Raw genomic sequence first — 70,665 nt, forward strand, 5'->3', positions numbered from 1 at the left:
ATTACATGTATTTTCCAGGCTGTCTTTTGTTTTATGTCTACTCTTGCTCTACTTCTCCATTGTTCGCTCCTCTCTTACAATCATCACACTGTTCCTATTCCCCTTTTGAAGTCAGTCGGTAGTCGTTAACCTGTCCGTTTTCATGGCTGGAATGGCTTCTGATTGGATGGCGATTGATGATGGCTATGATAGATGACCCTCACTCACCTGAAGTGGACTTCCGCGTTCATACAGAGGCAAGCTGCTAGGAGCCTGACTGGTGCTCTGTCTCTCCTTGCCCTCCTCTCTTTGTTTCTGTGCTCACCTAGGTGGGCGAGTGCAGTAGTGTGATTGAAGCCCCACTGGAGCTTCCGCTAGGGAGAGGCCTGTGTGTGCGGGCCTCTTCCATGCCCCGTCTGGCTGTAGAGTTGCAGGTACACACACCATCTTCTCTGGGCTGGAGAATGTCCAGGACGTCAGTGGCTGCATGGGCTGCATCTGACGCCAAAGTGCCTTGTTCCTTACGTGCACGAGATGGCGAGAATTTTGAATCAGTAGAACTTTTTGGCTTGTCTTTTGCTATACTCTGGTTTGATTAAGGCTCAGAGACTTGTTGATATGGCGGGGTGTGACCTTTGAATGCTGATGCCTGGTCTTCTCACCTTTCATATTGGGTATAGAGGAAACTCAACTTGAGGATGCACTGTTTTTTTTTGCACTAAAGCATGATTCTTTAAAAAAAAATTGTTACCTTGCAATGGTCCACTTGTTTCTGAATAAATCATACGAATGTAACTGCAGTATGTTTAACGCTTTCTTTGTGTATGTACCTCGTGCTTGCCTGTTTGTCTGTTTTGTTTGCACACGTTTTCTTTCCCATAAAAAGCCAACCGAGGTCGCAGGTGGCTCCATGAAGCGTTCCGTCTCCACTGTTGCAGATCAGCGAGTGAACGGTCTTTGGCAGGAGGAGAAAAGTCCCGAGAGATTTTATCGACCTCGTCATAAAAGCTACAAGGCCGCCGGTAAGTCCTGATCACCTGTTTACATTACGTCTTTTTGAGTGCATACAGTACACACAGTACACGTTAATGCAAACATAGATCACTGGGGTTAAAATACAGCAAATGTCTAATAAAGGTATTTTTTTAGCATTAGTCCTTTTAACCCATTGATGACTATGGCAATCTAGGATGCATGTCCTTAATGCCTGAGGGTTTTCTTAAAATATAGTACAAATTGTCAAGTCTACCAAAACCTTAATATCTAAGCCTGTGTAGCACATAGAAACATGAAATAAAATACATTTAAAAGTTAAGGTTCACAGGTTTTATTTAGACATGCTCCCTTAGCGCTTACAAACCAACACATTTTTCTAAAAATCGTCAAAATTAGATGAATTAGAAAATTATTAAATATTGTTAATAAATAAATGCAATGTGTTGTGTGATTTTCGTCAGTAGTCTATAGTAGACCTTGATTCTGCGCACCAAACGCCACTAACTGTTCTGTCGCCGACATAGCTGGCGTATTTTTTTTATTATTTAGTTTTATTTTTTTATTTTTTATTTTTTTGATTGACATGATTTTCGGCAAACCACACAACTTTTGGGTGGTCACGTGGTCTTAAAAAAATCAACAAAACCCACCTCATGTGTATTTTAACCAATGACAGTGCATTCTATGCTGGGAATGCCATGAAAATTAGATAAAGTAATAATGCTGCGCGACGCAGCATCAGGCAGGAGAGCCAATGTGGCATCGCGCAGCAGCCGTCATCAATGGGTTAAAGCTCCAGATTTGTACATGTACTGTATGTTGATTGTGTTATGTCACCTGTATAGTGGAGAATGATAAATACTATAACTGGTGCATTTGTGTGGTTAGTGGTACTTTCCCATACTCTGCCAATGAGAAATATTGTCGACTGTCAGGCATCACATTTTGAGGAACAAAATATTGTTGTCACCCACTTTGCTTTTCGCTCTGGATTTCTCTTCATGTTGTCTGTCTCATTGTAAATGTCTCTTTCCCTCTAGTTTCTCGGTCTGAGCGCCGGCGGCAGAGCGACAGGGAGCGCGGTCGCTCTAAGGAGCGCTGTCACCTCCTCTCGCCAGACGCGTCTCGCTGTAACTCAGAGGAAAGGAGCTTGCAGCCGTCACGATCCTCGAGTGCAGAGAGAGCACATCCCCAAGATAAACAGGTTGACCAGAAAATCTCACTGACTCAGTGGGGGGGGGGGGGGGGGGGGCTTTTACAGCAACAGAAACAGGACCATGGATTAACAACGGCTTTTCAAATTTTAAAGTTAATAAAAGAGTCAATACAAATGAGCAGGAGAAATTAAAATTGTATTTTTGGTCATCATTAGGCCGTTCACTCAGCTAGCTATTGTGTTAAATAATATGTTTCGGGTATCTATAGATATCACAATACTGACATGAATGAAAATATGAAAGATGGACTAGCTGGGGGAGAAATATGGAAAGCACGGCTGCATTTAGTATGCACCAGCTGTAATGTCTTCTAATACAGAACTAGCAAAGAGTACATTCTCCTCTTTATATTTCTCTTCAACACTAAAATGGCTAGTTTTCATTTATTTATTTGATCAGATTTTACTCTATCTTACTATTACATTTTAGTTTACTCATCATGGAGAGTGTGAAAAAATAAACAATCCATTAATTAATTGTTTGTTAAATTTTTTCCCCCTTTATTTTTTCTCTGCAACAGGGCAACAGCTCGGACAGTCCTGTGCCCTCCACCTCAGAGTCCAGTACCCCTAGCGTCCGACGGCCTTCATCCCAGACCCCGACACGCTCACATGGTCCTCACATCACCTTCTCCCCCCTGGTGTGTCGCTCACACCCCTCTGTGGACCAGGGCGAGCTAGGAGGTGGCCCGGAGAGCACGCGGCGGGGTCAGGCCTCCTGGGAGACTGAGGAGGAGGAGGAAGGGGACGCAGGAGGGGAGAGGCTGCGACCGTCTCCCCCTCGACGCTGCCCCTCAGAGCCCTTCCTGGCCTCCCAAGAGGAGCAGCAGCAGCACAGCCCGGACCCCTCCGGCCCCATGGAGACTCTGACCTTCGAGGCGGCCGTGGCCTGTGCTCTGGGACGCTCAAACACCGTCAGCTCGTCGACCCGCCCCGGACGTTTGCGGAGCGGCTGGCAGGTCCCCAACGGACACTTTCGCAAGCGTCTGGCGCAGACAGCTTCTGTTCCGGGCTGCGACCCTCAAAGCGACACAGAGGAGGACGACAGGTGCTAGGGACAAGGAGAGGTGCAGCCTGAGGAAGGAGGGGTGTGTGTGTGTGTGTGTGGGGGGGGGGGGGTTGCTAGAGGTCTCTGGCAGAGTCAAGGTTAATCTGACTCTTTTTTTGCACCAGTGCTTCAAAGCCCAGTGCGAGCTCTTCTGTGAAATGTGCACTCAAAAAGAACGGAAAGAAAAAGAATACTTCCTGAAACTGTAGTTGCCCATTCACACAGAACACTGACTATAAATAAGGTCTATTTCCTGACTTGTACTTGATGACAGAGAGTAATAATACATCTCAAATAGTAACGGGATGCAGAAGAAAAAATAATTAATGGATCAAATTACGTCATTTTGTGTCAGTTGTTATTTTCATTCCTGAAGATGTTTCTAAATGATTCAGTGTTGCTCTTAACAGTATTTATCTGTGGGGTGTGAATATGTAACTACATTTTCTTAATAAATGAACTGTTTTGTAAATACATTGTGATCATCACGCCATTGCCATTTATTAAACCAGACCAACCCAATAAGCCATTATGACGAGACGATCGGATACTTTATCAGACAATGTTGATAATAATAAGTAACACTCAATAATGCTGGATTTTTTTACAGTGCGAATGAATGAAGCGGGGAAAAAACTGCCTGATTTTCCCCGTTATTTTTTGTTGTTGTCTGGTATTGAACATAATAAGTTGTGAGATATGAATACAGTTATAGAATAGCATAGAGAAGATGCCTTTTTGTTATTTCACCCTGCGTCATTGTTAGATTTATGCCTCTAACAAACCTCAAACCTTTAATATTTCCTAGTTATCCTTTAACACAGTATGTTACTTTAATATTTTTCCAGTCCAAACCCTTTAAATGAGAGATTTTCAAAAATCACAATTAAAGTTTGATTTAGAGAATTGTTGGGCATGTAATTTTACCATGAACTGATAATGAAAACAAAAAGATCTTTCATCTATTTTCATCTTTTTCTTCCTTGTGAATATTATTCGAACACTATTGCAGACGATGACTGTAGAAAGTAGAAACACTGTCATAACACATTTGTTTCACAAATTAACATTACTCTATAACTTAATAATAATGTACAGATAATGATACTGTTTGTAACAATAAGAGAAAAAAAGTAATACAGTCTCAAATGGCGAGCTTTAAAATGTAAAGGGAATCTTTGGAAAGTTCATTTTAAGGTTGTGCTTTTTGTTTTATTTGCCTGAAGAAAGGCCACATCTGTGAAACTCACTAAACCAAAAACATGGAGATTTGTACCACACGTTCCCTGGAATGCAAATACTTTGTGGGTTTTTATGTGTACTAAAGCTGTATATACAAATAAAGGTGTCCAAGTTGCTTTGTTATTGGATGTCTTTATTATTATTTAATTTTTCAATCATTGGGGGGATGGGGAGAACGACTTGATACTGTAGGTTGAACCTTTAAGCCTTGAGCATTGCAATTATAACTCAAACCACTTGAATGTCTGTTCAAGTAAGTTATGAAAGTGTGACAGTGAGTCACTGTGCACAACACAAGGACCCTAAAACTGAAACAGCTTAGCTAATTGGTATTCAGCCCCACAAAAATGGTATCCATAATAATGCACTTTAAGAGAAAAATGTATCAACATCTCACTAATTAATTTCTTAGTTTTCTTGCACATTTTTGGATGAAAAATTGCATCTTTATCTGTCTCATGTCATGTAGTTTGTTAGCTACAACCTGAGCAGAGCTCTAATCAGTCAGAAGAACCAGTGAAAACTGCTGTGTGAGATCATAACTTTTATAGTAAGATAAAAAATGTATAGCCTTGCATTAAAATATATTAAAAATCATATCAAATCTAACCAAAATTGTGAGTTGGAGCAAACATGACTGAGACAAAGGGTTTTTTGTTATGTAAAATACAAACATTTGTGTTTATAATGAAATGTATAACATATAATGGAATATTAGGGATGCAAATAATAGCAAGTATTAGAAGACAGATGTGGAAATGGTACAAGCTCAGAACTGCCTTGACCACAGATATCAGTTGTTCTCTTTATCTTTTGTTAAATGTAACATAATAAGAAGGGCCTCCATATATTCTCAACTATATGTGTAACCATCACTAAGTAAAGTGCCCTTTCTAAAAGAAGGATTTATATCACCCCTCTTCTCTACTGAGTACATGCTTTTCCTTGAAATACACAAAATACTATATATTTTAAAAAAAAATAATAATAATAATAATAGGCGTTTATAAATATATAAATACTATTATGTGCTACATATCCAGTACAAGCACAAAAGGCTGTATACTGTGCGGTCTATAGGTATTACAGTCGCATCATTTTATCTTTAACAGACAAATTCAAATTTAGCTCATAGTATTAAAACAGACTGTCTGACCGAAATTTTGCAATACAAATCCTTTACAAAATAAGGAAACGTGAATATTTGTAACACTTGTCTCACGTCTTCATATGAAATCGATGATCACAGTGAATGGTTATTTGTTTAATGTTATTATTAATTTATCAATAAATTAATCATGAATTATTAACAGAATTATGTTTTTTTCATTGCTTGTTTATCTCTATTATTGAAATGGGTAGGACTTGGACTCCCTCTTGGAACTACGTAAGAGAAATCATCCAATCACGGTGCAGAATCACACCTGTACGTCATATCCAACGGACCGATAACATGTCCTCCGCTAGAAGAAAGAGCTAGCAAGGAAGCAAACAGTTTAATGTTACTCGCGAAGTTAAAATGCGAAAATGTCGCTGCTGTTTAACACTCGGCCCGCTCAGTGTTACAGCCACGGATGCCACTGAAGTAGATATTTTGTAGAAATTGTGTTTCTTGCAAAGGAATGAGCGATTCTTCATCGAGGAAGTCGCCCAGCTGGCTAGCGAAAAAGTAGCTAGCTCAGCTGCTAGCCGTCGATAGCGAAGGGAGTTTCTTTGTTTTGTTTGCCAGCTGGAGGGCCGTGTAAACATGAAGGCAAACTAACGCAGACGATTGCTTTCGCGTTTATGTAGCAGCTTTATTAATATGAACAGTTGCGGGTCTGGTAGTAGGTAGTTGAACAGCGACATTTCTGATTTCGTGGACAACACAAATATTAAACTAACATTAGCTGCCGACAACAACTTTAGCAACAAATTATCAGATTATAATTTTTTCCAAACATCGACCAGGACCAGAACTGGAGACACAAAGAAGATATGGGCAACTGTCTCAAGTCCCCGACATCAGACGACATTTCTCTGCTTCACGATTCTCAGTCAGACAGGGCGAGTTTCGGTGACGGGACAGATCCAGACCTGGAGCCTCCTCCTCCGTACCAGGTGAGAGAGAGAGAGCGAGGCTGACAACACTCAACCTCCAGGGAATTCATTCAAGAAAAAAAGTTTTTATCACATGTAGGACTTAGGGTGATCTTAGTTAATAACCTATATGATGATAATATACTATGCCTCCCTGTATGTGTTCAGTATCATGTTTTCTCAGTAGCGTCGGTGGTAAACAAACCAGTCACCTGTCTATAACTGGCCTGTCAAGACTGTCCACATTAGACAGCTAATTTATTGTTCAGTTTATCCATTCATGGAGCCTGACCAGTAATACCACTTTGTGAGCTGGTATAGCAGGATATCTGGTATTTTTTTTATTTTAGTTTCTTTTTCTTTTTTCTTCCTCTTCCCAGGAGCAGGCTCACATGCCCATGTACCACCCCACGCCTAGTCAGGCTCGTCTGGCCACGCAGCTCACAGAGGAGGAGCAGATCCGCATAGCTCAGCGCATTGGCCTCATCCACCACCTTCCCAAGGGTGTTTATGATGGAGGGAAAGACGGCTCAGAGAAAAAGATCAGAGAGTGAGCATTTTTTTTTTGCTGTTTTTGCATTCAATGTTTTTCACAAAGAAAGGTTGCAGGCACTTCAAGCTGAGCAATGTTAACTAATTCAGACATACTTTTTGTTTACTCCCGGCCCCAGTGAGTTGACATTGTGACACTTTGGTAAATTGGAATAATATCTAGAATAGTATGAAATAATAGAGGTTTTGAAACCTTCCATGCGTTTCGAAACCGCATACTCTTTCTTTTTTCTATTCTACATACTACATCTAACGATAAAAATAATCTAGTTAGGATGCAGTAGGCTACAATTGGGACATACTTTTACTTATTTTTTTCATCATAACATCACGTCTTGATCTTGCCTCTTGCTTTTATATCCGTTGCATCCCCGTTTGTTTTCTTATGGAGGCTCCGTCGATGTGACGTCACTTCAGGTGCCCACTGGATTGTGGGTCAGAATCGCCCAAATAGGATGCTGTTTTCAACACTAAAAATCCCGGCCGGATGTAGTAAATCTGACCTCAAGAATCGGGACATCCTAAATCTTTTTTCTACCATACTAAATAGTAGATAGCATGGGTATTGGAACACAGGGCTTGACTTTTTAAAACCGTGGTATACCTTGAAACCGGTTGTCAGCCCATTCCTAAATATCAGTACATACATTTCATTGTGATACGTTGAATATTATTTTCCATTTAATTAAAATAATTTTAGAACAGAAAACTTGAAAATTCTCACACTTAAAGGAATACTTCACCCATACGGAACCAGCATTCTAGCATTATAAAATAACTATTATAATATAATGAATGAGGTTTTTCTTCCCTCAGTCTTCCCTTGGCCCAGCTGTCCTGTTATTCCTGACCCTTACTGTGATGTCACAGTAAGGAAACTGTAGGGTTAGACAGTGAGACCATAAAACACTCTTTCTGCCTTTTCTCAGGCTAAGATGATCCAATTTCAATTTTTTTTGCACATTTATACTAAATAGGATCTCCGAGTTCAATACACCTTCATATTCCAACCGGTGAAGTAGGCCTTTAATACTTTTTTTTTTATAACATTATTAAATAATTAACCAATAATCACAATTGTTTTGTTTTTTTGTCACTCAACTAGATTAATTTAGAGACAACTTCAGCTGTGTATTTAATATCTTTATTTCATCCGTTTTCAGGTGCGTGATCTGTATGCTGGACTTTGTATACGGAGACCCCATCCGGTTCCTGCCATGTATGCACATCTACCACATGGACTGTATAGACGACTGGCTGATGAGATCCTTCACCTGCCCCTCCTGCATGGAGCCCGTGGATGCCGCCCTGCTTTCCACCTACGAGACCAACTGATGTTTCACCCCTCTTCCCCCAAGCTTAGATCAACCACACCCCTCCAGCCCCCAAACACACACTCAAACCCAACAGCTGTCCTCTTATAGAGTGAAAGGAGCTTAAGAAATGTGTTCGGTTTTTCTTGCACTTCTATAAATATATACTTACCTAATGTTGGCCTTTCATGCCCCCAGGTAAAAAAAAAAGCTGGTCTTCAACATCAGTTACAAAAGTCAGTAAGAAACTAACTTTTCCTGGATCGTGTCTGTGTGTGTGTGTGTGTGTGTGTCTGTCATGCTCAAGCAGCTTCCTGTATTGCTGCCTACAGGGAGTGTGTGTCTGTCTGTGTGTGTGTGTGTGTGTTAGATGCTGTCTGGTTTGTTGGATGACTGCACGTTTCCACTTGAGCCGGTCTCAGTGGTGTATCTCACCAACTGACCCCAGTTCCCCTTCATTCACAGTAAGTCGTCATTAAAATGCTATATTAAGTGGACAGATTATTGACCAAATTGCCACAAGGTGTTGCAAGAAGTCTGTTCGATTCAATTGTTGGTTCTCTGTGACAAAAGTGAGTAAAGACTTCCTCATACACTTAAATCTCCACATCATGCTCTCACATTAAAATGGCCCTACACTTTGGTGATATGGGAATACACAGGTGAAGCTTAAACTGTTGGATACTAAAGAATAAGTTGCTCTATAGCTCGTCAGGATTACAAAAATGATTATGCACACACTTAATAGTAAAATACCCAATTTTTTTATGTACACCTAAAAGAGATTAATGCTTCATGATACATGGTTGCTCCCTAAGGCCAGACCTTAAAGGAAATGCTTTGAGTTGAAGGGAAAATTATGTGTAACATGAATTTCTTCAGCAGACTGTGTGTAAAGTAGCAGGCAGCCAATGTAAAGGGCTCATTTGTGCATGGGCAGGTGGATCAGTCAGTCTAAAATTAGAAATGCTTGCACACACTTCTCATCTGATCCAGAGATTTGCACTTTACTTATAGGACAGTATCTAAACAATATATTAATATATGTACCTTATAACCTTGCACTATCAATATTTCATTTTTTTTTTCCTCCTGAGATGCAAAAGTTATATAGCTGATAAATATATTTTCAAAGCTGTCAGTACAGTAGTCACTTATCACATTGAAGTAAGCCTGAAGATAAATTTCATGAAATCTGTGATTCTGTACAGTGTGAGCCTCCACTTTGTTCGGTCTGGTTCTTGATTCTTGTGTGTTTTTCAAAGTGAAGGGGACATTGGTTTGCTTCATTTGGAAGGAGAAGTTTGACATTCTGGGACATCTGCTTATCTGCTTTCTCTTCAAAAGTAAAATGCGAACATTGGTGTCAGTCCGATTCTGTGGGTAAAGTAAGGAGCTCAAACTAGGAGACATTTAGCTTAGCTTGGCATAGTGGCAGTAAGCAGGGGCAAACGGGTAGCATGGCTCAGAAGCACAAAAATAAAACACCTACCAGCACCTCTGAAGCTCAGTAACTTGTGTCTTAATTGGAAGTGCTGCTAGGCCAATGTCTAACATTGGATAGAGCCAGGTTGGCTGTTGCCCTGCCTCCTGTCTTTATTCTAAGCTAATTCCCTTCCTCATCTAGCTTCATATGCAGTGTACAGACATGAGGATGAAATCAATCTTGTCGTCTCTTAGGAAGAAGGCAAATGTGTAGATTTCCTAACATGTTGAACGGTTCCTGTTTAAGAAAGAGTTGAGGTGAATTTGCAAGTTTTGAATTCAAATTAATAGAAAGTCACTTTATTAAATGTCACATTTGTTGGTTTTATTACACAATAATTCTTTTTAGTTCATTTTCCATAGTTCAGTTGCAATCGTTGGTTTTGTGGAATTGTTTGTTGATGGTATAGCTGTCCTCGTATTACCTGTGTTTTATCTTTTACCTTCACATTTTTTGTTACATTTGTCTAAAATCCGCTGTGTACATAGGGCAGAAACTATATACCTTTTTACACTGTTTAAAGCCTGACTGTGCAAACCTCTGTCCCAAATGAATTGCAGTGAGTGTGAGTCTTCTTTTATGGTGTGATAGTCAAAACTGAGGTTATCCATTGAGATTTTCCTTTGCCGTGTTTTTAATTTTAAGTTTATTCTGAAAATTAATATTTCCTGTAATCTTCTTTTTTTTGAAGGCTAAAAAGCTGTCATGTAAAAAAAAATTAAGAAAAAAAATAAACTGAAAAAAACACTTTCTTTTGTCCTACAATTTTAATAACTGGATGTGCACCACATCAGAGAAATATCTGATTGCATCAGCCGGACCTAGTGGGGTGGATATGGAGCCCTATGAAACCAGGAAAATATTCATTTGAAATTAATGCAATCCTAAAATCTGACAGTGGAGTGAAAAGACTTGACTAAGGGGGCGCCCTTAGCTCAGTTGGTAGGGCGTCCCCCCCATGGGCCTCGGCCAGCAGCGGACCCGGGTTTGATTCCAGCCCGCGGTCGTCCTCTGCATGTCACTCCCCTCTCTGCCCCATTTCAACTATGTCTCTACACTATCAATAAAAGCATAAAAATGCCAAAACAAAATCTTAAAAAAATAAAAGACATGACTTTAATCAAGGTTCTCTACTCGGCTGATATAGCAAGCGAGCGCAAGCCACATTAGGAATGTTTGATGCTTTGTTTCCTCTTCTTGCATCAGCATGGGAGGAAACACGTGGAACTAAAGTCTTTAATACCTGATTCACAAACTGGAATTTTATTTAGAAAAACAAAAGCTTAATCCTCTCCTGAACCTGTCAACACAAGATCCATTCAAACCAAACTGATGCCATGATCTATAATGAAATGTGGTTTATGCGGGCTTGTGAAATCACCGGCCACATGTCTGTAATGCACTTAAAGATAATCATTGATTGCCACACATGCCTTTTCTTCCATTCTACAGATTAAGCAGTAACACAGCTAATCAGCTTTGCTTCATTGATCAGATTCAGAAAACTTTGTTTGCAACACAAGAAGTACCGACATGGAAAGGTCACTTGTTCACAACGCAACCACGGTAAGGTTTTGTTTGGCAACATGTTAAATCTCTACAAATATCTTAAGAATTTAGTCTGAAGGATTATTTGTAGTCAAACACTGCTGACGCTTCAATAGATCTTCGGTCATGGATTAGGGACAGCAATACTGAGCGTTCAAAAGCATATTAACCAGTAGATATCCAAGTTCCCAGGAGATTGAAACCCTGTTGAATGACAGTCGCTTTGCTCAGTCTGCCACTGTGCTCCCTATCAATAGCTCATCAACATACCACATAACAGAAGAGTATTAAACAACCGCATGTTGTGATTTTTACCAAATTTATTTTTCCAACAATATTCATGACAAGTGAACATTTTTACATTTTATAATTTTATGAAACCAATGCTGACAATTAAGGATTATGAATTCTAGTACATTCATGATGAGGCATAATATAGCATATCAGATTTGTAACTGCAAAATTAGAACACAACCATTGTGACAGATAAAGCTTTATTTATATTTGACATGAATACATTTAGTCAGTGTTTATCCTGGTTTTGATAGCGAGTGGCTGTTGATAACCCTGTAATGGTCCACGACTATTATGGTTTGTACATCCCGTGAAAGGTGACGGGCATTGTGCAATCCACTTCTGCCCTTGCAATCTCGGACAGGTCCTTAGCGTTGAGGATGAGCATATATCCTGGTTTCTGGGAGCCAGGGGCAACCACGATGGTCAGCAGTACTCCTGAGGGCACAGCGACACATTATCATGACACATTTCCTGACCCCTTAAAGGTGTAGTAGGATTAAAGGTGGGGTCAGCGATTTCTGGAGAATGCTTGTTGTCAAAATCAGTAAATAACTCCTCCTGATCCGTCACCTATCCATACTGCTGAAAAATTATCTGATGTTAATACACAGCCTATGCTCTGTAAACAGGTGTGTAAACAAAGGGGGCCCACCATAGCTAGCAACATACCAGTTTACAGAGCCTAGGCTTTGTATTAAAACCTGATTTTTTTAACAGGTACTGTATATTTCACTGATTTTGACAGAAATCTATTTTTGACAACTAGCATTCTCCAGCAATGCTGATTTTAGCTATCTTTCAATATATGTTGCTGTTGACTTACCATCATCCTCGTCTACCCCTTCAGGAGTCTGGACAAACAAGGGTTCTGAGGGGTAGGAGTCTGGTTCCTGCCATACCCAGGTCTCCTTGGTCTTCACATTCAACTTGACGATCTACACCCGGGTTCAAAAACAAAACCAGTTACATACACAAGCTTCTATTATCACACTCAGAATAATCACAAACATTTGACGGTGTTTGGTTAACTGACCCTGTCTGGAATGAAATGGTTGAGACCAAGGCCGTAAGCGTACGTGTAATTCTTTCCTGCGTACCTCTCGTAGTTGATCTGAGGAAACTCAAAGGCTACAAAGACAACATCAAAATGATACATGTTAGGAAATTCAACATGACACCACGAGAAAAGAAAATTCCGGGGAGGCACAGAATATTTAAGACAACCTCACTCATTCTGAACCCTGAATTTGAGTTCTAATCAAGTATAGAATTATTTATGATTCATTTATGATTTTATTACTTTTTAATTGTTTTTTTTTAAATAAAATGTTAGTATTTCATGAACTTTCATTGTGAATATAAGCATTTTTTATGCACAAATGTATATTCTATTTATGTTCTATGTGTGCAGGTGCATTGTGGCAACTTATATTGTATGTTGACAATACCATTAATAATACTTTTTGTCCCCATACGGGACACTACAGTTTATTTCCTCTTATTCTATGTTGGATGTGTTTGCACCTTGGCGGGGCCCAGAGAACAGCACTTCCGGCTCCAGCCAGATTGTTCCATCAGCGTGCATCGTGGCTGTGGCTGTGGTGTACGGCAGGCTGACAAGGTTCTTCCCCTGCTCCTCCTACAGCAGTCAAATCAGATCAAATAACATGAGACTTTACATTTGTAGATGGCCATTTGTTGTCCTTCCTGATGAGTAAAAACAGGTGACTCGCCTTGTGGATGTCCAGGGGAATAACATATCTGCGGACCTCTGGCTGAGGCGCCATCATGGCCGCCTTCTTCACCTCTTCCCAGTTGGCTCTCAGGTTGGCCAACCACAGGTAATTGTACACAAACTCGAAACTGCACAGATGAACAACAAATACATCAGTATCAAACAAATCTGCAGAACATATGCAGGAAGGTTTAAAGGTCACCTACTATGCAAAATGCACTTTTTCATGTTTTTTCAACAGCAACATGGGTCCCCAGTGTTTAGTAAGAGAAACAAACAAACAAACCTCCCTCTTTTTCTCCACCTTCACTTGTGTTCAAAAAACCCAGTTAGATTTCTCTCCGATTATGACTTCATAAGGGGGAGAAGCTTTACCAACCTAACTAAGCACTACCTCTGCCTGTGATTAACACACCCCAGATACTCCTGAATCTAACTGGCAGTTAGATTCTAACCGTTAGATTCATAGCCAATCATTGCAGACTGGGCTTTTTGAAAGGAGGGGCTTTAAGAGACGGGCTCTAAAACTAACCTCTTCAGGCAAAATAGAGGAGATTCGCAATGGCACTGTGAGAAACATAAAGGTTTTTTTTGACATTACACCATGAAAACAGTTTCAAGTAGGAGATTAAATTATAATTTTAAACCTGTAAATTAGCTTAATATGGGACCTTTATTAAAAGTCCAATTAATAATAATAATAATTCAGCTGCTCAGTTACCCTTTCCAACCACAGAGGTCAACCACAATGAAGCCTTGATCCTCATAGGTGTTGATGTGATGGAACATGCCGATGGGTGCCCCTTTGAACTTGTGATCAATGTACTCTCCCGGGTCTTTGCTGGCAATGTGAAACAAGGTCTAAAAAAACACACAATGGGAATAGATGTTATGACATATCAAGGGCAGAGCCAACGATAGCATCAAGGGTTTTTTTCTAAGTTATGGATCTCCGAGTTCTTACCCCTTGGCTCTCATTGGACTCGAAACAGTCCATGTAGTTGGAGCCACGGATGCTCCAGGCACTCAGGAATTTCAGCAGGTTGATTTTCACGGGGGTCTCCACAAAGACAAAGTAGTTGTCCGACATACCAAAGCTGAAAAAAATTGTAAGATTTCCCAACACTTTTCCGTGACAACAAATGAATTATTGACAAGAAATCCCATAGGTTGGAGTCTAAAAACATACCTGTGCACATAGGAAGGCTTGAACCTCTCAGCACTGGGGAACTGCACCACCACCTTGGACTTCTCAATGGGATCAGACTTATCTAAGAAGAAAAGGTTGGATTATTTGTCATATATGATATTTGTATATTAAAACATTACTTATTTCAGTTATTTCCTCTATTAATTGTCTGTTTTCTTCTATACCTTATTTTTTTCTTTTATAAAATGTTAAACACTTAAACGATGCGTCTGGTTTGTCCAATGTAATTGTGAGGCCAGCGCTGATCCGTACCTTTCTGTGTGGGTGGAGTCCTGACAATGTTGTAGGCCAGCGTTGCTCCTTTGCCCATGCAATTTCCAATGTTAAACACTGTACCATCTCTCTCAATATGAGGGTGGGCTGTCACTCCGTTTATGTTGACAAAGTTGCACAGATCAACCTGCACAGAAAATAAAGAAATTTTTACTGTGATTTAAATCTAAATATACAACAGTTTTTTTTACACCTCTATATTCTGTGATGTATTGATGTACCTTCTTCAGGGTCTCCAAGGTGTCAGTGTTTACTTTAGTGATAAAGTTGGTTTCTGTCACGGCGTAATAATCTTCGCCAATGGGGTAAACGTTCACCAGGCAGTTGTCTGTGACCTCAACACCCTTGAAGTAAGAGAAAAACCTGCACAAAAACACACAAACACATACACACAATATGATTACAATTTACATGAAGAAGGGAATGTTACAAGTTGAAATGTGAAGGCTGATGTATCATATTCAGCAGTTTAATGAAGAGATAACCCCACCCACCCCCAAAAACAACCTACATTTATTTACTGGAGGTCTTTGACGACTATTTCCAGTTTCACTTCATTTTTACAATGAAAATAACGAGGACGTGCCGGTGAAAGATTTTCTGTGCGTTTACAAGAAGAACCCACCTGGAGAAAATATTTTTGCAGGGATCAGGGTAGGCAAATGTGCCAAACTCAGTGATCACCACACGCTTCTCTGTGATGGCTCTCACGTAGGCATCTGTTTTGACGAACCTAAGTGAAAGAAGTATGAAAAAAATTATTTAATCCCAAAGATAAATCAACTGATATTCATCGTTCAAGATTTTGAAAACTTAAAAAAAAGACTAATTTAGCGCTGTGTGTTTTTCCTCTCTGTAAATCAAAATCTAAAAGTTAACTCAGCAAGAGCAAGAGAAAATCAATGTTCAGCGAACTGAAGCCACCTTGCTCAAGTGACATCATAACGGACACTCTTTCTTTACATTTTCTTTTAAGATGCAACAATAACATGAAAATGTGTTCACATGCTCAACTCTCAAGTCTCTGCAGGTTGATTTCCCTACATGGACAATAATGTAAATGATGCAAATAGATTGGCAAATAAAAAAAAAATATATATTTTTGTCCTTCAAGGCCTTACTTCCGGAAATAAGTGACCTGGCCGTTCTTGAAGTCAAACTTGTGCATGAGGGCCTGGCCGTCAAAGAGGTGATAGAAAGGTTCATCTCCGACCTCAAAAAGCCCAGGCCCCAAACGGAGAAGACTTCCCTTCAGAAATGAGGGAATCCTACCTGTAAAACGATCAACCACAAATCATAGATTGTTCCTGAAAAACATGGGTTTGTAAAAAACAAACTGCTTCCAGTACCACCAACATCTGTTCTGCGCTATCTGCAATCGGTATACCACTGTTAAATAATGTTTTGCCTACAAGTCTATTCCGGTGTGAAATATGCAAACAAACCTGTGACTGTCGCTGGAATAGGCTCAGACAGCTCCTCACATGTCTCAAAAATCTTCTTGTAGCTCCCAGCTGGGTGTTCAAATCTGTCATTGAAAAAGTAAAGGAGTCAATATTGCAGCCAAGTGAATAGAACTTTACAGAATTTCCTGCAAGGTAAATGTGTCAGTCTGCTGGTTTGAGTCAGTTGTATTTGTGACAGGTCATGGGCAGTTCATGGTCAAAGAGTTCAGTATGACCTTTGAAATCCCTCGGGAGCCTATTCATCTGTGGATACATAAAGTCACTGTTTACGAGTCACAAGATCGAGTGAAATACATTTCTCTTTACAAGATTTAAATCTCTTAGAGAAATGTGCAAATTATGAAAAAGCATTGGCCTACTGATAAAACCCATCAATCACTTTTTAGCTTTTGTTAATTAATTTGAGGATAAGAATGATCTTTGGTAATATTAGTAAAAAAGAATAACAAATAATAGTTGTAATTAATCTGAAACTCACCGGCTGACCATGTTTCCTTCTAGTTGTGGCGCCTCACAAAGCAAACTGAAGAAAACCTCTGGTCACTTGTGAACCACTTGTGAATGTTGTCCTCAGTGGATTTGAGGGTATTTATTAGTCCAGTGCCCCCCGTTACAGTCATTGCAATCTGCGCTGTAAACCTCAATCCTGACCAATCACGCCGCACTGTGAACAAGAATCCCATTGTGCCAATATCCTCTGTTGGATGACTCAATGCACGCCCCTCTCAAACCGGCTTTAATTGTAGAGAATATTTGTTGGCACATAATTGTTGAATGTGTTGCAATAGTGCATGTGAATGGGTTTAATTTCTTCAAGTGATCAGATGGTGTGCTTTAGAATAATGTATAGTTATGCTGAGTCATATTGGTTGCTGTTTATTGCAATGTGTTCGGCAAAATAAAAATAAAAAAGAAGAGCATGAATAATGTCAACGTCTGTGTAAATTTCACACTATTTTTAGAGGTGCACATTCATAAACTAATTGGGATTAAGAATAAAGTGGACAAAAACTATTTAAGTATTTCAGGATAACAATCCCGCATTATTATTTTTGATTCAAGATTTCAAATAAATAATTGATAATTGCACTTCTATTATTAGGCATTCTTGTAAAACACTTTGCACAATGTTTGGTTGAAACAGTTCCAGTTTTTCTCTGGCCTGAACACATAATGCCTCATAAATTGCTTGTCTCGGTGCAGCTATAATCCAGGTATAGGGATTATGCTCTACGTATCCAGAAGACAAGCACTGCTTTGTTTCTCCTGGGACAAAACACCATTAGGAGAAAAGAATTTCAGCAGGAACAGTTTCGTCAGTGGCAGGCGTGTGATGTGGCTCCCCCCGGCCAACACTGGACTGACTTGAATTAGCAATACACAACAACAGTGTTGTGACAATTGATTAATCAAGAAAGAAAAGGTCAGTGATTGAGAGGGGACATGATAGGCCTATACACAAAATATTTTGCTGCACAGATTCATCCCTTTAACAACTTAACCAAACACCGCCCACAAGATTAAAATGGAATTTTATCAAACTACTAGCCTACCCTCTTGAAAATTTTAATTAACTTTGACTCATGTGTACACAGAAGAAAATATACAATGGATGGTATTGTGTGTGGTAAAACACTCTTAACGTGTTGGTGCATAGGTTTTCAGTGGAGAGGAATCGCAAAAACACATAAAAAAGGTTATTAGCCTACCATAAACGAATAGCCTACATTATCACTGGATGATATTTGTGAAGAAACAGATCCAAACCAAACCAAAATGTAGGTATGTTTGAGATGGGACAAAATAAGTCCACAGAGAAGCTATAGGCTAGGCTACATGTAGACCTAAATTACCATGATGGTATAGATATTGCACATATATAGGCCTACTGGATGATTTTCCTTTGCCATCAACACTGAATGTGCCTCTAGTCTAGGGCCTACATGTTTACCATCTATAAAAGGAAAGAGAGACCTCTGTTGGTTATTGAGCGTGTAAAAAAAAATCAGTCCAGCTATACGCATGCGCGCTTCACCCGAAACTACAATATGGCGGCGGAACGATAGTCTGTTGTCGTAGTCTACAGCTAACAATTTTAGCCTGCTAATAAACTCGCAAACAGACTGATTTATAACAAGTGGAGAGTCGTTAATTTGATATAAGTTTAGTCTTTTACTGTACTGTCGTTGTTTAGACAGGTTTTTAATCGGGGAAAATGAATTACAGCACGAAGGTTGTCCAAGTGACAAATGTGTCTCCGAGCACCACCTCGGAGCAGATGCGGATTCTGTTCGGGTTTCTGGGAACCATCGAAGAACTCAAGTTATTTCCTCCAGAGTGAGTAGACTAATGTTGTTGGTGGTCCGCTGTAGTAACCTGTAATGGTAATATTCACATAATAGCGGCGTGATTTCCTAAACAGGCCACGGTTGCATAATAATGAAACGCAGGCCTAACATGCTAACAGTAACTCAATACAGTCACACTTGGCTGATGTTGCATTCACGGTCATCGTAATTTAACCTGTTGATTATGTCTACCAAAAAAACATGAGCGTATATATTACCTTCTTTTGCACAAGATGGGTCAATGTTGAAACCATCCCCCCCCCCCCTATATATTAATGTCATCATTGACTATTCCATGTATTCCTTAAATTACCTGCTTTTAATCATCACACATTATTTAAATATTTCCTTTCTCACTCTTCCAAAATCTGTTTCATTGCTGTATCTTTGAAAAATGTTTTTTTTATAATAAAAGTATGCATTAGATACCTTTACACAATCTAAAACAAAGAAGATGGCTCCCATTTATAATCTAGGCCTTGATTTTATAAGGCAGCATTTTGGAAACGGAAGTAGTTATGACGGGACATTTTATGTTTTGAGGGGGTCATTGTCATTACCCTGCTTTATTTCAATGGCCTCGTATATAATCAGTGAACAATTTCATAGAGATACTGACTAAAGACAATACATTATCTTATTATTAAAGCACACCCTGCTTTCACAAGCCAACAGTGAGGCATTGCACTAATATGGTAAATATTTTCTAATAATGACAGTATTGTTGTGTGTTGGGAGGATTTACTTAAATGTATTTTATCATGACACCGCAGCATAACAAAGTATGATAGGACCAGTCCACAGTACGTTGTCAAACGACGGGACAAAAAAAAGATGCAACGTTTTAGATGAGTACTTGAAACGTTGTGATTGATGCTGTTATATGTATTGATTTCCTCACTAGCGATTCTCAGATGCCGGTGACATCGCGGGTGTGCTTCGTGAAGTTCCATGAGCCAGAGTCGGTTGGAGTTTCTCAGCATCTGACGAACACCGTGTTTGTGGACAGAGCATTGATCGTGGTCCCGTTTGCTGAAGGTTTGTTTCTTCATTATTATTCCCTCGTATGAGTGGTCCCTTGTTGATTGAATGACTCTTGAATAGTGAAAATGTAAAAAAGGATTTCATCTATTTGTGAATTGCATTCCAAGTCAACTCCCCTTGGCAATTTTATATGGGCTTTTTAGCATAATTTATTTTCATGATACTGATATTCTCATGATGCCATTCCCTCCCATTGGCTATAAGAAGTGCTGAAAGCAGAGCGCTATAGTCCGATTTTTGGTAAACTGTGGAAGCACATGCTACACCTGTATTATCACCAACTTTTCAGTTTTGTTGATACACTGGATTCTACTTATTTGGCAAAAAGAACATCAAGCTATTTGTCTCAGCCTAAAACTTTAAATAATTCTTTATGAGAAAGTGCAGTGTACCAAAATCTGCATTACAGATCAGGAGTTGCACTTTCCCGAGCTGCGGGCGCTGCAGACACCTCAAAATTCAGAAGTGAAGTTGTTTCAACTCTTAACCATATGCATTTTATTTTCTCCCCCATATTGGACTATCCTCTGTTAAACTTCTCTCTGTTATTTGTGTGTATGTGTATGTGTGTGTGTGTGATTTTGTAGTGAAGAAGGCAATGGCAGCCCCCTCGTTGACGGCTGAAAGTGGTCCTCTGCCTGCCAACAGGGGATTATAGACATATGCAAAGGCCAGCAAGCATTCAAGTCCCACCCCACTCTGTCTGTGTCCTCTGTTCTTTCTCTGCCTTCTCTTTCTCTCACCTTCTGTCTCATCCATCTTTCCTAGGTGGTTGAGTTTAAACTCTAAATGTCAGATATCGGGGACACACCCTGAGACGGTGCCTAGTTTGCATAGTTTTGCAATACCTTTGAATGCCACTGCCATTTATTTGATGGCTATTGCATTACTCCTAAACAGATAAGGCGATATTCTTCCTTTTTTGATGTCAACAAATCCAATGAAAATAACAAAAGAGCATTGTTGTCCAAAAATAATGAGTAATGCACTAGGTGACACGTTTGTTTACTATGATGAAATTAGGCACTGTTCTACACCCGTAAATACTCAATATCAAACTAAATATGTATTAATCCACCACTAAAAGTAGTTCATTACAGATCACGCAGCCTTTTATACAAATAAAAAATATATGTTTGTTACCTGTTTTTGAACAAATGGGTTTCTGTCTAAGGGCTGCAGACAATAGAAATCAAAGTATTAAAAGATGCACTACGGCATTGTTTTCATTTTTTTTCATGGGATTTTGTTGACAATACCTTTTTAAACTGCAAGCCTTACATTACACAAATGTGTAACATAATAATGAGTTATTTGGGTCTTGTGGCAGAAGGCTGTCCAGTGATACTGGGTGTGAATAATACCCAGGCAGCCCACACCGCACATCCATACTTCACCATATGTGAGCAGGTAATGTTTGGACTAAACAAAGGGAACACTAGTCGATGATTTGTCATTTTAAATCACAGTCATTCTACATCTCATCATAAGTTGTCTTAAGTTGCCCACCCGACATGACAAAATGTTGGTTAAATATATTCTCTTTAACAGTGGTCTCCTCTCCTTTTGTTGTTGTGTTTTACAGTTCTTTTTCCTGGCTCAGCCAGTCCTGTATACCAGGCCCTGCTGAAAATACCATCCAACCGTTTTGTCTCCAGCAGAAATTTCTCTCTTCAGCGTGCTTTTTTTAATTTAAATGTTGTCATTGTTGTCTGTCCGTATGAAGGTCATGTCTTTTTGTGAATGAGTTGTTTTGGGGGTGGATTTACTGTGAGATGATTATGAGGTGTTTTATTTGTCCATTTGGTCCATTTTCTACAAACAATTACTGAAATATTTGCTAATGAAGATCATCAAATATATTTTCTAATTGAACTGTGGTAGAGCAGATTAATTAAACCAGTTATCCTCTACCTACGTTTTGTAAGTTGCTGCAGTGGCAGGTAAGGATATTAGAATAACGATGTACAGCGGGCACGCTACCCACCCTGAATTCTGCTGTTGTCATTTAGCATACACCACTATATCCTCTGACATATGTGTTTTTGGTAAGTAAACACTCATAGCTTGTATAGTGTTCTTGCCAAATCCCTAAAATTCTCTCTGTTGTGTGTATCTCGATTTCTCTCTGTGTGCTTTTAGTAGCGAAGCCGCCAGCGTGAGTCGCTTGTTTCAGTAAACGTCTAAATGAAAATTGAGGGCACACCCAACTGGAGAAGCAGCTGTGCTTGCTAACGTTTGGTTCATGACTTAAAAAACACACGCAGGTGATATATTCTTGGCAGTGTTCATTGGAGTAGTGTGATATATTCCAGCTATAGTTATGACCACTGCAATGATTATGTTGAATTAAAGGGAACTCTTCTTTGATCTTTAAGGTAAACCATTTTGTTGAACCTAATATGGAGAAATGCAGTGTGAAGAATTTGTTTTTCTCTTTTGTCTTCTCCAAAATGTCTTCTCTGTTGTTGATGTGTGTGTGCGTCGTGTGAATATGTCGTTCTTTCCTAATGCCTGTTTTTATTTCCCTGTAGGATCTATTCCGGATGAGGCAAAAGCTTTGTCACTGTTGGCGCCAGCAAACGCTGTTGCAGGAATGATGCCTGGAGGAGGACTTCTGCCAACGCCCAATCCCATGGGCAACCCACAGGTAAGATTCACTGTCTCCATCCCTGACAAGATATACTACATTGTCTAGTGTGTGTGTGTCCTTGCTATAGTTACAATAACTTTGAATTGCTTTCCATTTGGCTGCAGTTTTGGAGCCTAGATTGTATCTTGCGGTCTTCATCAGCAGATGTCTGTGTTTGTTCAGTTGCCTTGGAAATTACAGATATTCTCTTTTGAGTGTGTGTCCGAGCACTTTAAGGATTTCTCATTCATGTTGGCTTACATTTTATTCTGCTGATGTTGTGTTATTAAGAAAAGGGACTATTCAATAGATTGGTGAAAAATAAAGGTCAGTCGTTAGCAGATGAGTGTTCATTTTCAGCTGTGACATCTTAAAGTTGTCTTTTGTGTGAAACTGTCTTCATCTGTCAAAATGTGGAAATTATTTCATAACTACCAGTGCACACTGACACCTATAGAGATAGAGGTAGAAATCTTAACGCCAGCAAAACAAAAGTTTCCAATACCTTGCGTTTGTGTGGTTTCTTTGCAGATGGGAGGGAACCCTTTTGGTGCTCCGAATATGGACGCAATGGCTGCATTTGGATTTGGAGCCAATATGAATCCCCAGGTAAGAGGCAGATCATGAATGAGATTCAACTCATGAATCATTTTCAAAATGTTATTTAGCTTATTCAATGACACACACCTTTAATGATCTCACCACTGTTTTTTACAGGCTGCTGATCAGTTGTTAAAGTTCATGACAGATCCAAAGTAAGTCAGGTTGCGGATTTATTTTTTACCTGAACGCAGTTTTAAATAATGATGACTCCACTAATTCATTTCCCCGTGTTTCAGAATGAATCCTTTGGCTGCAGGCTTGAACCTGAATGCGAGCCTGAAGGCGGACGCGTCTAACAAAGAAATGGAAGAGGCCATGAAGAGAGTCAGAGAGGCCCAGTCACTCATTTCTGCTGCTATTGAGCCTGGAAGTGAGTGCGGTTGCAGTCTAAAATAATGTCTGTTTTGTGTGCGCTGCGCTAGTAAAGCTGTATTTCCCTATAACTAGTTTGACAATATTAAGCAGCACACTTCTTTTCCCTCCTGCAGATAAGGACAGCAAAAAGAAGCACACTCGATCCCGGACTCGATCCAGGTCCAGAAGGAAGCGGTCCAGTTCACGTTCAAGACACAGGTGATTTATTTAACTGTAAATGATCTCAATTAGTTGAGATGGGAGATGTTTGGTATTTTGAGAATAATAAGTGGTATTAAATGGCCCCCGGTTGCAGGCGAAGCAGCCGGAGCAGATCTCGGAAACGGTCGGGCTCCAGAAGCAGGAGGCGCTCCAAAAGCCCACGCAGGAAACACACCCACCAGAGGGACCAAAGCAGGCGTTCTCAAAGCAGATCCAGGTGGGTTCACTTGACTCAACTATGCTTCAATCATGACAATAATAGTTGAAGATGCCACTGAGCTTTTCTGAGATCTGCAAATAAAATGTTACCCACAGAGACCGAAAGAAAGACGATTCAGCGAGACGAAGATCCAAAACGCCGCCTAAAAGCTACAGCACAGCCCGGAGGTCGCGCAGCGGGAGCCGGTTAGTACAGCAAACAGTTTACCATGCGCTCTTTCTATTGTGCGATCACCCAATCTATTCAGTTTTGAGTTGCAGTATTACATTTTCAGATCTGTGGGGGGTCCTGTTCTGATACACAGGCGACGCCGGAAAAGTAGAAGCATCAGCCGATCTCCTCCAAAGAAGTCTCCCAAGAGGAAAATCTCCAGGTCTCCGTCTCCTCGCAAGTAGGTGTATTGATGTGAAATTCATACTTTATACAGGTCCTTCTCATATAATTAGCATATTGTGATAAAGTTCAATATTTTCTGTAATGTACTGATAAACATTAGACTTTCATATATTTTAGATTCATTACACACAACTGAAGTAGTTCAAGCCTTTTATTGTTTTAATATTGATGATTTTGGCAAAAAAGTAAAGAAAAACCAAAAATCCCTATCTCAAAAAATTAGCATATTTCATCCGACCAATAAAAGAAAAGTGTTTTTAATACAAAAAAGTCAACCTTCAAATAATTATGTTCAGTTATGCACTCAATACTTGGTCGGGAATCCTTTCGCAGAAATGACTGCTTCAATGCGGCATGGCATGGAGGCAATCAGCCTGTGGCACTGCTGAGGTGTTATGGAGGCCCAGGATGCTTCGATAGCGGCCTTAAGCTCATCCACAGTGTTGGGTCTGGTGTCTCTCAACTTCCTTTTCACAATATCCCACAGATTCTCTATGGGGTTCAGGTCAGGAGAGTTGGCAGGCCAATTGAGCACAGTAATACCATGGTCAGTAAACCATTTACCAGTGGTTTTGGCACTGTGAGCAGGTGCCAGGTCTTGTTGAAAAATGAAATCTTCATCTCCATAAAGCTTTTCAGCAGATGGAAGCATGAAGTGCTCCAAAATCTCCTGATAGCTAGCTGCATTGACCCTGCCTTTGATAAAACACAGTGGACAAACACCAGCAGCTGACATGGCACCCCAGACCATCACTGACTGTGGGTACTTGACACTGGACTTCAGGCATTTTGGCATTTCCTTCTCCCCAGTCTTCCTCCAGACTCTGGCACCTTGATTTCCGAATGACATGCAAAATTTGCTTTCATCCGAAAAAAGTACTTTGGACCACTGAGCAACAGTCCAGTGCTGCTTCTCTGTAGCCCAGGTCAGGCGCTTCTGCCGCTGTTTCTGGTTCAAAAGTGGCTTGACCTGGGGAATGCGGCACCCGTATTCCATTTCCTGCACACGCCTGTGCACTGTGGCTCTGGATGTTTCTACTCAGGGCTGTACGCTTATTTTTTCAGGTGGTAGCACTGGTGCTAGCAAGCAAAAAAATTCAGTAGCACAAAAATAAATTTGGTAGCACACAAAGTAGGCTATGATTGAAAACTTGCATAACCTTAACCCTTGCATTTTGCTCTAATTACCTTTGAGCATGTCATCCTGGTCTCATTTGAGATTCACAATTAATATGATATCCTAGTGGGTGCAGTAATAATTGTAGAAAAATTAATAGGGGTGCACTGATTGCGATTTAGAAAAAAGAATCTAACCTGCCAATTGCAATTTTTTGCTGATTCAGAATTATTATTATAATGTCCTTCTGTTAATTAAAACCAAACTTTAAAACATTAAACATAGCCTATTAAATAAATAAGTATACATATTGGTACAATTTAGGATAAATTAAATAGGTTGTTGTGAATGTGTTGGGAGTAGCTTTTCAGTGGCTTATTTAAAACTTTGTAAATAGACTAGGCTACTGTTGACTGCTCTCTGCAGCTGAATGAGTTGCCTTTCAAGCTAGAAAAAAGCGCTAACTTCCTGTTCTTACCGGCTTCAAAATAAAAGTCAACTAACGTTTGGCTAATAACAGGCTTTTAATGTGAAGGCGCACAGGAAATGTTCTGTTTGTACATGAGCTCCTTCCGGTAATTGCCGTTGGTGAAGATTTTATACCTAGAATCGCTGCACCCGCACAGATCCCGAGCACACATCTTTCACCAGCCAAAGTGGAGGTGGACTCAATAACTTACTTGCCTAAGACTCATTTACCCGCAGTGTTAATGTAGAGCCCTCTAAGCAGTGTTGTGCATCTCTCCTCTGTGTTTCAAAGAGACAGCATCTGCTCATTATCAACCTGTCGCACGAGTGCTAATGGGTTCGTATTCATCATCGCACGTGATCAATTTCAGTAGCAAATGCGATCAAAACTGTCGCACTGTACAGCCCTGTTTCTACTCCAGACTCAGTCCACTGCTTCCGCAGGTCCCCCAAGGTCTGGAATCGGCCCTTCTCCACAATCCTCCTCAGGGTCCGGTCACCTCTTCTGGTTATGCAGCGTTTTCTGCCACACTTTTTCCTTCCCACAGACTTCCCACTGAGGTGCCTTGATACAGCACTCTGGGAACAGCCTATTCGCTCAGAAATTTCTTTCTGTGTCTTACCCTCTTGCTTGAGGGTGTCAATGATGGCCTTCTGGACAGCAGTCAGGTCGGCAGTCTTACCCATGATTGCGGTTTTGAGTAATGAACCAGGCTGGGAGTTTTTAAAAGCCTCAGGAATCTTTTGCAGGTGTTTAGAGTTAATTAGTTGATTCAGATGATTAGGTTAAGAGCTCGTTTAGAGTACCTTTTCATGATATGCTAATTTTTTGAGATAGGAATTTGGGGTTTTCATGAGCTGTATGCCAAAATCATCAGTATTAAAACAACAAAAGACCTGAAATATTTCAATTGGTGTGCAATGAATCTAAAATATATGAAAGTTCAATTATTATCATTGCATTATGGAAAATAATCAACTTTATCACAATATGCTAATTATATGAGAAGGACCTGTATATATATATTATATTGTGCATAATACAAGATGTCATGTGCATCAATAACAAGATGTCACGCAACAAAAAAAAGAAAAGTGGAACAAACACAGGATATTATAAATATTATTTTAGGACCAATAATGAAAACCCAAAGAATTGGCCCAAAGTGAAAGACAACCCTTGTTTAATTTTTTTTCTATGGTCCAGACCAAATAATTGTGGTGTCCTTTTTCTGGGTACATCCCAGTCATTTTATCACAACCATGACTTTTCCTCTCCTTCCCTTGACAGACACAAGAAGGAGAAGAAAAGGGACAAGGAAAGGGACAGGGACCGCAAGAGTGATAAAGAGCGCGGACGCGAGGAACGTGAACGCTCCACAAGCAAGAAGAAGAAAAGCAAAGACAAAGAACGAGAGCGGGACAGGAAATCAGACGGAGAGAAAGGAGACCCAAAGGTTGGCGTGGTACGTTTGACACCCAAGTCTTCATTCTTTCACTGGGAGTGTTTGTGCTTTTAAAGGTGCAGTGTATAGAATGTATTTGCATTTTTTGGAAATATCAGTAGAAATGTAATTAATATTCAGTAGTAAAGTATGTAATGTATGTTTTAATTAGTGTCCTCTCTTGAAATGAGTGGTTCACCCTACACAGAGGCCACTGCCATGTTTCTATAGTAGCACAGAATGGACAAACCTAATGGCCATATGCATTTATTTTTTATAGTGGGTCTAACTAAGACTTAAGGCAGTGGTGGATGATGCCATCTTTAGTGACTAGGTTCTTGTCCTTGAAGGCCACTGTAGCTTCTGTAATAATTTGTAAAGGGAGGGGTTACCAAGGGGGGGCATTGCCATCTAGAACTTTCCCCACTTGATGTGACTAAATATTCCAATTTTACACACTACACCATTAGGATGTCACATCCATTGGTTCCCCCTCACAGATCACCAGGGACTATGATGAAGAAGAACAAGGCTACGACAGTGAGAAGGAGCGGGAGTACAGAAAGGACTCTGACGACTCTGCCCAGTCCCCTCGCTCCGTGGAAGGTAACGGCACGTCACGGCCCAGGAAACACGCCAAAGTCAACGGAGCAGACGATCACCATGAAGAGGACATGGATGTCAGCGATTAAAACAGTCCTGTTCTGCTTTACTTCTGCCTGTTTTTGTTGTGAACATGTTACTACTTTTTTTCACCCTCCACGTAAAAGGGGTAAAATCTAAAAAATGTGAAGTGAAATGTATTGATTATTCGCACAGAAGTTGTCCCTTTTTGCTAAAGTACACAATGCAGAATGATAGTTTCTGCCCAAAGACATTATTATGTTGCTTTGAAGTACCTATATGCTTTTTTGACTCTACAAACGTAGCCGGTTCAAACTGGAAGTAGGCTCGCTTTTTATTTTTTCTTGAGCTTGTGTTGCCACGTTTTGTCACTTCATATATTGTATCTTTTACATTTTTGTTTAGTGTCGTGATGTGTTGCTCTGGCCTCTTCCCCCTCACCTTCTCCAAAACAGTTAATGCGTTTACTTCTTGTATTCGAAAGTTGTTGTTTTATCAAGGATTTCTTTTATAATAAAGCCCTATAAGGAGAACCAAGACTTGGGAATTTATGTTTCTAAGTGACTAAATTAACCTGAAACATGTTTGTTAATTTATGAGGTTGATGTTTAGGCATAGGCCTTTTACAGGCAAATATGCTGAAGGGATGGATAGCCAAATATAAAGTGTACAACCCTCACCTCATGTATATGGAAGGTGATAACAGCATATGTTTTACAAGAAGACATTTCTAAAAAATATAATACAGATGACAAAAAGTTAATGGGATCAATAAACAACCAATTCTGCTTTTGCTCGTTTTAAATTATAGAGTAAACTTTAACATCTTTGGGCTTTGGACTGAGAAGATAAGTAGAAGACATTGCCAATGACTCTGGAGACCTTGTGAATCATGTGTTAGAGGCCTTACACCACATGCAATGTTTTTTAACCTTATAAATATTCCTTATGGTCCCTCATCACGTTGATGCAATAATCATAAAAATCCTATACAAGCCATTGAGCAGTCCTGCTTATTACTCTGCAAAAATATGGGATGGCTGTAAACTTAACATCACCTGGCCCTATTCGTAGCCCTTGTATAGAATGCTTTTTATTATAATCGCACAAATCCAGTTGAAACATGATGCTGGTGCTTTATTTAAAGGGATGTGAAGTAGGTATGGTTGCAGTACATATTAGCTGAAGCCAGAGACAACTGAATGGATCAGATCATTTCTCATATAGACAGTTTTGGGAAATCCAGTAACTAATATCAACTTCACAGCTTGGTTTACTCTCCTCTGACAAGAAAAACAAAAAAAAATGGGAAAAATATTGCGCAGACTACCATCAAAGAGATTTTATAAGCACATAAAAGGTGTTTCAATGTGTTTTAGTGTTACAATTATCAGTTTGTTCTTTCATCTAAATAGCATGAAGTCTGCAGATTATATAACAAACGCTCTGAGAATATGTCTTACAGATGCATGTGATCCAGCCGGCCTAACGCAGCCATAGCATGCCTTAAATATACTTAATATCAGTGCAGTATTAAACTAAGAACAGTTGACCTGATATCCCATCTGAGTTCTCCCAACACACACAAACAAAAGACATACAACAACCTCTTAAAACAGTACACTTACTCACTCACACCGAGCACAGAATCCATACTATCACGACAAAAGACAGCCGAGAGGTAACATTAGCAAACCTGAAAAAGCCAGGAGGTTGCGTCCTGCACAGGGAGAGAAAAGGCTTAGATATCGAAAGCGTAAGAATGTGTGTGTGTGTGTTTTTAATTCTAAACCTTCTCCAAACTGGTTAAAAACATTCTTGAAATGTATTGCTACAGTGTTACTCCTTTGAGTACATAATAGTACATCATTTATAAATGATTATTAAGCTCAGTTTAAGGATATAGATATATTTGTGATTCCTTTTTGTCATAAGGTACAGATGAAAATTATTTACAAATGACAGTGTCAGTGCAGTTTTTCAAGAATGATAATTCAGGTATCAGTCCCTGGAGGAGGGAGAAATATAGTAAGATATTAAAATAGAGATTATGAATAGTCCAGACTGTGACAGCTTTCTCAGGTAAAGAACATCAGCACAAAGCAGATGCTTTAATTGCTCGGGTGGTTAACAATGAAAGCTATCACACGTCACAAAAAAAAAGGAGACAACTGCCAATATGCATATATTTGTGAGATGGCGCTCTGTAACATCCATTTGCATTGCCTTGCTGTGGATCCATCAGCAAAATAAAAAACTGACCCAAGACCTGTTCCCTTCTTCTTCTTTTTTTAAACAGATAATATACAGTATAGGAATAAAACAATGAAAAAGGACCACTAATTTTTGTTTCCCATCATCTCCGAAATATATTAGTATATTCGTTTGGATCGTTTCTTGTTTGGGCCAGATTTGTTAACAAGTCAAAGGTCTGGGAAGCGACTGGGATCTTCTTTGTATTCAGCGGGGATGCAGAAAGTAGACTCTTCGAAATTGTCGTAGCGGAATTCCTGAAAGGTGACGGTCGCTGTGATGGTGGGGAAGACAGGGATGTCTAGGGAGGCGGGACAAAAAAACAACAGTAGAGAAGGTGTTAACTTTGTGATCAATGGGGGCCCCTCAAGCTCACAGGAACAGTGGAGGGTCCACACACACACACACACACACACACACACACACACACACACACACACACACACACACACACACACACACACACACACACACACACACACACACACACACACACACACACACACACACACACACACACACACACACACACACACACACACACACACACACACACACACACACACACACACACACACACACACGTACCAAGTTTGACTGGAAACCCGGGCGGAAGTTTCATCTGGACAAACTCCCGCAGTTTGTTGAAGTGCTTGAACGGGGCTATGACCTCCAACACGTTTAGTAACCTGGAGGGCAGAGGAAAAGAGTCAGCACTTTTTCTTTTATAGTCTTTTTCGTTTGCCAATGTTTTCCCCATTACTCACAGACAGACAACCCCCCTGGAATCTGAGCAAGAACAAAAAGTTGAAATGTCCCAACTGCAATAGGTATCTGCAGTGAATAAATACTCAGCGCACTTAAGCCAGTTTCTCCCCTCAACAGGACTATAAACATGTACGAGACAATAATGGAATTAAATAGTGGCTTCCAACCCGTTTTGCTTTGTGTCCCTTTATGGAGAAACAATATATAACAGTTACGAGAGGTTCAACTTAAGAGTTATGTCCCCTTCTTGGTGGTTTTATTTTAATATATTTTAGTGTTTTTACAATGAAACAGAGTCAGTAAACAAGATTAAGAGTCTAGAGCCAATGCTAGCAGCTCTGGGTCTGTGCTTTGTACAGAAAGATCACCACTTTACTTTATTGTGATCTATTGCTAGTGATTGCTTAAACCTGCAGTGTGTAGAATTTTGGGTTTTATTTCCTGGCAGATTTTGTAGAAAATAATTTTAATATCCATAAGTACGTTTAATTTAGTGCATAATAGCTGAATTTTTTTTTAGAATAATAATTATTTTCCTTAGAAAGGGTCTCATATATGTCCATATTTCTCCATACTTTGGACCAAGGCCTTGTCACCGCCATTTTGGAAGTGTCATAGTTGGAATGTCATCAGGTGCATTGTTTAAAATTTAGAATTGTTCTTGTCCTTGAAGGCCACTGTAGCTTCTGTTATTATTCGAAAGGGGTGGGGTTACCCAGGGAGCGTTGCATTCTAGAACTTTCTAGAACTTACTTGATGATGTCATATTACACACTGCACCTTTAACAGCAAAAACACTGTTCTGCAGAGAATGTATTTAGTCTTTTTTTCAGATATTGAGCTTAAACTAAAGTATTAATGACCGACAAGTTACAATGTCCTGATGGTGGCTGTAAAGTGACAAGGTTTCCAAAATTAGTTTGATTGATCCTGAGGGGAACATGATTGTCTGCACAAAATTTCCTGGCAATCCACCCAGAATTAGTTGAGATAGCCTACTAAAACAAAGTTTACTTTGCCTCACCATCATCAGATGACCATTATTCATATGAAATAGTCATTATTTACAACAACATAAACACATTACCTCATTGTGATCCATACTAACTGCCGTCTCTCGTTCATTCGCTTTCTATGAAGACACGTAATCTTTCAGCTCCGTGAGAGGTGACACTGCATCAACTCATTGCAATCAGGTATGTGTAGCACTGACTGGCATTAGTTGATGCTGTGTCACTAACCACTCTCACGGAACACACGGACATGCACTATATTGCTTCCTGATCATTTGAATCTCGCACGCCCGGCACGAGCTAGAAAACAGCTTCACGACAGCTGGCGTCGTAAAAATACTACCGCTTTTGTCCAAAGGGGCCGCAAACGTGCCATCTTACTTGTAGTGGCTTTAATGACACTTTATTGAATATTTTAAGAGTAGTAAGTAGAACATATTTTAACATTACAAAGTACAGAATGTGAAAGGGAAAAGAAAAAAATCACATTAAAAAACCATTAGCTATTACAAGGGTGGGGTTTTATTGCCGGATCCATTATGGTTCATTCAGTAGAGGAGATAAAGTAATTTACTACATTATGTCCCAGTAATATTTTACAGCACTGCCTGTAACCCATTACAGGGCAACAAACTAAACCACATCCCGTTTGAATCCTCCTTCCTCATCTACTCAGTGTAACATGATTTTATCTTTTAAAATTCTTATTTGATTCTTTTTCTCAGAGCTTATTTGTTTTGTGAACTTCTCTCTTACATTATCATGCGTTCTGCAGACAGCTCATGCCATTCCTGGCTGCATAAAATTTTATTTATGGTAAATAGGAACTCGAGACTCTGGCTTAGCTTGGTGCTCAATGTATTGTGTTTTGATGTGGGTGTTTGCGCGCTCTGAGGCGCCCAGATGCCCATTTATTTATTTGTTTGTTTGCAACTGTTATGTATTTGTAGTCTTGTAACTGTACTTTTTACTGTATTTGAGTGAATGTGATGATTTGCTGTTTGTGTGTTCAGATTTTAATTGGACCCCAGGAAGACTAGTCTGCCGCTTCTGCGTCAACTAATGGGGATCCACAATAAACAATAAATCTAAACTTTGATTACATACTTGATTAAATAAAATCTTGTTTAATTAAAAGGGATTCTTATTAAATGTCAAAATTAGGGCTGTCAAACGATTACATTTTTTAATCAGATTAATCACAGGATTCTGTGGATTAATCACTATTAATTTTACCATTCGAAATATGCCTGAAAAATTCGAATTTTCTCTGTATATTGTTGTATGAACGGAAATATAAAAGGACAGAAGGTGGATGTGTACATTTCAAATTAGTATTTTTATTAATTGAAAATCCAAATGATGGTTTTAATACTGAAAATAAATTTAAATCAAACTAAAATATATACCTACCACACCATAATTCAATTGGTCTGTCTCTTTACTATGTCTTTGGGCAAATATAGGCTATATAATGGCATTTATTTGGTGAATCTATAGGTTGTGCATTCTTGAATACAACTTGATTACAGTCCGCGGTGTGTGTGTGTGTGTGTGTGTGTGTGTGTGTGTGTGTGTGTGTGTGTGTGTGTGTGTGTGTGTGTGTGTGTGTGTGTGTGTGTGTGTGTGTGTGTGTGTGTGTGTGTGTGTGTGTGTGTGTGTTAGTGTTAGTGTTAGTGTTAGTGTTAGTGTTAGTGTTATTACGCGCGAACACGTCCTAGGGGACTGTTCATTTGTGCCAGGAAGCCAATGTTATGTTGATGTCTACTCACACACCTCTGGAAACTGCAGACGTTTGTGTCCTCACGGGCTCTGAACAGAGCGGACAATGTTTCTCCTCCTGTTGCTCCCGACATCAACTGTCACCCGCGGCAGTTGATTTTATATACTATCTATGCCCCCGACACAGACGTGACCGTTAGCAGATTAAAACACGGCATGGGCTAACGTGCTGCTATGTTTGGTTGCGCGCAGCTACTGATCCTGGGTCAGCCACAGCAGTAGAGTGACTGTAGTGCAAAGCCGGTGGGATGCACGGGGCGGATCATTCTGCACATGCGTTAATTGCGATAAAAAAAATGTACGCGTTAATTCCAGAAATTAATCACCCTGCGTTAACGCGTTCATTTTGACAGCCCTAGTCAAAATCAAAAACAAAAAACAATATCGCTGCAATATAATGTTACTGGCTACTCTACTTGAGATTTCCCTCACTCCCTTTAGACTAAAATACATTAGTATAGGTCAGGCTCTAATATGTACATTATTATTATTATTATTATTATTATACATGTACATTTATACATTTTACTCAAAGTACTAATTTAACCTGATACAAATGCCACTAGCTTGCAGGTACATGAAGAAGGGCATACATGGACAAGAAATGAGAGAGAACTAAGTATGGTTTTATCCATCAAACAAACATGTCCTAAGCAGAGTTTGATAAGTAATGCAAGTCATTTTGTTCTGATAATGATGGAGCTGTTGATTTTGCAATCACTTCACCAGTGGGTCACCACACACAATCAGAGATGCTCTTGAGTTTACCACCTAGCCCAATTATCGGAATCATTTCATCTCCACACCACCACCCTCTTTTTAAAAATCCCAAGTGTATCCAAGCGTATTCACCCAGTATCAATCCGCGCAGAGAGGTTTGTAAATAGATCTGAGGATGTACTTACGACTCAATGCCTAGAGGGAAATCCTGGCTCATGGCAACGGTAGCTTTGAAGTTTTTCTTGCTTTCCTTACACACAAGCTCTCTCCCAAGATGAGGTGGCCTGAAGGGTGGAGAGAGACACATGGACAAAACACACAAAGACCCTTTTTATTTAAATCCAAGATGGCTCAATGTGCCTTTTTTTTTTTTTTTTTTTTTTCAAACTCAGATTTTCTTGTAACTGCCCTGATTTAATTTCTAATTGTGTCAAAGAACCGATGGAATCATATGTAATAGGAGAAGGCTTACTTTCCCTGCTCTGCAGTGATGTACTCTTCCCAAGAAAGTGTGTTGGGTGTTGGAGCCGCGAGGGACAGTCTTCTCACAGGCTGGGGACAAACAAACAAACAAAAAAATCAGTGTCACATTCACAGTCATTACTTCCCATGACTTTCTATCATTAGGAAACTCTAATGAATTCGTTCTCCCTCACCTCAAAATTTTGTTCGCTGATGCTGCCTCCTTTGCTCAAGCTCTCCATGATGGCTTTGTTCCTCAAGATGTCCTCCTCGCTGAGGTGTTCTCTCCGTTTCCGTGACTCCAGCATCAGACCGTTCACAGAGTAGAAGTCAGCCAGGAAGTTTCCAACCCTCTCCTGTAAGGGAACGCAAACAGTTGTCTGTGTTTCATAATGGCTGTGTTCGGAAAGCCATACTAGCGTCCTACATCCTACATACTCACCATCTATATACTACATACTGTCTACTCAAAGATCGATTGTGTATGCGAGGTGCGTTGAAACATTCACACTGAAGTATACTCAAGCAATAAAGAACTTCTTCTTCTTCTTATAAGATTCCGGCCGTTTAGACACTGTTTAGCGTATTGCCGCCCTCCACAGGTTAGATATAGAACTAGATTTTTACATACAGTCCTGTGTTGTGCAGGAAATGCAGAATTGTAAATGAAGAATTAAAATAAAACTTCCTTGTCGTTTGAAAAGACGCGATGCATTGTGGGGCGGTTGAGTAGGAAAAGTATACAATCGATCCATACCCAAAATCTTCCCGGAAGTTAGTACTCATCCGGGAATTTCTCGCATACCCAAACTCGCATACCCAACCGTCACATACTCAAATTGAAGTCAAAATTAGTATGAGTAGGACGTTAGTATGGCTTTCCGAACACAGCCAATGAGTTACCAACTGATTTCCAATACTACTGCAGTGCTGATTTCACGAAATGTGACAAGGTGCAGCCTGAGGGTCGGCCTGTACCTAGTTACACACAGGTCTCTTTTAAAGTTATAGTGCAACAAAATATTTCAAACATCCAAAACCACTCAAGAGAAAAATGATGGTTGTCTTATTTGCATTAGGGAACTTTGAACCAGTGGTTCCCACCAAGTGGGTAGGGATCCCTCCATGTTGTTGAATATCATTTGCAAACCATTTAGCTTCTGCAAACTTCACATTATGGTTTGACCCGTGACGCTTACGGTTTTGTCCTCTCTGAACAGCCAGCCGATCTGACTACGAGAGAAAGAGATGGACTTGGTGGACAGAGTGGCAGAATAGACATCGCTGCTCATCAGTATGTCCACCTCTTCTTCGGTCTCCATCTCTGACTCCTTTGGGACCAAACGGTTATAGTTAAGGCTTTGCTGTACTACATATTGAAACAACTGATGACACAATGTGAAATGGAGGTCTGGTCGCACCTCTTTGCTCACCTCGTGGTGTATTCTTTGGTACACTTTGGCCTCATTGTCCAGAACCACAAAGGACTGGGAGGGCTCAGCCTCGCCGTTGAAAATGAAGCTAAGATCTCCACGCTGACACTTCATATCAGTGAAGTCTATGAGAGTGGTGTCAAGTCTAAATGAAAAGAAAGAAGAGGGAGTGGGTGTGAACAATCGGTACGTCCTACTTTTCAGAGCTAAAAGAAGTCCTCGACCTGGATAGCCACCATTTGCAGCTTTAAACACGTAACTTTATCTCATAGGTAAAGCAACAGCCCTCACTTAGTATTTGACATTTTACCTGATATATTTCCCCTGCTTGTAGATTTTACAAGCATCAGATGGCAGCATCCGGGACAGCAAAGGCACTAAAACACACAAGAAAGTGGGAATTTTCACCTGTGTCTGATGAACAACCATTTTATTTTCTAGGTTTTGCAACAGACAAAATAAGAATATTGCATATATGTTAATAAAAAAAAATTAAGAAAAAATAAATAAAAACAGTCTTGTCAACTATCATGTTGTAATGATGTTTAACATACGGGCATATAAACAGCTTTTTGGTGCATAGTGTGAAACTCACCCCAGCTCTGGAAGTCCCAATGCAGCTCCAGATAAAAGTCACCAAGCTACAGGGAAGACATAAACATGTCTAACTAATAGGTTTGTCTGAACTGATGCATTATAATGTGGCATTAAAAAAAAAAAGAACAGTTCACTTAAGATTTCACATTATGCTTTCGGCAAATCATTTGCATTCTCAAGGACAGGAAAGTCATTTATGCAAATCAAAGCCTGCAGAGGTTTTTAAAATTCAATGGAGTGAAATTTCAGTGTTGCTGTGGAAGTGTACCCAGTGTGATCCTCACCTCCCTGAGAGCTTGCAGTAATTTGGGCCTCTTATCCTCCACGCTCTCCCGGGATTGCTGCTTTAACTTGCGCAGTATTGCTGTGACTGATGAAACAAGTGTGAGAAGGCAAAACAATTACACAATGTTACACAAATGTACTTCCGGACGATGCCCAGTACGCCCACTGCATGAATGTAGTAAGTACAATTTATTTTCTTACATCCCCTTTGAATATAGCCACTCTAATATATACAGCCCTACTGATACTTTGGTTAAACAATATTATTGGCCAATCTGAGCTCATCACAGAGATACTGCTATCAGCGTTACAGTTTTTCACAATTGTTTAAACACATTTTTTGGAACATCAGACACAATGTGCACAATCTGAAACTAATTTACCAACTGCTTAACCAATTCTGCTGAACTCCAAACACATTTCCTGCCTTAGACTCACATTTTCATTCCAAAACACACATTTTTCACAACACTACACACAATTCTCCATATCTTGCACACTCTTCCTGAATTCTGTCTCATGGTATTCACACAGAACACACTGCCAATCAAATTTCTAAACTCAAAAGGCTTTTGTGCAGTTAGCTATAGAAGGGTCAGAGATGAGCTCCTGTTTGCTGTGATTTACAGTAGACTGCACATTTTAGTACAAATACAGTTTTTGCCGAATACTGTAAACACTAAAAGTGACTGCTATGACCCCAGCATCACAACCTCTAACTTTTGTAAATATGCCCCAAAGCACCAACCCTACAAACACGATTTATGCTTTGCACTGTGTTTGAAATTCTCCAACACACTTCTTGAAAAAAATAAAAATAATTGAATACCAATCAGTCTAAACCTTAGCACTACAAATAAACCCCAGGTGAGCTCAGCTCCTTTCTGAGACGGTAAGAGTCAAGGAAAGAGGAGGAGAGAGAGCGACAGGAGGACGAGGACAAAGAAGGCAACAGACAGAGACACATACAACAGGGACACTATAGTGGACCATGTTATAGATCATGGCCTATCAATGAGGGAGCCTGGACAGAGAGTGTAGCCCAACCTGAGTCGCTCCATAATTAGGAGATTTAGACTGGATATCAGGTGATCATTTCCCTGTTGCTTCTCAAAAGATGACATTGAGTGTGATGTTGATGAGGCGATGTGGCCAGACGCAAACAGGAGGCGGAATCCATAAAAGGATTCATAATCCAACCACCCAATTCCTTACAATGCTGTTTTTTTTTACCATTGTTCCCTAATTTTACTGTAATTGTTTTTTACTGTACAGTACAGTAGTTTATACTGACACACTGAAATGCTTGAACTGCAGTCCTACCTATTCATTGTGTTTGTTTGAAATGGCAAAATAAACTATTCTGCATAATGTGTGTTAGCATTTGGTAAAAACCGTAAAGTATTTGTTGTTACTGTAGGTGAAAGTGTATGAACATGCAAAGGCATAATTCTACTGATAAAGCATTCATATAGTGGTTTGCATTTATACTATAGTGTTTTCTATTCTGCACACCAGTGTTCAATGAGTGCTAGAAATGTCTAGTCATATGATGTGTGTGTTTGTCATTTGAAAAGAAAACACCATTTAGTGAAGAGTTAACATTGTTTTGAGGGTAAAGGTTGCTTTTGCAAGAGAAGTGAAGGATTTTGCATTTTGTGTTTGAGTTTTGAAATTTGTGTTTAGGGTTTTGAAAAAGTGAGGTAGTCTATCAGGAAATGTGTTTAAGCAATTGTGAAAAACTGTAATGCTGGCGACATAATATATTCTAATGCCAATTTTAGATAAATTTCATTAAAAAAGTCAGAAAACCCCTAGCTGTTCAGTTTCTGATTATATAAAACTAAGAAAAGCAGCAAATCCTCACATTGTTCTCCGATGGAACCAGCAAACTTAACATTTTTTGCTTTAAATATTTTTTTTTGTAAATTATTAAAAATGTTGGAGCTCTAATATGGTGCTACTGGTACGACAACACATGGAAGCGTCACTACTGTTATACAACTAATGCAAGTACAGAAGTAAAATGTTGTGCAGCTCTTTCTCTCTCTCAAACTGACCAGCCAGCCACCACTTAATAACACTGGAGGGACCACAACAAACCAGCAAATCTCAGCTCCACCGTGGTTGCCTTGACTAGGGGGAAAACATTGGACGGAGAGCGGACGTGAGTGAGGAGAGAAGAGCTGACGAGGCGCTCGGTGCACCAGGGCAGCTCGTCACTGCACACACAGAGCACCAGTGAGTGAGCGAGGTGCTGACGCAATGGGTGAAATGGGGAAAAGCAAAAAGGTGATGACTGATGACAAGACTGCAGTGTTTCAGGGAAAACACTATATTAAGCACACATTACCCTCTATTTGCCCCTCTCATTGTGTGGTAATAACCAGCGTTTGTGCTGCATGTTATTTAACCAAAGATCTAAATCTTTGTAATATAATAGCAGGCCTTTCTTTGTCCTTGCTGTGAATGTACCCATTCCCTTCTCTTCCTCCCCTTTACCCTTGTCAGTGATGTGACCTTCTTAAAGCGAAGCTCCTGGTCCCAGTCCCAAGCCAGCAATGCCACAGCAGGCACAGAGAGTCGACACGCATACTAACAAGATTGAGGGTTATATCTCAGTCTTATGGGCCTCACAACCTCCTTCATATGAAGATGTTGCTAATAATTCACAGCTAGGTTATCTATTCAGCCAAATAGCAATAAGAGCTCTCAGCTCAGTCACGTTATTTGAGATGTAATAATATGCAGCCATTGCAGCATTCCCTTTAATAGACACATACCGTGGGCTTATCTCTTTATTTACTTTCTGTTATGTAAACAAAATTAACACCACACTTTAAAAAAAGGTTAGAGCGGTGAATTTATCCCAGAGGCATTAGCTGGTGCCTTTCACATGTCATTTGACTCTATTTTACAGGATGTCAGTCAGATCTAAAAGCTGTATAGCATCATTAAGCATCGGAGTGACCAGACTTTAAGCCTGGCGCTTCCAGCGACACTAAGCCATCGTTTAGGCTGCATTCCAGCCCATCTGGATTACGAGTGTTCAGAGAAAATCCCCACCATTACCTTTTTAGCTGAACCGACCAGACAGCAGTTGAATAAATGACTCTGAAAAATAGCATTAAAACCTTTACACAAGTGTCGAGCCCTCCAACATTATTTTTTTTTGTTGCCTTTTTCAACAATATTTGAAAAACAAATATGATGAATTTAGAATTTGTCAATAACTTACACATTATTAAGTTAACCATTATATGGAAGTTGTTAAGGGCTGAGCAGTTAAAATGAAAATCGAGTGCACTGCAACTTCATGGGATTGCAGTTGTAGCCATTACAATTGATTTAGCCATTTATTATGTAGCAGAAACTCTGGGAGAAATGTGAGAAATTCTGTCCCCATTCAACCAACTATTTTACTATGTGAGCACAGTACAACCATCAAGCTGACATACTGCTACAATATAAGCATTCATACAGAAAGCCATCTGAAATGTCAGAATGACTCATTGACCGACAAATAGTGACTGAAATACTGACATCATGAAGCCATCACAAATGGACAGATCCTTCAGACAGGCACCACTCAATCAAATGCTGTAACAGTGAATGCATGACAGCTACAGTGCACGGTATTGACAATGCAAGACTTACTCATTTGCCTGTCGCCATAGCTGATGGCTTCTGCTAGTGGGCTCCATCCCTGTGCGTTCTTTATCTTTACGGGAGCGTTATGAGCCAATAGGAGGAGGGCACATTCTGAAAGAAAAACATAAGATATTATCATAAACACAAATGTAATGTCTATTACACAGTTGCACATTGTGTGCATTGTCAGCACTTATCAATCAATGCTGTTTAAAGCAGATATGGATATTGGACTTCTTTTAAAGGGGCCCTTTAACGAGGCTGCAATAAATAAAGCAACAGTATGACAGATGCAAGGCCATGGGGCACAGTCGATTTATTGTAATTCTCTGGGCTCAAACCAAGACTGGTAGACCAGTGAGCCTTTTATGTTCATTTTTGTTATTCCTGTGTATGACAATTGGCTGCTAAAATTAAAAAGAAAAAACGACTTAGATAGGCCTTCATTTTATTAGTTTATCAGCTTTACCTTTGTGGCCCATCATCACAGCCAGGTGAAGAGGTGTGTTCCCTAAAAGAGAAAGGCATGATATAATAACAACGTCAACAATTCTACACGTGATCAGACAAACCTATTGTGTCATGCATTTGGACAAAATGACTTAAACAACATCTGGTAATAGCAGAAATCATACCATGCACATCTTTCTGAGTGATGCTATGGGTCCTGATGAGAGAGGAGAGGCGACGCACGTCTCCCTTGAACACGCACTCGTGAACCGGGAACTCCAAGTCCTCACTTGTGAGGATGATCGGGTTCTTGTTGTTGTCGTTGTTGACAATGGTGTCGGTTGATGATGAATTATCGTTAAGGTTGTTTGCATTGAGCTGCTGTTGCTGCTGCAGCACCGAGTTTTTGACTGATTTCTGAAAAGCCTTGTTGGACTTGAAATGGAGACTGGTGCCGTTGGGGATGGTCCCGTTTGAGGTCTCATCGTACGTGTCCATTATCTCGTCATTTTTGTTTGGTTTGTTGTGGTCCTTTCGCAGCGTGAGTATCTTCTCACCTGTCATGATGACTACCGTTCACGTTAGCGTTACCAAGTCAACTAATTCACGAAGACACAGTCTTGTGAAGATGTTTCAAAAATATCGGAGATAGTCGGCATTTAGCAATACCCGCAAATATGATTACCAGTGAGCTTCTTGTGGATATAAGCCAAACGCAAATATGATTTCCAGTGAGCTTCTTGTGGATATAAGCCAAACGCAGTGTTTTTCTCGTAGCCGACTGCTATTCAAATATCGCTACACCTGCTGTCCACAATAGCGTTAGCTCCCAGCAAACGTTAGCTATAAAAATGAATACAGTGGGTGCGGCGAAGAAAACACAAAATAATGCAGAACATAACAGAACACACGCGCACTAAATTAACACACACACCTGATAACGAGACGGGTTATTATTACACGACTACATCATTTTCCTCTTCCACCGCTTCTTGGATATACGTTTCTCAAAGGCTGTCGATTCAGTTTGCTTTGCGGAAAAATTCAGGCAAACGGGGAGGTACAAGAAAGAAGCCCAGCTGAGCTAACTGTGCTAGCTCGCGTCCAACGACAAGTCTCACGAGATTTTTTACAGACGATAGTTTGTCGTTTCCGTCTCCCTCCCTCACTTATGGTAGCTAACCTTACAGGAGCTAACGGCTAGCCCACCAAGAAGCTGTATTATTTTTCAAGTATGGCGACCTCTAAGAAGGGAAAGAAAGTTATAAACCAAGAGGAACTTCGGCGCTTAATGAGAGAGAAACAAAGGCAAACGACAGACAAGAAGAAACGCGTGGAGTCTCCGTTCGCAAAGTACAACAGTCTCGGGCACCTCAGTTGTACCCTGTGCAACGTGCAGGTGAAGTCCGAGCTACTGTGGCCGGCTCATGTTCTTGGAAAACAACACAAAGAGAAAGTTGCCGAGCTGAAAGGAGGAACGAGTCAACCAGTGGCACCGCAGATTCAACCATTGAAGAGGAAAGCGCCAGACAACGAAGACGTCAAGGGGAGAAAGATTAAACCATCGCCAAGTGCGGGCCAGTCTTCTGCGTCAGGGCTTCCCGGAGACTTCTTTGAGAAACCCAGCGCGAAGGAAAGTGTTCCCGCTCAGAAGTCTGCAGGTCTGAGTCTCTTGGCTGGAGTTTATGACGGAGACGACAGTGGAGAAGAAGATGCTGAGGAGACGGGCAAGGCGGCCACTACAGAGGACCCCCCTCCTCTGAACGCTGAAGCTGCAGGACTACCATCTGACTTCTTCGAAAGCAGCTCCCTCCCATCCACACCCGCCGTCCCATCTCATTCGGGGTCCATCCTCAAAGCAGACGTTCAGGAGAAGAACATAGACAAGAAAGACAACTCGGCCGAGGCACTGCCCGAGGGCTTCTTCGACGACCCCGTGAGGGATGCCAAGGTGCGCAACGTGGACGCGCCCAAAGATCACATGGACAAGGAGTGGGATGAGTTTCAGAAGGAGATACGACAGGTGAACACAAAGTCAGAGGCCATAGTGGCGGAGGATGACGAGGAAGGACGCCTTGAACGTCAGATCGACGAAATTGATGAACAAATTGAATGTTACAAGAGGATTGAGGTACTGAGGGACAAGCGAGATGTGGTAAAGAGCAAACTTGTGCCCAGAATTGAGGAAGATATGATGGAGACAGAGCAGGAGGCGATGATGGAAGATGAGGATGAAGAGGAGCTGCTGGGGCTTTTGTCCCGGGACTGGAGGGCTAAAGATGCACTGGCCTAAATTTTTAAAAAAGTCTTGTCAGCAATGCAGCAATTGTAAATATGTTTATCAAAAGGTTTTCTTCGCGTCTGTTTTTGTATGTTTCAAACTGAATTAAATGATGTGCAACATTCTAAACATTGTTAAGTGCCACCAACACGGTTTCAAAGATCATGATTTTAAAACACCAGACGTACCACAAATCAAACTTTTTAAACTGTATTTATTCATTGGTGCTCACAAAAAAACACATTCATAAAATCTCCCATGTACAGTAGCAGCATGGATCCAAAATCTTATATCATGATGGCCAAAGCTGTTACATTTGAGCTCAACTAACCATTGTCCTGCAAAAAGAACTAGTCGACTATGTTAAATTTATAAATAATCTGTTCATGTTACGTTATAAGCAACATGCAAAGCACAACATATTTAAAAAAATTTACAATGTTGAGATTGAGATCGTAAAGCAAATTTGAACCCAAATCACTAATTTATTGTAAATAGGGTTTAAACCATTTTTACAGAGTACAACTTTTGAGTATGACCATTCCGATATGGAAATGCACCATTATTAGGCCCTTACAAATGGAATAAAATGAATCAAGTAAAGAGTGGTGTTCAGTGCTTGTAAAACTACCTGTAACACATTGTGAGCTAGGTCTGTCTACTGCAATATCTATGTCAGTTTGTTATTGCTACATATGCCTCACTGGTTACCTCTTCAGAATTCCTTCTGAATGATTCAAAGTGTTCATAGCCCTTTAAGACTTGTACAACTGAAAACCAAAAAAATAACAAGAAAAAAATACAGAGATATGTACAGATGGGGTAAATGCAGGATACCAAACAAAATGTAGCAACTACCTGAAGAGAAATGAGAAAGATAAAAACACACTAAACAAAAATACATTTGAAACTTTGATTAGCTTAGAAAAAGAGTGTACAGAAATCCTCACTCTCTCGCTCAATTATGTGTTTCAGTTCAGTTAGGAATCTGTCTAAAAACAAAAGACTCACATAAATCTGTGTCTAGTAGTCATTTGTAAACATTCATGAATTTCAATTTCACGTTCTATAAATAATAGGTTTCAGGTGAGTTGTACCAGGTGATTGTGTTGACCAATGGGGACATCTGCAATGGACTGACAATTAAAGCCTCCAGAAGCTCAATACACAAAAATGTCACTTTAACGTGAGACAGATAGGTTGGGGAAAAAACAAAGACAGGTGCAAGAAAACAGCACATCTGAGAACTGAGGGTGGAAAACTGGATCAACATTAATATCCAAAGCTAATATAATATAAAGCATTTAATTTGCTCAAGTAAGAGCTGAAGGCTCTGCATACAGATACTCAATGGATCTATTTAAAATATTTAGCATTATGTTTTGGGGAGTGAGTAAGAGGCATGCCAGCGCCACTGTTCCACAATCAGTATGATACATATTCAGTTTGAGAAAGTGCAGCAATTACAGAAAAAGGGTCAGGATCTCCGAACCCACCAGACCCTGCTGTGTGTTCAATACTGTTCAATGCTGTCAGTGATAGTGCGCTCAAAAACCTACGGCAGCCCTCAGCTCTGACATAGAGTACCTCTGGTCTCCGTCACTGTCAAAACACTCCATGGTACGAGCACTGGGAGTCGATGTTCCAAATACTTTACACAGGCCGTGGTGGGTCAGTCTGAGGGAATCACGTCCAATGCCTACCTGCTGGAGGATGCTCTCCAAGTCTGTGGAAAGAACAATTTAACTATGAGACAATGCAATAACAGCAGGGCTGTACGCTTATTTTTTCAGGTGGTAGCACTGGTGCTAGCAAGCAAAAAAATTCAGTAGCACAAAAATAAATTTGGTAGCACACAAAGTAGGCTATGATTGAAAACTTGCATAACCTTAACCCTTGCATTTTGCTCTAATTACCTTTGAGCATGTCATCCTGGTCTCATTTGAGATTCACAATTAATATGATATCCTAGTGGGTGCAGTAATAATTGTAGAAAAATTAATAGGGGTGCACTGATTGCAATTTAGAAAAAAGAATCTAACCTGCCAATTGCAATTTTTTGCTGATTCAGAATTATTATTATAATGTCCTTCTGTTAATTAAAACCAAACTTTAAAACATTAAACATAGCCTATTAAATAAATAAGTATAAATATTGGTACAATTTAGGATAAATTAAATAGGTTGTTGTGAATGTGTTGGGAGTAGCTTTTCAGTGGCTTATTTAAAACTTTGTAAATAGACTAGGCTACTGTTGACTGCTCTCTGCAGCTGAATGAGTTGCCTTTCAAGCTAGAAAAAAGCGCTAACTTCCTGTTCTTACCGGCTTCAAAATAAAAGTCAACTCACGTTTGGCTAATAACAGGCTTTTAATGTGAAGGCGCACAGGAAATGTTCTGTTTGTACACGAGCTAACTTAACTGCGGTAATGTGCCGTCTCCTTCCGGTAATTGCCGTTGGTGAAGTTTTTATACCTAGAATCGCTGCACCCGCACAGATCCCGAGGACACATCTTTCACCAGCCAAAGTGGAGGGTGGATTCAATAACTTACTTGCCTAAGACTCATTTACCCGCAGTGTTAATGTAGAGCCCTCTAAGCAGTGTTGTGCATCTCTCCTCTGTGTTTCAAAGACAACCTCTCCTCATTAGCAAGCTGTCGCACGAGTGCTAATGGGTTCGTATTCATCATCGCACGTGATCAATTTCAGTAGCAAATGCGATCAAAACTGTCGCACTGTACAGCCCTGAACAGGTTTGTCTAGAAGGGAACTCGAAAAACTCAAAATATCCAGAGTATTCACACTGCAGTTTGTAGAATTATAAACTGCAAATAGTTGGCTTCCTTGCAAAGGAATTGACACACTCATGTCTGTCTGTTTAACATAAAGTTAAAACTTAGCATAAAGACTGGAAACAGCTAGCGTTGCTCTGTCCAAAGTTAAAGAAAAATAGAAGAAAAAAAAAGCTCACCATTGAACATAATGACTCTTGTTTTGTCACACAAGTCTACAAACAACAAGTCAAGGTCTTTAATGGGGTGTTATGTGCCAAGTATTTCTTGGCTTGTTGGAGCAATTACTTCCTGAAGTCTTGTATTTGCTGTGAGGTTGCTAGGCAACCTGCGGAGACTTCATAAATCACAGCCTTATATTTACTGGGCAGACATGAGAGTGGTTTTGATTTCAGGAAGTAATACATGTATTTTCCCAAATGTCAAACCAGTCCTTTAATGGATGCTGTGATAAACACTTTGGAGGAGAAGTAGTGTGTGCACCTTTCAGAGAGCTGACACCAGGCAGGAACACTCTCTCTGGGCATCTTGTCTCAGCGTTTCTCTTGGCGCGATTTGGAGTTAAGAAGCGTGGGCGTCTGCTTGTTTCAGGGCTTGTCAGCGGTGTGGATTTCTCTGTGAAAATGAAAGAGAAAAACAAACATGATATTGTCACATAAGGCAAAGAAAGCCACTGTAACAAACTGCTTTGTCCTACACAGTACCTTGTACATTTCCAGGTGTTGCTTTGGTTGTAGTAGTTTCGTTCACCACCTCAATGGCTGGACTTTCAATGGTGATCGCCAGTTGAGCTGGGGAGTCACTGTCCTTTGACTGTAAAGTAAATGGAAGATAAGATGTTAAGTGCATTAGGTTTGTCTTTTACTATCTGGGCTAACCATTCCCAATCAGGGCTACTTCTGTAGTTGCTAGGGCATACATAACGTAGAAAGATTGTGGAGTAGCCCAACAAAATTGAAAAAAGAAAATTACAATTGAAACAAATGTCTAAAAATAAATACACGCAGCTGTAATCTCTGAACATCACATATCGAAAGTGCAGTACAAACAACGTAACCAGTAAATAAATGTCTAATGACAAAAAGGATAATGGTTCAAATGTACAGTTTAAAATAAGCCTATCACAATGCCTCATTTCATTAAACCTTTACTATGCAGGTCAGGTGTAAAGCTCATATTACTCACGTTGATCTTTGAGCCGTTCTCTAGTGTCGCCACTCTCTGGTGAAGCTCTGCCACCGTAGTGAGGAGGATGTGGATCTGCTCGTCAGTGTGAGTGCGGTGCAGCACCTCCGTCTGGTTAGCCTCACTCATGGCTTTCCTCAGGTCTATGATGTCCTATGACACACAACAAAAAACAAACATATGTATGTGAAGCTAACCAGCAGTCTACTTATAGATGATAATTCTACGACTTTTTATTACTCACAGAAATTCCAGTTTCTAACACAAAAGCACATAGAGAAAATGAGTTGTGCTTTAGTGACGTTTGTGTGATCAGGCTTTCATCACTGACCACATGATTATTGAGATCACTGTATAAGAAGTACAAGTGTGGGATTTGTCTGATTCACTCTTCCCATCATATTGAAAAAAAAAAAGAGCAATAGTAAGTGGAGAAAATATTCTGCAGTTCTCTCGGAAATGTGACCTAGTTTTACTTGGCAAGCTAAAGCATCTAAACTCCAAAAATAGATTGGCACTTGTTTCATATATTATGAATGTAACCCAACGCTCAAAATCCAAGAAATAACAGGACTTCTTAACCCAACGACTCTTTCAACGTAAGCCCGACAAGAACTCTGAAAACATCCCTGAGTGCGTTGGGGGAACAACTGTACAAATTAATCTGGCAATGGCAAAATTCGCAAAGGCTTCTGGTTTGAAAATTCACTCTGAACTCAAGCAGATCAACCGACTTTATTTAATCAAAAGAATAATCTTGGCCGTAAGTGAGCACGTTTGTCTCAATTCTGAGGGAGACAAATATGCAAAAGCCCACTACAGCTAGGAACTGGGAAGTGGTACATTAGATGCCGGTGTGCTAAGTTATTCGACTAATTCGCTGAAGCACAATGCACTGATCATTTAATTTATGTAAACACACAACTCTCCATTCATCAATACATAAATAATAAATGAGAAAAAACAGCCTCCAGCAATATTTGCAGCGAGTGTAGAGATGTAAATAAAAATAGACAAGCTGTCAACAAAAATAAGTAAAATCGAACTTTGGCCTTCCACTCATGAAATATCCATCGGCTTTTCTCAAGTGAAATATTGGAGCTTGCATCCCTACACTATTTAGGAGGGATAACAGATTCAGATTGTCCTGTGACGCTTGTCAGCTTCCCCAAAAAGAGCACGTAACAACTGTATTGGCATTGCAGTCAGTTTCACACACAGTTTGAAAAATCTTTCTGACAGGTAAGGATACTCTCATTGACTATTCTGCCTCTCAGGGCAAACAACATCTATCATCGTGAACACTAGTAAAACTGTCACAACTGTTGAGTCACTGTGAGAAATAAGAGGATGATTGCATGGACCGAAACGTGTTGTAAACAAGGTTCAATATGCGACTTGAGCTACTCTGCAAGGCCAGACAAAATAAAAGATCACAATTAAGCAAACAGATAAAAAAAGTACATGTTTAGGTTTGTTAATATGAACATGTTTCTATACCAGCGGTCAGCTGTTCAGTGTCAAAATAAACAACTAGTAGGAGTTGAATTTACCACTGTTTTCTTCAAGACTTCATCTTTCTTCTGATTTTCGAGAGAGGCCTGCATAGTCTTCACATCGTGCTGTACACTGGTTAGTGTGCTGCCAATAGTAGCAACGCTCTGGAAAAGAAAAATATCAGTCTTGGGTCAGTTATAAAACCAGAAGAAAACAAAAGATTCTCAACCAAATTTCTCTGTAACTTCTATTTCGCTTTGCTTTTACCTTTTGAAGCTCTTCAACTGTAGTGGGAAGGCTGATCAAATCTGCAGCTGATTTCAAGTTGGTCTTTAAATGGTTTACTGCAGAGTCGAGCATACTGATCTGCAGGAGTAAAATGACACAAAACCTTGAAAAAGGCAGAATCAGTCAATCTATTAAGTCCCTTTAATTTTTCTTTCAATATAGCAAAAATCAACTAGCTAAGAAATACCCAGTGGTAGCAATCTTAAATCGAGCATGAAACTTTCCTCTAAGTGTAAAACAATACACGGGATGTGGGTATAAATGTTTATCCGTCACCCACAGCAAGTTGTTGTATTACCAACTCTAACTAATTTCGGAATAAAAATAAGTTACGTTGCCATTCTAAAACTGAAAGCAAAATGGCATGCTCTAACTTATACCACTGTATACCCATTGTTTTTTTTTAAGAAAATCCCATTCTCTATGCCGTAGCACTAAATGCTGGAAAATAAGAACATTTGGTTTGCTACATTTATATTACACTGTTAAAGGAGAAGAAAGTGATATTTTTGTGTTAAATTTTGAGTATCCCGCTCGTTTTTATCCAATCAGGAGACAGAGTGCTATAAAGAGGCGGGTCTCTGTGCCCGTGAACGATGACTTGCTGCTCTCCATCGCGGATCTATCTGACGAGGGAGGTTGTGCGTTCATGTGGTGGTGACGTAGGGACGAGGGAGAGGACAGCTAACTGCAATCACTGACAGGAAGTTAGCTAAAAAGGACCATATCAGTTACTTCTCCTTTAAGGCAGCAGGTGCAAAATGTAGTGCTTACACTTTTAAATTTGATATATGTTTGAAAGGTACTGCAAAGCAAAGCAAAAAGTCTGCATTTACTATTACTTTTGGAATCACTTCTATTCTTTGTATTAACACTGTACGGTATTATAAAGCAAACAGGGATTATCCACCTTAAAGTATCAGAAGTGCATGATGTACAGTTATCAGCAATTCAAATCTAGATATTCTCCAACACAACTGACCTTCCTGTTCATTTCTGTAAGGTTGGACCAGAGCTTGCTCAACCCTCTGTCCCCGCTTTCAATGTCGTCAATCTTTCTCTCCTTGTTTTTCAAGTCCTCACTCAGTTTGGGTATTTCACTTGAAGACATCTTCTGGCTGGATTCCACTGTTACAGAAACACGGAACAATACTTTAATAGCTGTCTTAAAGAAAAATTAATGGATGACTGCGTAACTGGGATATAACAGGTTTAAGTTTCAAAAGGGCGGGGAGCATTTCTTATTACCATCACAAGGTTACCACATGAATGTGTGACAGTGACACTTACTGCTATGCAGCTTTTCTTTCAGTGTGTCTAGATCTTCTTTCAGAGCAATCTGCATCCATATGAGTCCAGCACAGGCCATGACGCAGGCCGCTAGTACGATGAACAGAAACAAAGGGTAGCACACGTTGCAGCACTGCGTGTAGCTTCTCCTGTAAAGAGAAGAAACATGGTAATGTAAGACGTTACAGCCGAACGGCCCCTTTCATTATTAATGAAGGAAAGATATTTTCAGAAGACCGCATGCTGTGTCATGGGAATAATGAGAATGACTGATAAATACTGGTGCTTTAATGGTGCTGCTGCATAGTTACCATGATATCATTACACAATACTATGCTAAATATAGTATTGATTGTTTATCATTTGGCTGATATAAAGCTTCTGCAAAAATCTTTAGTGTAAGATGTATAAATGGTGAATGATAAATGGACTTGACTTATATATCGCTTTTTAGCCGATTTTCTCAGCCGCAAAGTGCTTTACATTTCTTACCACATTCACCCATTAATACACACACTCATTAACCGATGGAAGTAGCTGCCATACAAGGCACTTTCTGAACCATCGGGAGCAATTTGGGGTTCAGTGTCTTGCCCAGGGACACTTCCACATGTGGCGGGCAGACGGGGGATCGAACATCCGACCCTGCACTCCAGAGGACGACCTCCCTACCTACCCACTTTGCCACTGCCGCTTAAAGGCCTACTTCACCGGTTTGAATATGAAGGTGTATTGAATTCTGAGATCCTATGTAGTATAAATGTGCGATTTTTTAAAAAAAATCGGTTCATCCTAGCCTGAGAAAAGGCAGAAAGAGTGTTTTTTTTAACCCTATATTTCTCTTTCTCGTGACATCACAGAAAGAGAAATATAGGGTTAAAAAAAACTTACTTTGTAAATATTACTGTGATGTCTTTTACTGTGACATCACAGTAATATTTACAAAGTACGTTTTTTTTAACCCTATATTTCTCTTTCTGTGATGTCACGAGAAAGAGAAATATAGGGTTAAAAAAAACACTCTTTCTGCCTTTTCTCAGGCTAGGATGAACCGATTTTATTTTTTTTTGCACATTTATACTACATAGGATCTCAGAATTCAATACACCTTCATATTCAAACCGGTGAAGTAGGCCTTTAAATGGTAAGAGGAGGTTGATTAATGTGTCTATTTAAATATTTTTCTTTTAACCTCTGCACAAGATTTAACATGTTTAATTGTATTTGTTTAGACACATTTGAGTGAAGAAGATTGAAATACAATTTACACTGTGTCCTAGTTGATGGCAGCCTAATAGTCATAACGCACACACGCGCACGCACACACACGTTTATACGACTGTACTTGTGAGGACACTCATTGACATAATGCATTCCCTAACCCCTTATCCTAACCATCAACACCCTTACACTAACCCTAACATAAACGTTATTCATAGCTGAACCTTAAAACCTAGTGTTAACTCTCAAACAGTCCTTTAAAGGTCTGTCCCAGTGATAACTGGCCAAAATGGCCTCACTCCTATGGTCTAAAACTGAAAATTGGTTCTCAAAAAAATAGTTGTAAAAGTACAAACACACACACACACACACACACACACACACACACACACACACACACACACACACACACACACACACACACACACACACACACACACACACACACACACACACACACACACACACACACACACACACACACACACACACACACATTTGGTTTTTACATTAATAACTCACTTCCCAAAGCTGGCTCCGCTGCTCAGGTTGTTGAACTCGTCCTCGTCCGAGCTCGTGTCGGACTCGGAGTTCGGCGGCTCGGTCCGGAGAAGCCGGTGACCAGAGCCCTTTTTGGGCTTCTTCCTCTTGCTGTCCCCGAGCCCGATCAATGCATTCAACTCCTTCCTCTTCTTCATCTTCTTCTGAGGGGTCAGCGAACCCACAGAGCCCGATGTAAACCCAACTAAATCCAATGTTTTGTCCAGCTTGGTGGATGATGTTTATGTAGCAGCTAAGCTAACTTGATGTTTTTCGATTAGCTAGAATTACAACCACGAAAGGTTGCTAACGAATACAAACACATCTGACTGCGCCGGTTTGTTGCCCTATTGACTTACAACTCGAGCACAAAAATGCTCATCGGCTGGTCGTTACTACAATACTCTTACAGAAAGCTTTTTTTCAAAACAACTTTTTTACTAGCTGACGGGTTAGGTTATTACCACACGCGTAAGCTAACTAAGCTAGCATTTGACAGCTAAAGGGCTGGCTATTACTCTTTTACGTCGTCTCGGTGATGTTTACAAATATATGCCTCGACGTCGCTAATTTTGGAAACACGGATACAACACGTTTAAATAGATACACAGAATAAAACCTGTTATAAAATATGCGGCACTGTGCTTCCAGCTACCTGTCCTGTCTGTCTGTGTTGTTTAGGCAGGGCGTCCGAGTGAGCTCACAGCTGATTGGTTCGCTCAACAGAGCTACAACTTCCTGTTTGCTCTATTCTGTCCGAGAGCAACATAATAAAGCACTACACCCCTGACTACACCGCGCGCCCCCGACACAAACATGCCCCGACAGCCACTTTACATCCCCACTGCACAAAGTCAAGGAAGATGCGATACAAGTAGGTACGAAGCTAACATGCGAGTGTAACATGTTTTTGATTTATCAAGGTAAAGACATTTACAAGGTGCTCCTGGTGTGCAGCCGTGCAATAACAAAACACCCAAATTAGCTCAATGCGAAAACAAAACATAGGCTACTAGAATTGGTACCTAGCTAAAAAAAAAGCTTTAGAAAAAACAGTCGAAAGTTGTCCTATTGCGAGGTTCAAGCCAAGCCCATATTAGTCCAACTTTAGGTTTTAATTCATTTGGCCCTTTGAAAGTAGCCTATATTACCTTCATATTTGATAGATTAGATATAGGTTATAGATACATTCTTCCCTGGAGGATGTGTTGTGTTGGTAAACTAGAATCTATCTATCTATCTATCTATCTATCTATCTATCTATCTATCTATCTATCTATCTATCTATCTATCTATCTATCTATCTATCTATCTATCTATCTATCTATCTATCTATCTATCTATCTATCTATCTATCTATCTATCTATCTATCTATCCATCCATCCATCCATCCATCCATCCATCCATCCATCCATCCATCCATCCATCCATCCATCCATCCATCCATCCATCCATCCATCCATCCATCCATCCATCCATCTACCTATCTATCTCTACTTTCCCCTTCTCTGGGTTACATTTAAAAGCTTTATCCTGCTTAAATAATCTCAGAAAGGTTTAATGATGGGGCTAATTTCAAGGTCCAGTGAAATACTCCTCAAGAAAAGTTCAAATTTACTGTTGTGTCTTTTTCACTTTCACTTTCTATTCCAGTATTTGTTTTTCAAGTTGTGTATTATAGTTCAGTCAAATGGACACTATTGTGAAGATATGGTGTTATCATTTCACTTTATAATGTTTTTTATATTATTCAAATTGTATCGAACATCACTTCGCTTGTTTTGTATGGGATTTAGCATTTTTGTCTCATTGTGATTTACATTGAATAATTATACGGGCTAATTGCTTGTCCTAATTAGGACCATTTGTACATGTGTGAAACAACTGATTATGTACATTATTAATCAATCTGTTGATTATTTGTCAGTCTATAGTAAAATAGTTCGTAGTGTTATAGCTACAAGTTCTTTCTCAGGCCTCTTTTTTTTCCATCTAATTTTTTGTTTCAATTCATCTCCTTCAGCAGGGGGCCGCCAGGCAAATCCAGCTGACCTGGAGTGCTATTGGGCTGACCCAGCAAGACACATTGGCTGAGTAGAGGCAGTGTCGCTGCAGACTGGCCTTTAGCTCTTTTTCATTGGAAACGGACTCCCACTGTCCTGCTTTTGGCTTTGAAAATATGCTCCTTTATGTTACTGGAACCCCATACTACCTCAGCACAAAACCATTAATAATGACACTGGATATAATAAAAAAAAATCCACACTGGACCAATTTACAAACACACAAAGGAACTGGGATGCTCCTCAGCATCTCAGTATGAGTTTGGTTATTGAGTTGCAAGAGATGAGCCCCACTGCTGATGCTTTATTACCCTCCAAAAAAGAATTTCTGAAGGCCATGCTTGTCAGCTCACAATAATAGCATGATGCCACCCACACAAATGCAAAGCTAATATTGTTCTAGCTTAGTCAGACTGGTGTGCCTGCTCTGCTATTTTAAGGCAGCCATTGTGTTGTTTTGAATGCAATTTGTGAATCTAGCAGTGTCATGTAGGTAGCAAAAATTCAATCGGTGGCTCGTCTCCTCTAAGAACACCTGGTGAGGGGACAAGCTTCACGCTGAGGCCTTCACAGACCCCCTCCGGCGCGAGGCTGCAAATCAAAGCAACCGAGGTGTTTCATCTCTTCGCTGGAGTCTTCAGTTCTTCATCCTGGGTTAAGGCTGAGGGGATGACACCGCAGCTTATGGCTCTTCACATCTGCAGCCACGAGGTAGGGAGCGGCAGGCATTAGCAGCCCACGACTCTGATTACTACAAAACACTTGTTTTTTGCACACTTTGTTCACAGCAGGGGCGCCTCATATTCTCACCAGGAGTGATTCCTGCAATTGCTGGGCAGGGAGGCTGCCTGGGTTGCTGACACGGAATGTAAATAGTGGTGGCATGAGAGTAAAAACCGAATAGAATAGGGTTGCTAATTGAAGGCTTTCATCTGACATGGCAGACTGTGTGTGAATACAGATTATCATCAGTTGGAAAGCTGGGCTGCTGTTAGAATACCAATTTCTCACCAGGCGCTTTTTTACCATTTATTTAGAATTTCTCTACTGTTATGTTGGACGGCTTAACCAGGGAACATCAACATTTCATCATGAAATATGTGCTGGCTGAAAGATGAAATGGGAGCCATATAATTCTTAGAAGCTATGACACAAGCTTGAACTCACTACGTTTTCAGCTGCGCCTGATGTTTTTGTAAGGAAACAAACACATAACTTAGAGTAAAGTAAAAGCCTTGTTTTCTACTTCCCCACCTTTAGTTGCTTGTTCATGATCCCTTTTTTGTGCTACTAAAGGCTCTCAAAACACATTTCCTTAACCACATTATTATTGTGAGGAATGGTGACCTACACCAGCACACAGTTTTATCCCACATTTTGAACCGTTGTGGGTTTATTTATTCCACATGAGAGGTTTATGTCTGGGCCGTTTTGTTTGTAACTCGGTTCCAGACCTCCAAATGGCCGCACTCATCTGTGATTTGTTTACAGATTCAAATAGGTCGAGATCAGACCGCCAAAGTCATGACATCATAGTTTTTCTGTGAAAAAAATTAAACATGTTCCCAGCATTTATTTTCCATTTTCACTTGACTACACCAGCAGTTGCTATAACAAATTAAAACCTTCATGATTAGCTTTCTAAACTAAGCGATGGTAAACATAGGCCTACGTGTTAGCTACCAAGAAATAACTACCTTGGCGGCAGCGCGGGTTACTTATGTCGTCTCGACTCGTTTTGAACCATATCCTTGAACTCACTAACCCTCTTTTTCTGAAGTCATTTTTCAACTTTCTCGCTGTAACCTCAGCTTTCTGAAAACATCTACAGCGTTCGCTCCCCCGTGTGCTGTTGTTATTTCAAACATGTCTGAGCTAGCCACTACCCCCTCCAAGCGGACTCAGACTTCTTCTACTTCTATCGAGCCGTGTTCTCCAGCACGCCAACATCTGGGGCTCATGGGAAACGTTTTTTTGTTATAGGCAGCAAAATAGCATAAATATTGAATACATCTATATAAAAAAAAATGTTTTTCCAAAAAACTCCCATCCTTATCTGGACATATCCCACGAGCCCCACAACACACAACACACTGTTACCAAATGCTCTATTCCAAGGCTGCGTTTTCAGCTTTTAGCGTTGTTACAAGTGTCAATGGGATTTTCAATTACGTTTTCCTACTTCCCTTTGGCTTTCTATTAGTTAGAAAAACAGAGCCATGTTGGCGATATTAAGAATGGAGACGTCATCTTCCCAGAGAGAGTTAGCTAATTATCAGCTACATCTTCAGGACATGGCAAGAGAGAAATGGCGAGAGAAGCTTGATTGAGGTTGACACAGCTGTGCAAGGCGTTGTAAATCAATTTACAGGAATGTGCCTAATCAGCATATTATTTTGATTGGTGGGTTTTGCACCTAGCAACCGTTACTGTAGCTTCTTTGTCAACTGAAAAAGAGGCTGCCATACTGATTGGTTAGGGCAAAACAAAATAAGGCTGCAATTAATAATTATTTTCGTTATTGATTAATAAGTATAGGATGGTTTGGTCCATGAGATGTTCGAAGATTGTGAAAAATGTCCAACACGATTTCCTTAATCCAGGTCTTCAAGATAGTTCTGTCCGAAAATAATCCCCCGACAATACCCAAAGATGTTTAGGTTGCTATCACATAAGAAACAATCGATTATCAAAATAATTTCTGAAACAAAACAAAATACTACTAGCCCTACCAAATGAAAATTCGCTAACATGAACACAAAGTCAGGCTAAAAAGAATAAAGTGAAATTAAATGTTAAAGGATATTTTCTCTGTGCTCTTCACACTGGCTTGAAACTGAGTTTCAGTTGCAAAAAATGTGACCAATCAGGATTAAGCAACATTTCAATCGCCAGGTAATGACTGTTGATGGGTTGTGTGTCAGTCACAATCTGGTCAAACCACACCCACACCGTCCTGATCGATGGAACAGATCATCTGCATTCTCACAAGTTTTCCACTCTTTAATTTGTTGCTCATTTAGTCATAATTATTTAATTTACCACTCTTGAGAGAAAGGAATCATTGACATCAATTAGCTTGTTTTTGCTGCATAATGAATGTTTATTTAGAATATAGCAAGTTAATTATTTACACCGCTCACACTTTATTCTATGTGACCACCACTTTTGCTCTGGGGGATCCCATTCGTACATAAACAGCACATGCAGAATATGATACATTTGCTTGCTGTGGTTGAAATTCGCTTTGGAAAAATGATACCATGAGTTGTGACATGACGAGTAGAGTACTCAAAGCTGTGAGCGATAGTTGTGTAGCATTTGAGTGACCCTCCCTTCCTCCCCCCTGTCTGGTGTCAGTCAGCTTGGCATGCAAAAGGAGGGATGTTCTCTCTGACAGTGTGCAAAAGGGAATCAGCAGGGGGCAATGTTCTCACATCAAAGAATGGTCTAGACATGCAGCATGAAGGCAAAACACTTGAGTCAAGGACAGATGAGCTTTGGAATCACATCACTGGCTGGGCTCAGTCTAATGGCAGTGGTGCAAACATTTCTCACATCCAGCACAGCGGTCTTTATTGATATTTCTTTTTGTGCTGTTGTAACACTAACTGCAGTATCCTGCACACACACACAGGTCTTCTTTAAAAATGTAACAGGCTTGTACACCTGAATATTTTACACATTGTCAGACTCAACATTAGACATGTACATACGTACACAGTTGGCCATGTTTTGGGGGAGCAAAAATGCATTTGAGATCATTGTGTTTATCAATAATTAAGGTGATTGTCACAATGGCCATTGTGAGGTAGCCTGGAAATATTTCAGTGTAGAAGGGAAAGCGAGAGAGAGCGAAAGGGAAGGAGATGACAGTTTGACGGCTGTTTTGCTGCTGTCGTTGCATCACCCCCTCAGCGCACAAGTGTCAGTAAAATGCCTTTTTTTTGTAAAGCAGAATAACATGCATTGGACAGGAACATCATGATTTAGCGAATCATTTTCTGTCTCCTGCCAAAAATTTACACTGTGGCGACACTTCACTGTATAGCGGCCAGCCACTGCAGTGATACAGCAAAGCTCTGATATAATCTGATATGCATAAAAGGGAATAGATTAATATATTAAGCAAATGAAAGCGGTGTGAGAGAGAGAGAGGGAGAAAATCAGACAGGGTGAGCGGTCCTTTGATTGAATTTTTTTTCTTTTTGCTGAAAGTTCTAACCGTAAGTGCAGTAAATTCAAGAGCCGTCGCAGTTTTTATTGTTTATCGTAAATCTTTTGCTCCTCAAATCACTCGTAAACATGTTTATGTGAATCAACGCTGAAGCTTATAAGACCCAGCTCTTTTGCCGTTACTGATAGGCCTTCCATCTTGTGTAATACAGGCAGAAATATTAGACATTTTTAAATTCAATGAGTTTTCCGCAGACAGACAGCCAAAGTTCTCATTTTCACTGTATTAGAACCAGGATTAGTTTAATCCGTGTCTGTGAAATAGGGCCCCTTCATTTCCCTGGTATAATGTCTTCAGTGCACTGGGTATCTTCTTGTTCGAGGTTTCTGTTATTTGCTGAGTAGAACAGAGTGGGTAAAAGGAAGAGACAATTTCCGAATCCACATAATCACTTTTTTTGGGAACTGTTTCAAGCAAGTTAACTAATTTGTGAGAGAGGGCATGAAGCAGGTAAATAAGAAAACATGAGGAGAATTAAAAAGGCAAATTCAAATGAAGCAGGGTAGAAACCGAGGACATGGAAAAGGAAATCAGAAAACTTTTTTTTCCCATATCTGATTAAGAACTGTTTATGCGAGTGATTAAAGCATGACAGGGAGGGAATTGATTTTACCGATGGCGGCACATATCTGCAGATTTCAAGCCAAGACAAGCCAAAAACAATGCTAATTTTCCGCAACTGTTTTAATAAGGTGGAACAGGATATTGTTGTACCTGCTTTTCCAAGAAGCCCCACGGAGTGCGTGGCGGGGGGAAACTGTGGTAAACAGAAATACTGCTCTGGCCTAGATTTCTCTCACTGCAGCGGCTATTTTATTAAGCACATCCAGCTTGCAACAGACCAGACTCCCTTTACTGCAGCTCATCTGTGACAAGGGCTGATGGGTTTCTGGGCTGTGAAATGTTGCTATGCATTTGCCGTGGCTGCTGTTATCAGAGATGGAAATTCTGAGTTTGTACTTTTTTATTCTATTTTCTAGACCCGTGATGGCTGTATCAATCTTTATATTTCCGCCCATGTCTCCTTGTTTATTTAAGTCCTCTATCTAGAGTTTCCCTTAGAACACAAACTCTTTACAACTTTCATCTGTCTGATTCACACTGATTGTAAAAAAAAAAAACATATCCACGGAAAATACAATGGGAGGAATTTTTCGGGGAAGTGAAATGGGACATTCTGTCTAACATATTGTAATTTACAAGTTGTATTTGGAATAGCATCAACTGGATTGTGTGTGTGTGTGTGTGTGTGTGTGTGTGTGTGTGTGTGTGTGTGTGTGTGTGTATCTGCAGTCTTCTTGAGTGTGGTTGTTGAAGGAGTTTAACATTTTCAAAACAATGTGACAGTGATGGGAGAAGCAGATCCATTACTTTAATCAAAACATTGTTATTAAATGTTAGAATACAGAACTATCAGCATTTAAATATATTTAGAGAACCAAAAGTAAAAGTGTTAATTATACAGACTTTTAAAATAATGTATATTATTATAATATTAAGTTATATATAATTTATATACATTATAATATATTATCAATATAAGATTTCATTACAATTATTCATGCGTAATGTGTAAGCAGGACTTTATTGTTGCAGCTGGTTAAGTTGGTGCTCATTTTAATAACTTTAAATAAAACTGGATATCTATTAAAATGCAATGCCAATGTGTTCATTATATTTTTCATTTCTTATCAGAATCTGAAAAGTTACAAGTAATTAACCCCAACATATAAATGTAGTGAAGTTAAAAGTACGCTATGTCTTTCAGAGTTGTAGAAGTAGTGTAAAGTTGCGTAATATAGAAATACTAAAGTAGACTACACCTACTTCAAAATTGTACTGTGCAAAAAGTACTGGTAAAGTCACTGTCCACCATTTTTGTGTTAAACATCAACCTCAAAGCATGGGTCATTCATTTTTATTGCTCACAGTTTCTCCGGATTACGTATATTTTTTAAAACACATTTTAACAGAACCGTCTCCATGTGAGTGTGTAACTAAAAGTCTGTGCATTTGTGGGTGAATTAATGGACTTGTCAGGTCAGTATCACCTAATCGCACAATTCTCTAATTATCCAGTCCAATTATCCTAATCTACCTCTTTTTTTTTTATTCCACTAACTCTTAATGTTAAATGTGTAAGTGTACGACTTGAAACTATTATGTACTCATTATTCATAAAGAAACCTGTTTTCTGGCTGTTAGATTGCCACCTTTCATTCAGAAAGACTTCACAAAGACACATGGGGGTTTGAACTAAAGGGAACATCTGCTCAGTGTTAATGCAGCCTGCACCTCGTTGGAGAAAGTGAGAGTGTTAGAACTGCGCCGAGCTAATGGGCTAATCACAGCTATAATTTCCCGTCTTATTACGGACTTATTACTTTTCATTGACTGTAGTTTTAGCCTGGAATCATTCAAGGACACATCTGAATATCATGTGTAAACCCAATAACTTTATGCTTAGATTTAAGAGAATTATAAAAATATGATCTTATAAAATTAAAGCTTAATATTGTAGATTTTTTTCCGGTTGGTTGGTTGGATAAGGGAGAGAAAGCAGGCCAGCCAGCCTACATTTCTCTTTCCATGTAAACAAACATGATGTGGCAGATTTCTATTTATTTTTGTTGCCATCTGAATGTCATCTTAGTCACAGAACCTGACACAGCTGTGTTTGGGCAAAAAAGAAATGTCTCCGACTCCAACATGATGCAACTCTTCTACCTGACTGCTGTGCCATGCTGTTATTTGCCTTGTTTGTGGTGAACCTGTCCTCTTCCTATAGATTCCTGCAAGCCTCCCTCAATCTTCTGCCTTTAATGAGCTGCTGTTCTTGCCTTCAGTTAGAACTATTGCTGACATCAGTGTTGCAGGTTGTCCACCCATTGCTCAAATAACGCAGGCAGGACGCCTGTTTGTGAGACACTACAATCCCAGCAGCACCCTCGTTGTTGTCTCCCTGCTTTGTACTGAGAAAGTGCAGCCATGTGCCTCTGATACACTATATGTAGAAACCATTCTCTCTCTCTGGAGTGTTGTAATGTATGTGTAATGTAGTGTAATGTAGTGTAATGTATCTCATAATCGCCTCATAACCTGTTCCTGATTATTTGTGCGTAACCAGGATGTGCCCCTGTAATGCAACCGACAAGCGTGGAACGCCAAGAATACAAATAGGGAATTTGCAAAATAGTTTTGTGATGTACAAGCAGGATTTCTCTCCTCAGCATGTTGGATGGATGCTAAATAAAATGTGCTCCCTCCTTATGGTTGAGGTTCAGTGAGGCAACGCTGTTTAGGCTCTTTGTGCATGGGCTGTATTCATCTACTGTCAAGCTGAACGTGATCTGCAATTCTCTTTGTAGCAGCAGATCCACTCTCCCGGCATCCACCATCCACACGCTATGGGGGGAGAAAAACCTTGACGAGGCGCAGGAGAAGAAAACCAGCACATTTGACTATGACTAAAAACCTTCAAAGCGCTCTCCGTCAGCCCGATACTTTTTTTTTTCGCGATTCAACCTATAGTGTAGAAGAGCAGCACCACATGGAAAGAGACATTCTATATTCTCGGCAGCATGTGTTATTTGTGTTCCTCTCTGGGCCTTGAGGTTCACGGAGCCCCCCACAAAACCAAGTGAGAGCTTGCAGCAGCTGCCAGACGACATGTATAGCATAGAAATACTACCTCCTCTGATGAGGTCGAGAGGAATCACAAATTTCTAAAAGGAGAAAGGAAATAAGAGGATTAGGGCTCATAATATGTATGCAACCTCCCACCAAGGCAAGTGTTCCCTGTAGCAGGATACCTGTGGCTCATGCAAAAGGGCCTGTTTACAATGGATTCATATATATTTACGAGACAAAGGAGCAGCATTTCGATTGGCTGGTGGTGGAGGTCCATGTTTGTGGCAGATGTTCTCCTACGTTAATAAAATAAAATACATACTTGAAGGAATGAAGGTCATCCACAGTTTATCATTGCATTCAGAGCATTACTGACAAGGACTAAAAAAGCACTTATTTTGCTGGTAAATGCACACTTCTCAATCTCACGTACGCTGAAGCTGAATGAAAACCAAAAACCTCTTACACTTCACTCTAAACTGTAGGTAAATGCGGCCAAACACCTTGGCAGCAGATGGGCTCCCAGAGCGTCCAGAAAATATTTAAAAAGGGAATTCAATGACCTTAATGAATATCCCGTGATCTAAGAAATGTCCTTATCAAAGAAGACTTTGTGCCGCTGTAAATCGCTGCCCCGTGTTGCTCACCACCATGTGCAAAGGATTTACTTGCAATCTAGTGTTTTGAAATACTTTCCAGCAAAAAAAAAGGAAGATGAAAAAAAGAGTGTTAGACTGAAGGTTACCTCAGCCCAAATTTCGCAATGGCAGTAATTAGTAAACTGAGTGGAACACATGTTCATTTGCTTAAAGAAGAGCAGACTGAGTAGCCAAGTGAGATGGGAAGATGCCAGCAAAACTGAAACTATTCCCACATTTGCCCTATTATCAAATCCAGGTAATAAAGGGTTTGATTGATGAGATCGTTGGCAGAGCAGCGAAAAAATAGCTCTCCCCCTCGCCCTATTTACATACTGTAAATCACTGCCTGCAGAGTGAGTGATTTGGCATTTGTGCCATCCGCAAACATTAATAAGACATAAATAAATAAAACGAGGGAAAGGTGATTATGTGCGTCTGTGGGGGATTTTGTGGCAAAGGCTCTTTCGCCAAGTCTCTATCAGCACGTTAAGTCATATCAGATGTTTGGGCTTTATCGGGACTTGAAATAGTTATTAGCGTGATCACCCGCCCTGCTGGATTTATCTACCACAAAACAATGAGGTCTGCTTAGTGCGATATCTATTCCTTATATTCACTACTTTTCTTTAAATCAAGAACTACCTCTTTTTTTAGAAAAGTGACAGGGGGAGAAATTATAGTTAATATGAGAGGAAATATATCTCTTGACAAGACTACTATCATTGGACTCACTCGAAAATCAAGTATAATGTACAGAGCCAGCCCTAGTACAACCGAGCTGCTATAATGTGTTCTTCTGCAGATTAAAAGGAAAACCTAACGTTAAACAATGAACACAGCCACAGTGGCTCTGAATAGAAACCTCATTGCCGTCGTGTAGGAGTAGCTTGATTTTGCTCAGCCTGTGCTGAAAATCGTCAGCAGGAGGGATTATGGGAGAAGGCGGAGGCAGTTATGCCGTCCACTGCATGTTTCCTAAATTACTCTATGCAGGTTATTTCCATAGGGGGAAAAAGTTGGCCTGCGGCATATCTAATTTGTCTATAATACAAGCAGGAATGGAGAATTTGCTGCCAAGCGGGATCTCCACTTCTGCCCTTTGTCTGGCATCTTGCTGTCGAATTAGCAAAAACAGTGTCGATCTGTGCCGATACTCCATGGAACCAAACGTTAAAGCAAAGCAAGTTGTTGTTTAATGGTCCATCCAATTTGTGTTAACTCATAAATCCTAAAGCATTTAATTAATAATTCAGGTATGATAGGAAATGTAGATTGTAAACACATTAAATATTTATCACTCTCACTCTTTTCTTTTTTACTTGTATGAAATTAGCTGAAATTAGGCACCTAAGTTATGTATAAGTGGAGCTTCTTTTTTGTTCTCACCTTGACTGGACTAGTCAGTGTTGTAATTCATAAACATACAGTCTAGATTGATGACTTGTGCGAAGACTCGCTGAAGACATCATGTATAAATTGACAAAAGAAAAAGCTGCTTTCATTTAAAAAGAGAGAGAGAGAGAGAGAGAGAGAGAGAGAGAGAGAGAACTGTATTCACCCAAGACCCAAATGGCTGCACTAAAATATGCCCAATTTATCTCTTATTATTTGGTATACGTTTTTTACATAACGAGTAAATATCATTTCTGAAGTGCAGTAATGCGCGAAATTATAAAAGGCATATACTGTATATTCAGGCTTCTCTGATATAGGGGATAGATAATACTGTAAATAAACAGTGTGAATTAAAACATTTTCACTGGCGTCTCTTTGCAGCAGCCGCAGTGTATGTTTTTACAATAAGCTGTACATGAGCAAACACATTCACTCTTTTGTGTACATGGACTAAAGGTCTCTGACGTGACGTGTGCATTTAATTCATTTTATCACCTCCTGTATTCCTGCGTTTGGCACAATGCCCAGGAATCAAATACAAGAAACCTTGGACTCCATGGAAATCCCATTCACTGGCAACAATACAGAGAGAGCCAACATACAGAGAAAGAGCCTTTTCTTCTCAGGAGGGAAATAAAAATCATTCATTCCTCTGCATGGATGAAAATGTACAGTCATGATGCTTCAATTTAACACTGCTATAGGTGTAAGTGTAAAAGAAATATTACTCAATAAGTAGCGGGTGCGGTGTTAAGCCATAATTAGTGTTTTAGACATATTACCATTGCTACTACACTTATGGTTATTATTACAAGGTTGTCACGTGGCCCGAGAAAGTGACGGAACAAAGTTGGCAAAGCGAGTGAATTCTGTTACTCTGCCCTGTCTCAAATTGCAGTTAAGGACGAAATGGCACCAAGAAGCGTTTCCACATTCAGGTGTCTGTCAGAGGGTTGGAAGTGCTCGACTCTTTCTAATCGATGACAGGGTGAAGGAATGGCCGCCAGACCTAAATTTAGGAAAAGCTTTCACAAGTGAGATCTGAGATTTTTTTACCCTTCCTTCATACAGGCTAGAGTGAGACTACAGCTCCCTGTCGCTCAGGGTTACGAGCTGCTTTCTCTGCCTGCGTTCAAAGTTACGCACCGAGCACAGATCACACCTAATGCAAACTGACACGGTAGCCAAAAGAATGACACACTTTGTTTTTTTCTACCATCAATGTCAACATTTTTAAGTTTTTTAATTTTCAATCTTGTTTTCAAAATCTAATTGTGTCTCTCTTATTTTCTGTTATAACCTCCTTTTAGCCAAAGATGAAGGTTAACCTTTGCATGACGAGAAAAAAAAAGAAAGATGAGAAGTTGGTTAATTTTATTATTATTTTCTTTGTGTGTGTGCCGACTTCTTTTGTTTTCTTGTTAAGATTTCTAGTATAAATAAAACCTTCCAAATATAGAGAAAATAACCTTTTGTTTTGCCCTTTTGACAGACTGCTTCAGTTCAACATCTACTGCAGCTTCAATTGCGTTACTCGGTCCATAAAAACATGGTTGTGTGGTATTAATAGCGGTCGCGCTTCAATTTAACAAAAAATTGGGATAGACATCTGGAAATGTGTTATTCAGAACAGTGACTAATTGTATATCTACATTCAGATAACAAAAACACAATTAAATTTCAAGACATAGAAATTAATGAGTTTTAACCATATACTATATAATGGATTTAAAATAAAAAAATAAAAATAAACTTTAATATTACGAGTTTATGATTGAAGTTTTTAACACAATTGCTCCATCACACTGCACTCCAGCTTATGTAAATAATTGTGTTAATAAACACTAAATGAATTGGTTACACCCATCTAATGCGGTTTAAATCAAGTTAGTATGTCCTAACTTTGTGTAGGTTAGAATGTTACATTTTATTTCATTATTAAGTCAAAGTTATGATAATTTTGCAGTTTGTTTAATTGATTTGTGTCATTCTAAGAGGACAGATATTAGTGATATTATGATACAACAGTTCCAATATAATCATCTTTCTTTTAAAGGCTGTTTTGTAATTTATGACATTTGTTATCAGGTAAAATCCACAACTGCCTATTAACCCAAATCTAAAATTTTTATTTAAATTCAAATATTAAGTCTAGTAAAAATAGCTGTTCCATAAATATGTCATATTATGGAGGTCGATTTCAGAAATACAGTATAGCAATATTCGTATTTGTCAATATTCCTCTTATTTTTTCCAAGTCCTGACTTCTACGATAACCTATTATCCACAAAAATATTATTTTTCCACAAAAGTGTAGGATAATGTCCATCATTCTTTTTCATGAAGCTAGCGAGCTAATAACAATTTTGTTTGTTTGTGAGTTTTTAACAGTGGTAACAAAAAACACAATAATTGTGACTGAAATATCTTTTGACACTCATGTTTCAGGGAAGCCATGCAGGGCTCGGCACCATAATCCCTGCCCTGCTTACGTTCCTGAGTGTCTCTGCTGCTGTATAATTCACACTGCATTGTGCCACTGCCGTGTTACGCGCCGTGCAGAAAAACGACACAACGCATTTGTCAGTTCACACTCCCTGGTTTGTCCCCCCCCATTATCCTGTGTTTGGGTTTTGTCACTTACAAAAACAACTGTCAGCGCTGTGGACCGTGTTGGGATTCTCGACAGCAATGTGCACCACGCCACCCAACATCGTTTAGCAAGTCAAGGTTCGGCCACAAGGAGCTGGAACATAATCAGTGTAACACAACAACACTGTCCAATTGACTGATATTAGTGTCAGGCTCTCTTGTTAACACAACTGTGGTGGTCTATTTATCAGTTGTGAGTGCATAGACTATGTAAAAATCCATGTTGTCACCACATGTCTTTTTCACAGTACTATAATTCCTATAATAGGTGTCTGGTTACTCTTGGCCCTTCACTGTATAATCAGTGTAGAAACAGCCCCAGGTGCTCAGTTTATTGTATGAAATTAAAATCATACTGATAGGTCAATATCGAAAAAGTTAAACTGGGCAGTGTTGTTGTCAAAACTGTGGATTTGTGCAACTGCTGTTCCTACTCCCTTTCTGTGGATAACTTCCTGTGGATTTCAAGAGTTGAAGAGAGAATTTTGTCACTCAGTGTGGGTGCTTAAAAATAACAAGAGGTTAGGCAAACACAACCTGCCTGCCTGGGCCAACACTGTGCAGAAGGACCTGCTGCTTATTCTTATTCCCAGTGCGGGAAAGAAAATCAAAACAAGTATAAAAAAAATAAAAATAGAAAATACCAGAGAAAAGGTTTGTGCCAAGGAGAGAAAATTAAATAATATGTTGGTGGATGTAACTATAAGGCGCACTCGGTAAAGTCGGACAAGAATACACAAATCCTAATCAGATAATTGGGTCCAGAATTTCCCAAACGAATTACCCTTGTGTTTGTGTCACAGCCGGGGATAACCGTGCAATTTTGATTTGAAAAACTAAATATTTTGATGAAGGTCAACAAGGCTCGAACAGATTGTTGAGGAGAGCAGGCAATCCAGAATGCACCACATTGCTTAATAGCTATAGGCATAATAGATATCCCAGGGACAAGTAACCACTCTGCTATTATCAAGTACATATTTGTGAATTTGGATTTCATTTGGCAATCTCCAAGAGCCTTCTGTTGCGCACCAACAAAAGGACCAAATGGTTTTTGACAGCTCAAAAATATAAATGAATACAGCACAGCACCATATAATATTTTTAACGTAAAACTAAAATATAAGCTTTTTACTTTTGGCTTAACCCACATTCAAAACGATGTGTTTAGCTTTTCTTCCTTTACCACCAACATCTTTTTCCTCGCCACATTCCCCAATTTTCCCAAAGCATGTATGTTAATGAGATGGGCGTGAACATTTATGTTGAGAGCAGTGATTGGTCCAAAGAGAGAGAGAGAGAGAGAGAGAGAGAGAGAGAGAGAGAGAGAGAGTGTATGTGTGTGGTTGTGTGTGTGTGTGTGTGTGTATCAGAGGAGCTAGTGGCAGTAGCTAGCTAAATTGAAAACACTGAACACGATTTGAGCACCAGCCTTTTATAGCTTCCAAGCTAGCTAAAGCTTACTTCACCAGTCAGTGGATGTAGTGTTTGTCATCCATATATACTGTGCTGATCACAGATTTTCTGTTACAGTGACTGAAGCATTTTAGTCAGCAAGCAAAATCTAACAAGTTTAATATTTCTATTTTTACTATCATACCCAGGGGGCAAAGTGATTTTATGGACATGGAGCGTTGTAAAAGGTTGTTCACCAAAAATGACATCTAGGACCTTCCACGATCACAACCTGGGTGGACAACCTTGTCAACAAGCTGCTGGAAAGCTACAGCGGGCCGACATAGCAAATCAGAACCACTGTTTAAGTGAATGGGGGTGAATGGGGATGGGCTAATGGGGAATTTTTTGAACTTATAGATATCATTATGAAACTTTGCCAGTTGATTACTGACATTATAACAAAAACTTTTTGTATCACAGTATTTTCGAAAATGTTTAAATACATATGAAAAATCATCAATATCTTACTAATGATGCGTACATTTGCATATCTGCAAAGCCCCAAAATCTAGATGTTGGAAGAAAACAAAGTCAATTTGTTTTTACATTTTGAAAACCAAACAATTGTCCAACTGCCTGAAGCCTTTCCTAATCACAGTTCAAATTTGATCAATAACCCATAGAAAATAAATTTTTTACACAGTTACATTTCATGTGCTATGGACCAAAAGTGTCCTTTTGGAGTCTCCAGCTGGTATTTTAGGAAAAGGCTAGACATTCCCTTGGAAAAAACAGTGTAAAAAATTCATTTTCTATGGGTTATTGATCAAATTTGAACTGTGATTAGGAAAAGCTTCAGGCAGTTGGACACTTGTTTTGTTTTAAACATTTAAAAACAAATTGACTCTGCTTTTGTCCAACATCTAGATTTTGGCAGATATGCAAATGTACGCATCATTAGTAAGATATTGATGATTTTTCATATTCATTCAAACTTTTTGGAAAATATTGTAATACAAAAAGTTTTTGTTTTAATGTCAGTAATCAACTTGCAAAGTTTCATAATGATATCTATAAGTTTAAAAAATTCCCTATTAGCCCATCCCCATTCACTTAAACAGTGGTTCTGATTTGCTCTATGTCGGCCCCCTGTAGCTTTCTAGCAGCTAGTTGACCAGGTTGTCCACCCAGGTTGGGATCCTGGAAGGTCCTGGATAGCATTTTTGGTGAACAACCTTTTACAACACTCCATGTCTGTTTTTCCAAAAAAAAAAGGGGTTTTGCCCCCTAGGTATCATGAGAAAAAGAGATACACACTTGTAGATGAAGAGTGTGTTACAAGGATAGAAGCTTGGTGTCTTTGACCTTCAAAGCAATGTTCTTCAATGGGGATATTTTTCAAATTGTCTCATAAGCTTTTAGGGCATTTTGTCAGTTTCAGCAGCTGCATATCTTCCTTGTCCGAAAGATATTTAATGAAATGATGACGTGTAACTGAAAATACTTTTTAAATTAAGCTTTTACTTTTCCACTTGAATTTTTTTTTTAATATAAAATTACATTTCGGCTACAACCTGAATACAAAAAATAAAATATTAAGTTTAAAGCCTCAACATCCTGACAAACACAACAAACTGCATCCTCTTGGCCTTTTATTAGTTTACTGTGCAACAGATAATAACGGGGGAAAACTAATTTTGGAATGAAAATCTTTGCTTTAAACAGATTAGGATTTAGCCAAAATTAGGCAAAAGAGGGCTTCAGCTGCCCATGTCATTGGATCTGGCACCGGGGATTGCTCGCAGACTGAAAAGTTGCATCTCTGTCGAAAGCTCTGGGCATTACCATGGGGGGAAAGATTAACCTTCTCCTCTGCTGTTTGATGTGGTCGACTGATGTAAAGCGGCACAGTCAACTGCTGGAAAAAAAGGATACATGAACCAACCAGCCTCCGTTGCTAATGCTAACACTACCGCTAGGAGTTTTGTGGGAGACATGCAAAGATGGTTTATGAAGCGTGCTCTTTCTGCTAGCTCTCTTCCTAACAGCTTCCAGCCAGGGATGATGTCACTTCTTTGCCCTGCAGAGGAGTAATCAGTCTCCTGCATGCCTGAAGGGCCCCTCAGGAGTTATCAGTCTTAGATAGTTGTCTCCATTGCAGCTGATTCAATCTGTAACACCACTTTAGGCCCTGTGTGAGCATATAACAAACATACTTAATCATTCC

At 39.7% G+C, this 70,665-nt stretch overlaps 7 protein-coding genes across 9 annotated transcripts in view; 4 read left to right on the plus strand and 3 right to left on the minus strand.

Annotated features, from left to right (window-relative positions):
- cacna1eb (calcium channel, voltage-dependent, R type, alpha 1E subunit b) overlaps nt 1-3,246 on the plus strand; it is a gene marked incomplete at both ends in the record, with an annotated part of 52,855 nt that extends 49,609 nt beyond the window's left edge. Inside the window, 4 exons of the mRNA XM_080033785.1 lie at nt 309-413; nt 866-1,001; nt 2,016-2,179; nt 2,713-3,246. Of these exons, the coding sequence (XP_079889911.1) occupies nt 309-413; nt 866-1,001; nt 2,016-2,179; nt 2,713-3,246 (939 nt within the window). The remainder of the gene's footprint in view (nt 1-308; nt 414-865; nt 1,002-2,015; nt 2,180-2,712) is intronic.
- Nucleotides 3,247-5,934: 2,688 nt separating this feature from the next.
- LOC307254918 (RING finger protein 11-like) lies at nt 5,935-10,659 on the plus strand. The gene is made up of 3 exons (XM_080033483.1): nt 5,935-6,581; nt 6,941-7,110; nt 8,276-10,659. Exons 1-3 carry the CDS (start codon nt 6,459-6,461, stop codon nt 8,445-8,447), a joined length of 465 nt encoding a protein of 154 aa, XP_079889609.1. The 5' UTR covers nt 5,935-6,458; the 3' UTR covers nt 8,448-10,659.
- A 1,357-nt stretch (nt 10,660-12,016) lies between these two features.
- rpe65a (retinoid isomerohydrolase RPE65 a) lies at nt 12,017-16,991 on the minus strand. Its single transcript, XM_080034608.1, has 14 exons — nt 16,919-16,991; nt 16,416-16,502; nt 16,096-16,242; nt 15,600-15,707; nt 15,196-15,337; nt 14,954-15,101; nt 14,681-14,762; nt 14,456-14,588; nt 14,213-14,352; nt 13,490-13,619; nt 13,281-13,395; nt 12,790-12,884; nt 12,580-12,691; nt 12,017-12,191 (listed from the first exon to the last, which is right to left on the minus strand). The coding sequence occupies exons 1-14, from the start codon at nt 16,927-16,929 to the stop codon at nt 12,046-12,048; spliced, it is 1,596 nt and encodes a 531-aa protein (XP_079890734.1). The 5' UTR covers nt 16,930-16,991; the 3' UTR covers nt 12,017-12,045.
- Nucleotides 16,992-18,497: 1,506 nt separating this feature from the next.
- On the plus strand, nt 18,498-28,446 carry LOC307255764 (uncharacterized protein). 3 transcript variants are annotated; one of them, XM_080034534.1, is made up of 12 exons: nt 18,498-18,777; nt 19,693-19,826; nt 22,367-22,482; nt 22,996-23,073; nt 23,182-23,219; nt 23,304-23,437; nt 23,556-23,640; nt 23,738-23,860; nt 23,959-24,048; nt 24,138-24,254; nt 27,136-27,310; nt 27,760-28,446. In XM_080034534.1, the coding sequence occupies exons 1-12, from the start codon at nt 18,656-18,658 to the stop codon at nt 27,979-27,981; spliced, it is 1,434 nt and encodes a 477-aa protein (XP_079890660.1). In that variant the 5' UTR covers nt 18,498-18,655; the 3' UTR covers nt 27,982-28,446. The 3 variants fall into 3 exon arrangements, with proteins under 3 accessions (XP_079890660.1, XP_079890661.1, XP_079890662.1); XM_080034535.1 differs by having other exon boundaries at nt 27,790-28,446; XM_080034536.1 differs by having other exon boundaries at nt 24,168-24,254.
- Nucleotides 28,447-29,035: 589 nt separating this feature from the next.
- LOC307255847 (ankyrin repeat domain-containing protein 13C-like) lies at nt 29,036-42,386 on the minus strand. Its single transcript, XM_080034654.1, has 13 exons — nt 41,513-42,386; nt 41,347-41,388; nt 40,884-40,988; nt 37,226-37,311; nt 36,940-36,985; nt 36,655-36,721; nt 36,345-36,489; nt 36,111-36,242; nt 35,106-35,267; nt 34,922-35,001; nt 34,635-34,733; nt 30,755-30,855; nt 29,036-30,467 (listed from the first exon to the last, which is right to left on the minus strand). Exons 1-13 carry the CDS (start codon nt 41,889-41,891, stop codon nt 30,337-30,339), a joined length of 1,575 nt encoding a protein of 524 aa, XP_079890780.1. The 5' UTR covers nt 41,892-42,386; the 3' UTR covers nt 29,036-30,336.
- Nucleotides 42,387-42,493: 107 nt separating this feature from the next.
- Nucleotides 42,494-44,075, plus strand: znf830 (zinc finger protein 830). Its single transcript, XM_080034249.1, has one exon. It carries the CDS (start codon nt 42,562-42,564, stop codon nt 43,618-43,620), a length of 1,059 nt encoding a protein of 352 aa, XP_079890375.1. The 5' UTR covers nt 42,494-42,561; the 3' UTR covers nt 43,621-44,075.
- Nucleotides 44,076-44,214: 139 nt separating this feature from the next.
- On the minus strand, nt 44,215-53,115 carry efcab14 (EF-hand calcium binding domain 14). The gene is made up of 9 exons (XM_080034248.1): nt 52,404-53,115; nt 50,661-50,809; nt 50,353-50,498; nt 49,350-49,448; nt 49,139-49,246; nt 47,586-47,738; nt 47,105-47,213; nt 46,884-47,015; nt 44,215-45,334 (listed from the first exon to the last, which is right to left on the minus strand). The coding sequence occupies exons 1-9, from the start codon at nt 52,577-52,579 to the stop codon at nt 45,156-45,158; spliced, it is 1,251 nt and encodes a 416-aa protein (XP_079890374.1). The 5' UTR covers nt 52,580-53,115; the 3' UTR covers nt 44,215-45,155.
- Nucleotides 53,116-70,665: the final 17,550 nt, after the last annotated feature.

Source organism: Ammodytes marinus (assembly GCF_949987685.1).
Source record: "Ammodytes marinus genome assembly, chromosome: 9".
NCBI lineage: Eukaryota > Metazoa > Chordata > Actinopteri > Uranoscopiformes > Ammodytidae > Ammodytes > Ammodytes marinus.

Coding starts and splice junctions, on each gene's coding strand:
- LOC307255847 (XM_080034654.1), bottom strand. CDS start 41,891: ATGACAGGTGAGAAGATACTCACGCTGCGAAAGGACCACAACAAACCA. Junction 41,389..41,512: donor CACTCAGAAAGATGTGCATG/GTATGATTTCTG, acceptor TTTCTCTTTTAG/GGAACACACCTCTTCACCTG. Junction 40,989..41,346: donor TGTGATGATGGGCCACAAAG/GTAAAGCTGATA, acceptor TTTTTCTTTCAG/AATGTGCCCTCCTCCTATTG.
- LOC307254918 (XM_080033483.1), top strand. CDS start 6,459: ATGGGCAACTGTCTCAAGTCCCCGACATCAGACGACATTTCTCTGCTT. Junction 6,582..6,940: donor AGCCTCCTCCTCCGTACCAG/GTGAGAGAGAGA, acceptor TCCTCTTCCCAG/GAGCAGGCTCACATGCCCAT. Junction 7,111..8,275: donor TCAGAGAAAAAGATCAGAGA/GTGAGCATTTTT, acceptor ATCCGTTTTCAG/GTGCGTGATCTGTATGCTGG.
- znf830 (XM_080034249.1), top strand. CDS start 42,562: ATGGCGACCTCTAAGAAGGGAAAGAAAGTTATAAACCAAGAGGAACTT.
- rpe65a (XM_080034608.1), bottom strand. Junction 14,589..14,680: donor AAGCCTTCCTATGTGCACAG/GTATGTTTTTAG, acceptor AATTTTTTTCAG/CTTTGGTATGTCGGACAACT. Junction 12,192..12,579: donor AGGGGTAGACGAGGATGATG/GTAAGTCAACAG, acceptor CTGTGCCCTCAG/GAGTACTGCTGACCATCGTG.
- LOC307255764 (XM_080034534.1), top strand. CDS start 18,656: ATGAATTACAGCACGAAGGTTGTCCAAGTGACAAATGTGTCTCCGAGC. Junction 22,483..22,995: donor ATCCCATGGGCAACCCACAG/GTAAGATTCACT, acceptor GTTTCTTTGCAG/ATGGGAGGGAACCCTTTTGG. Junction 27,311..27,759: donor GAGACCCAAAGGTTGGCGTG/GTACGTTTGACA, acceptor CTACACCATTAG/GATGTCACATCCATTGGTTC.
- efcab14 (XM_080034248.1), bottom strand. CDS start 52,579: ATGAAGAAGAGGAAGGAGTTGAATGCATTGATCGGGCTCGGGGACAGC. Junction 49,449..50,352: donor TTACAGAAATGAACAGGAAG/GTCAGTTGTGTT, acceptor TTACTCCTGCAG/ATCAGTATGCTCGACTCTGC. Junction 47,016..47,104: donor AACACCTGGAAATGTACAAG/GTACTGTGTAGG, acceptor TCATTTTCACAG/AGAAATCCACACCGCTGACA.